Below are 72,089 nucleotides of genomic sequence, written 5' to 3'. Positions count from 1 at the left end.
TCTTGGTGGCGGTGGACTGTGGTGGATTATGGTGGTAGTGGTGGTACACGACTGCAAATAGCATCAGGAGTTATTTCACGATGGATTGAGTTTGTTGGAGGTGATGGTTGTTGTAGATGAATCATGATGGTGATTATTCGATCAAGGATGCGGTTTGAAAGTGTTTGTAGGGTGATAACTTTGGTGATGGTGGCCGCCGGTTGGGGTGATCAAGGTGATGATGGCTGTGACAATCGGTGGTGGAAGGCCGAGGTGGTTGCGGGGGATGTTGGCAAGAGAAGCATGAAACCATCGAGAGTTTGATGGTTGATAATTCTCATAATGCAGTACACTTAGCATGTTATGTATATCTATATAAATTTAAATTAAATAATTATCAAGAACAAAAGCAGTTATTTAATTAATATAATAGTAATATTTAATGTTTTAAGTGGAACTAAACGTGTATGATTGAAACAAAAGAATAATTACAAACAGTTCAGCAGCCTTAAATTTTGTTTCTATCTACCGACAGAAATCACGGGCGGTGTTATATCGTGATTCATTGCTAAACAGTTAAAATCTAAAAGTGTTCCTAAAAATCCCAAACTTTTAGATTAAATATAATTAATTATTTAACTCATTAACTGTTTGAAACCTGATAAAAAAGGTTCGATAAATGTTTATTTTCTGTTCCAATTTATATGTACGGAGTACTAATATTTAAACTTAAAAAGGTAAAAATATTTTTAACAAGTCCAAAATCTTCGTAATCAATTTACAGTCCAACTTTTATTTCAATCCTTCATGAACATGTACAATATCTATATTAAAACTAACAAAAAATCAACCGAGTGTTGCTGACGTTTACTAATTAAGTTCGAAATCATTCATTTTCCATTTACTCTCTATCTAAATATAATCAGTTTTAAATAACAAGTTTTATCACATAAATATATATTATAAATTTTTAAACAAAAAGATTTAATATCATTTTATATATTTACAAGTAGTATTTATATACATATTTATATACACATATATATATACATTTGTAATAATAGTTATCATTATAACGCATATTATTTTACATATTTATTTCCAACAATTAACTCATATATTATTTCAATTAATATTTCAAATTATTATGTGTATATATATATATATATATATATATATATATATATATACATGTATCTATTTACAATTAGTTGTTCGTGAATCTTCGAGAACAGTCGAAGGTCAATTGAATATATGAAACAGTTCAAAAATTTTGAGACTCAACCTAACAGACTTTGCTTATCGTGTCGAATCGAATAAAGATTCAAGTTTAAATTTGGTCGGAAATTCCCGGGTCGTCACAACTAGTAACTAGGTTTTGTGACAAATTGCTAAAAGTGAGTGTAATTACAAAAATGAGAGAAAAGTGAGGCTATACACCCCTCCCTTGGGATATTTCGGCTGAATCGGGGTAGGGTGTGCCCCTTAGTGGGCCAATTTTGTCCAATGATAAATTTCTTATGGCCCGAATGCCCGAACGAAGCCCGAAACGCGAAAACGCTACTACGCGATTGATTTTTCGGAGAGATAACAAATACGCGACGAATAAAATATATAAACACTATATATAATCATATGACACTAAAATATCATATTTAAAATAATTAGGACTTAAAAACCCCAAAAGCTTGACCGTTGGTTTGAAAACCGAAAAGATTCACCGGATAGAAATCCGCGACACGTAGAAACGTATGTAACGACCCGCACTTTTTCGATCATTCTATACTTATAAGATTAATATTTACATAAATTAAACCTTGCCAACATGATAAGCAATCCAAATTGTCGAGACTTATATTTCCGAAAAGAGTTTTACACAACGTTTGACCGTCTAGTTTGACCGATGATATCACGAACTATACAATATATGATAATTATACATTTGTGTATATATATGTATATATACATATTTAACATGATTAAGGAATGTTTTAATACCTCATTTTATATTAATAACAACAAGTTATATGTGTATTTTGAAACTACTAACTTAAGTTTTCAAAACGATAACTATACGTAACGTTATTTGACATAAATACTTAAGACATATAATGTTTATACATATATTGTATAAGTAATGTATTTAATCACTTTTAAGAACTTAAATACATAAAATCATATAAGTGTATTCACAAAAGATAGCTATATTTGAATCCTCATTCCATTTTTCACAAAATTTCTATACGTATACCTAGAGTATTTGTACTCGTATCATACCAAGCTTCTATACGTATTTACTATTGGTATATACACATCAAATCACCACCTAACCAGCCCTTATTCATGCCTTATGTATAAGGTAATTACTTTTGAATCATTGCAAGACTAATTACAAAAATACAAACTAAAATTTTGTCATGTTATCCTTAAAGATCACATTTTTAGGAGTATATATGTACCATCATTTTTGATTCATTTTTACTTCAATCTCTTAACTAAAAACACACACTCTTTCTTACTCTCTAAACTCCATAAAAATCCAGCAAAGTTCCATAAAGATCTAGCTTCAAAAACCATACTAAAACACCATAAGAAAACCATACAACAACACTTCAAGAAAACCTTCCAAGAACACCAACTTACTTCCAACCTTTCATCCACTTCTATCACCCTTGTGATTCTAGCTTCTTACTTCTCTCTTACAGCAATTTCATCCAAGGAACTTGAGGTAGAATCTATGTTCATAACCTTATTCGATTCATATATATATAGCTATCTTATTTTGTGGTACAAAAGTTTAACAACAAGAACATAGTTTGAATGTTTTCAAACTTGTTTGCAAACTAAATAGATCCTTCTAACTTAACTTTTAAAATACTTCAAGACCTGTAATATAACTTATGTATATACTAATTTAACAAGGTAAAACTTGGTTTTTTCAAAGTATAAGTATTTTTAGAAAAATGGTCATTAAATGATTTTGTTGTAACAAAAATGTTTAACTTCATATGTTTCACTAATGTTTCACTTATGCCGTATGATTTTGAATACAAACCAAGGTATTTACAGTTCATAGTCTTAAAGAAGAACTCGATCCAAGAAGATGGCAATTTGAATCAACGAAAACGGATTTGTAACGAAGAAACTATGACCGAAACAAAATTGGTTATCCTAGATCATTTCAACTACGGGATCAATTGGAAAAAAATGATATAAATCACATATTTCTAAGATAACATGATATTTTATATATATGTACTTATAATTCAATTTTATATGGTTCAGGATCACCCGTAAACAACACGAGAAGATTAATCATAAGATCCCATGATTGTACGCAACACGTCATTTGACAACACCGGTACTTTATGTACGCAACACGTCATTTGACAACACCGGTACCATGGGTCAAGATTAATCTCGACCAATACATATACGATGGGGTTTTATTTATTTCGTTGGGGGTTTTGTTTATTGCGGGTATATTAAACATCTAAAAATGAACCATTAAAAATTGAATTACTAACATCGGAATGCTAACTACGGACTAAGGAAATATTCAAAATATTAAAAGTATAACAAGTATATATATATATAACGTTTGTTTTAAAATGAAAACATATTGATATATTATATATGGATAGGTTCGTGATATCAACCGGAAGACCGAGTCAAAATATATATATCATCAAGACAAGAGTGAGTATATAGTCCCACTTTTAAACTCTAAATATTTCGGGATGAGAATACATGTATTTTATGTTTTACATTATGGACACAAGTAACTGAAAAATATATTCTACGTTGAGTTGTACCACTGGCATACTTCCCTGTAGCTTGGTAACTAATATTTACAGCGGTATTGTAAACGCGAATCCTGTTGATAGATCTATCGGGCCTGACAACCCCAATCGGACTGGACGACCAGTATTCAACGGTTGCACAGTACTTCGTTTTGTGACTACACTTGGTACGGTGTAGTAAGATTTCATATTAAAGGGAATATGCGACGTGAAAATGTTAAGTATGGTTACCAAGTGCTCAACCACTTAGAATATTTTTATTGAAATGTTTATATACGAAATCTTGTGGTCTATATATATATATTGCTGCGCACTAAACCTATATCTCACCAACTTTATGTTGACGTTTTTAAACATGTTTATTCTCAGGTGATAATTAAAGCTTCCGCTGCATTATGTTGAATCTAAGCAGGATCATGCGTACTCATATTTGTGTCAAAAATAAAACTGCATATCCGAGGACGTGTGTTGTAAAATATGCTAGAAATCGTGTTGTTATTATCATTTGTAAAGTTTGTAAGTCGAAGATTATCGTTAAACGATAATCATCTTTTTATTGTCTAAAGCTTGTAACAAAAATAATGGTTTGGTTTGTAATGTATAATATATGCAGTTTTCCTTTTTAAAAATGTCGCATATAGAGGTCAATACCTCGCAATGAAATCATACGTTATCTAACACGTTCTTATGGTTAAGGACGGGTTATGACATGTGGTATCAGAGCGTTGGTCTTAGCGAACCAGGTCTGCATTAGTGTGTCTAACCGAGAAGCCGTTAGGATACATTAGTAAGTCTGGACTTTGACCGGGTCTGATTTAAAAAAAAAAAAAAAAAAAAACCATTGCTTATCACTGTTGGTTAAAATTTATATGTAAATATTATATAAGTACTAATGGGTTAGTTGTTGTGTGATAGATGTCGAGCTCAAAAATTGTTATCACAATCAACGACTCCGAATCAGAATCTTCAGATGGCGTTCCAGTCATTAACCTGTCCGATGACGAAAATGATATCCTTGGGGAAGACTCACAAATTCCGGATGAACCAACTATAGAGAACCCGGAAAGTGAACCCGAGGAGGAAAGTGAACCCGAGGAGGAAAGTGAACCCGAGGAGGAAAGTGAACCCGAGGAAGAAATACAGGAAATTACAAAAGACGAGTTCGAACTAGGAAAGAAACGAAAGGCTAATGAATTAGAAAATCCAAATCCCGAGTTTAATGAGAATGATGTGGCACCAATTCCACTCAACACTACCACCCCTATCCCCGCTATTCCTATTCGTTCTGTCCCGGCATCCAGTTCTTCAGTCCCACAGCCAAAATATAGGCAGACAGTTAGGATAAGCGTTAAGCAAATCTTTGTGTCTAAACGTCCTAGAAAATAGATCAAACGATGCGCTGCTGTGTCAAACCATGGAACCGAATAATGTTTTGTATAATATTAATAGTGTGGTTTGCTTAATGTTCGATGTAAGATAAGCATATGTAAAATATTGAAGTATGAAATGCAATAATTTTCCATGGTTAAGTATTATTTAGATTGTAGTAATTGATTCTGTACTAAGCTATTAAGTATGAACATTAACGGGTAGGTACTACCCAAGATATAATTATAAAACGCTAATAAGAAGAAAAGGCTTTTATAATAATACCTGGTTCATATTATTAATAAGCTATAATGTACTATAAATACACACTACATCTATAATAATCCATGTGAATAATTATTTTCTTTCATTAGGAAATGGCGCGATTGAATCGAATGACGGAACAAGAACTCGAGGAACTCATCAACTGTAACGACCCGGATTTTTCCGATCGTTTTACACTTATAAGATTAATATTTACATAAATTAAAACTTACCAACATGATAAGCAATCTAAATTGTTGAGATTTATGATTTTGAAAAGAGTTTTACATAACGTTTAACCGTCTAGTTTGACCGATGATATCACGAACTATACAATATATGTTAATTATACGTTTGTGTATATATATGTATATATACATATTTAACATGATTTAAGGATGTTTAAATATCTCATTTTGTATTAATAACAATAAGTTATAAGTATATTTTGAAACTACTAAATTAAGCTTTCAAAACGATAACTATACGTAACGTTATTTGACATAAATACTTACGACCTATAATGTTTATACATATATCGTATATATAATGTATTTAATCACTTTTAAAGACTTAAATACATAAAACAATATAAGTATATTCACAAAAGATAGCTATATTTGAATCCTCATTCCATTTTTCACAAGATTTCTATACGTATATCTAGAGTATATGTACTCGTATCATACCTAGCTTCTATACATATTTACTATTGGTATATACACATCAAATCACTACCAACCAGCCCTTGTTCATGCCTTATGTATAAGGTAACTACTTTTGTTATTTAGTATGACAATTTCACATGATTAAAAGATCTTTTCACAAAATTACAAATTTATACACCTTTTACACCACCATAAATACATGCATCCATTTTCAATTTTTGGAACATCATTTCTCTAGCTAAACACACACACTTACTAGCCTCATGTCTCTCTAAGAACTCCAGCAAAAATCCTCTCAAGAATCACCTTAAACACCACCATAAAAAGATCAACAAAAACACTACAAAAATACAACTTTCAATTCAAGTTTATGTCTTAAGTTGCTTCCAATCTTTCATCCAATTTCATCACTCTTTTGGTTCTAGGTTTTTACTCCTATTTTACAGCAATCTTGTCCAAGTAACTTGAGGTAGTAACTTTGTTCATAACCTTATTCGATTCATATATATATAGCTATCTTATTGTATGGTATACAATTTTAACAACAAAAACATAGTTTGAATGATTTCAAACTTGTTTGCAAACTAAATAGATCCTTCTAACTTAACTTTTAAAATACTTCAAGACCTGTAATATAACTTAAATATATGCTAATTTAACAAGGTATAACTTGGTTTTTCAAAGAATACCTTAAAAAACTGTTTTTATGACGTCGGAGTGCAACCGGGGGCTGTTTTGGGTTGGATAATTAAAAACCATCTTGAACTTTGAATTGGAGGTTTATATTCTGGAAAAATGATATTTCTTATGAATATGTTAACACATAAAAATTTCATGATTTAATTCATAGTATAAGTATTTTTAGAAAAATGGTCATTAAATGATGTTTTTGTAACAAAAATGATTAACTTCATAAGTTTCACCAAAATTTGACCTATGACCTATGATTTAGAATATAAACTAAGGTATTTACAGTTCATATTCTTAAAGAGGGACTCGATCCAAGGAAGTGGAAAGTTGAATCAACGAAAACGGAGTTGTAACGAAGAAATTATGACCAAAACAAAATCGGATATCCAAGACTAGTTTAGCCACGAAAATAATTGGAGAAAATTAAATAAATCACATCTTCCTAAAGTAACATGATATTTTATACATATGTACTCATAATTTAATTTTATATGGTTCAGGATCACTCGTAAACAATACGAGAAGATTAATCATAAGATCCCATGATTGTACGCAACACGTCATTTGACAACACCGGTACCATGGGTCAAGATTAATCTCGACCAATACATATACGATGGGGGTTTTATTTATTTCATTGGGGGTTTATTAAACAACTAAATATGAACCATTAAAATTGAATTACTAACATCGGACTGCTAACTACGGACTAAGGAATTATTAAAAGTATTAAAAGTATTATAAGTATATATATGTGACGATTGTTTAAAAAGAAAAGGTATTGATATATTATATATGGATAGGTTCGTGATATCAATCGGAGACCAAGTCAAAATTACATATCTTCAAGACAAAAGTGAGTATATAGTCCCACTTTTAAACTCTAAATATTTCGGGATGAGAATACATGTATTTTATGTTTTACGCTATGGACACAAGTAACTGAAAAATATATTCTACGTTGAGTTGTACCACTGGCATACTTCCCTGTAGCTTGGTAACTAATATTTACAGCGGTATTGTAAACGCGAATCCTGTTGATAGATCTATCGGGCCTGACAACCCCAACCGGACTGGACGACCAGTATTCAACGGTTGCACAGTACTTCGTTTCGTGACTACACCTTGGTACGGTGTAGTAAGATTTCATAATAAAGGGAATATGCGACGTGATTAAATGTTAAGTATGGTTACCAAGTGCTCAACCACTTAGAATATTTTTATTAAAATGTTTATATATGAAATCTTGTGTTCCATTGTTATAACGCTGCTAGCATCAAACCTATATATCTCACCAACTTTATGTTGACGTTTTAAAGCATGTTATTCTCAGGTATGAATTAAGTCTTCCGCTGTGCATTAGCTCATGTTAAGGATACTACTTGGGACCTTTTAAGCCATGATACAAAGACGTTGCATTCGAGTCATTGGAGTTCAATAGAGAATATAAATAAGTAAATGACAGATTAGGTCATTTGGATATTATGAAATGTTAGACGAAAATGTCAAATATTGATGTAATGATAGTTTGCCTTTTAAGAATAAATGCAACGTTTGTAAAATGTATCATATAGAGGTCAAGTACCTCGCAATGTTATCATATGTTATTGTATTCGTCCCTATGGATTGGGTCGGGTCGTCTCATGTGGTATCAGAGCGTTGGTCTTAGCGAACCAGGCCTTGCATTAGTGTGTCTAACTGGTAGTTGTTAGGATGCATTAGTGAGTCTGGACTTTGACCGTGTCTACATGTCAAAAGTTTTGCTTATCATATCTAGTCGAAAATCATCTGCTTATCATCCTTAAGAATTGCCTGCTTAGTATTCTTAAGTCTAGACACGTCTTACTGCATTTGGTGCATCGATAGTATATAGACAAAATTCGTATCCTAGCGTATCTGTTGCTATAGACATTGCCTGACGAATTTCAAAGATTCTCCGTAATTCACGGGATTTTGAGTATTATAAATACATATGTAAATTATGTATTGAAGAATACCAAACCCAACTCCTATAATCTATTCCAAACCAAAAATTCATTTCCCCGACTGTACAAGATGAACTCCGCGTCCAGTTCGAATTCCTCCGACTCCGACAGCTACGCTGATATGGATTTCCATTCGGGCTCCGAAGGCAGCGTCACTGGAATGGATCAACCAATTTCTCATCATCTATTCTGGATGAATTGGGGATGGGTTCGTAGTATACTAAATTATTGGAGACAAGAAGAAGGTGATCCCTTTCACCCACCGAATTGCCCCATTGGCGACGAACCTGAAGCACTTACCGGCGAACCTGTTCGAGAAACCATTTTCTCTCTCATTTCTCGAGTATCTCGTCACGATTATATCCTATCCCATATTTCGGATCTTGTTCATTCGCTCACTTCAACCGCCAATCATCCTGGTGTACTAGCAGAAATTAACGAACTTCGCGCTCGTGTGACGGCTTTGGAGAACACGGTGCGAAGGTTACAAACACCAGCAGCAGCACCAGCAGCATAACCAGTACCGTTAACAACATCAACCTCGCAATCTTCAGTACCAGTAGCATCATCGACGTCAACGACATCATCAGCATCAACACCAACCGTATCATTACCACCACCAACAATCACATCCGCACCACGTACCTCAACATCATCATCTGAACTTCGAATATGATCTTTGTTCTACATATCATTCTACACCGGTTACCTCTTATTTACGTATCGTTCTTCGTTCGACATGACGATTATGTAATCTCTAATGTTTTGGAGATTATGTAATCTAGTAATAACGATAAATCAAATGAGTTGAATATTTTATTGACTCATTAAATTCATAGTTACCTCCGAAGAAAATATATATGCAAATATATTTTCATAAAGATTGTAATTAAAAATTTCATTCGTACAAACTGTTAATGATGAAAATATTTTAACGGGTGGGTAGTACCCAAGGAATATTTAGAATTCACATTAACAAGTTACACTGTACATTCTTCGAATCTGATTCAACGATCATTTATTATCCTACTTACAATTATCGATATACGTATCCGTTCACCCCAGATTAACCATTTCCATTTAAATTTCATATTTGGATTTTTACCTATCCGAATCCAACAAGTGGCATAATGAAGAAACATTGGCAAAATAAAAATTGTTAGAAACAGATGAATTAATTAATTGAAATTGTGATAGGATTACACGCTAACTGTTCCGGCTAACTGTTCCCAGCTAACTGATTAATATTTAATTTATCGCAATTTACATTCTTGCAATTTTAATTTCTGTACTTTACATACCGTCGGGACACATGTACAACAACACGTCGGATTAATTCTGAGACAACACATTGTATAATGGGTCATGATATATATTTATTTATTTTACGCATTTTAAATAACGGGACACGTATACAAGGTTTCGACTTATCATATTGATCCATCTATATATATATTTCGGAATAACCATAGACACTCTATATGTGAAGGTGGGAGTTGGCTATACAGGGTCGGAGTTGATTCCAAAATATATATATACTTTGAGTTGTGATCGACACCGAGACCAGTACACGGGTCACGATACGTATTAAGTAATTCGAATATTATATATTTAGTTCATATATGAATTTATTGAACCATTGGACAATCGGACTATTGGACTGCTAACTTTGGACAATTAAAAATGAGTTAAAATGATGATTATTACATATGAAACTAAACAATCCTTCAAGTTTGCCACTTGATTCTATTTTAAACCTCATTTGTATCTTGACGATTACAATTCGCATTCACAACTTTTCATGATTCTTGAAAACATCTCGATCGAGAAGTTCAACCAGCCGCACTTCGTCTACGGAATAAAGATTTATGCATACAGTTATGCACCTAAAAATTTTTGAACTCGAAGTTTTAGTTAAAACGTATCCGCATCGAATTCCTTATCATCCATTAGCAAAAACAATCACACGATTCCTTTTCAATTAACTAATTTTGTCACAGCTCCACTTCGATATCTCAGTAAGACTACTCTTATTACAATCTCGATATATATATATATATACGTTGTTCTTTCGCCATCGTTACCGGAGAACCTTTTATATTCCATCATATTACCATCAGCGTTTAATCATCTAAAAATACAATTCTCCTTAAACCATCTTGGTTTGATAACCAATGACCCAGATCCGATAACTTTGAAAATACCGACGAAGCAGCATGTTGTAGAAGGTCTTAATGACCAAATGTTGATGATAAAAGAAGGAAGTGTTAGGAACGCTCGATAGAAAATTGGTACTGAAAACCGGATTGAACAAACCATGAAGGAGACTCTGAACAAGTTACAAGGACTAAACTTGTACATAAAGAATTATGACGATTCTGTAGCAAACACCTTGCTTCTGAATCTAAACCCTTACGGGTCAATCTTCATCATCATCCTTCGACATTAGAAATTCCAAGATATTATCATATCTTTCATTATAAATATCCTCAATATTTCTGAAGATATTTTCACCACTATCCTTATCTGAAATCATTTATCTCTCTGTAATATCTGCGTTACAATATAAAGGAAACTGTGTTAGTTTCTAAATCCTTCAAGTTTAAAATAGGAATGTTCTGAAGCAGTGTTGGGAACTGATGCATGAACTAGTATAATATAATGAAACTTGATCAACTTCATTATATTACAGTAAGTCATGTTAAGTTTCTAATGGAATATGATGATTCACAGTACCGTCATCATGTGCCATGTTACACGACTTTTACATTCTATCCAATTCCGAAACATATTAAGAACAAATCATCTTGATAGTTCTATTTTCCTGGATATTCTGGTAATTTGACAAATCAAAATCGTGCCATTACCATTCCTTTCTTAGAGCATTAGCTATGTTCATTCCGAATTTTATACCTACGAATTTCGAACTATTGATCGCTTGACTCAAGGATGGGAAGAAGAAACGAAGGGACAAAGTCCCAAAATAGAAATTGGGGTATAGATTACAGCAAATAGGAGAGAGTATTAACTATGGATGACAATGATTATGGAAAACAGAAGCAGGAGCATCGAAATATAAGGAAAGATATCAAACCCAATAACCACCCAGAAACTACAAACTGTGTGTATCAATACGTATGGCGACGTAAAGACACGGGAGAATTAGAAACATTATAATTCCAAGAAAATCATAAAAGTGAATAGATTCTTCTAGCGGTAGATGAAAGAGAAGAATGAAAGATATGAAAGTTAGAAGTATAACAAAAATCAGAACGGGATGAAGCATTTTAAAGGATACCTTAAGGTATGAATTAGAGGAGGAAGAGTAAGAGATGTGAGGTATGGAAGTAAGAAAGGGAAGGAGGTGGATTTATAGTGAAATATCCGACAAAGAAATCGAAACAGATTATCGCATTAAATCAAAGGAGATCCTGTTTTCTAAATCATCGAAGAACCAAATCTTATTACATAAGATTTTCTTTAAATCCCTTAAATTCTGAAAATCAATCCTAATCTCGACATCGGTTAAAACAATTCTATATTCACTCATTTCATTCTTTTGTGATAGCTTCACTCGTGCGCTTCACATGACCGAATCGTTTTATCCATATCTTCCAATAATGATAAAACTCTATTAATACCTCATATTCGTCATGAAAACATTCCTATTGTTATTTATGACAACCTCTACCAAATTTCGGGACGAAATTTCTTTAACGGGTGGGTACTGTAACGACCCGGATTTTTCCGATCGTTTTACACTTATAAGATTAATATTTACATAAATTAAAACTTACCAACATGATAAGCAATCTAAATTGTTGAGATTTATGATTTTGAAAAGAGTTTTACATAACGTTTAACCGTCTAGTTTGACCGATGATATCACGAACTATACAATATATGTTAATTATACGTTTGTGTATATATATGTATATATACATATTTAACATGATTTAAGGATGTTTAAATATCTCATTTTGTATTAATAACAATAAGTTATAAGTATATTTTGAAACTACTAAATTAAGCTTTCAAAACGATAACTATACGTAACGTTATTTGACATAAATACTTACGACCTATAATGTTTATACATATATCGTATATATAATGTATTTAATCACTTTTAAAGACTTAAATACATAAAACAATATAAGTATATTCACAAAAGATAGCTATATTTGAATCCTCATTCCATTTTTCACAAGATTTCTATACGTATATCTAGAGTATATGTACTCGTATCATACCTAGCTTCTATACATATTTACTATTGGTATATACACATCAAATCACTACCAACCAGCCCTTGTTCATGCCTTATGTATAAGGTAACTACTTTTGTTATTTAGTATGACAATTTCACATGATTAAAAGATCTTTTCACAAAATTACAAATTTATACACCTTTTACACCACCATAAATACATGCATCCATTTTCAATTTTTGGAACATCATTTCTCTAGCTAAACACACACACTTACTAGCCTCATGTCTCTCTAAGAACTCCAGCAAAAATCCTCTCAAGAATCACCTTAAACACCACCATAAAAAGATCAACAAAAACACTACAAAAATACAACTTTCAATTCAAGTTTATGTCTTAAGTTGCTTCCAATCTTTCATCCAATTTCATCACTCTTTTGGTTCTAGGTTTTTACTCCTATTTTACAGCAATCTTGTCCAAGTAACTTGAGGTAGTAACTTTGTTCATAACCTTATTCGATTCATATATATATAGCTATCTTATTGTATGGTATACAATTTTAACAACAAAAACATAGTTTGAATGATTTCAAACTTGTTTGCAAACTAAATAGATCCTTCTAACTTAACTTTTAAAATACTTCAAGACCTGTAATATAACTTAAATATATGCTAATTTAACAAGGTATAACTTGGTTTTTCAAAGAATACCTTAAAAAACTGTTTTTATGACGTCGGAGTGCAACCGGGGGCTGTTTTGGGTTGGATAATTAAAAACCATCTTGAACTTTGAATTGGAGGTTTATATTCTGGAAAAATGATATTTCTTATGAATATGTTAACACATAAAAATTTCATGATTTAATTCATAGTATAAGTATTTTTAGAAAAATGGTCATTAAATGATGTTTTTGTAACAAAAATGATTAACTTCATAAGTTTCACCAAAATTTGACCTATGACCTATGATTTAGAATATAAACTAAGGTATTTACAGTTCATATTCTTAAAGAGGGACTCGATCCAAGGAAGTGGAAAGTTGAATCAACGAAAACGGAGTTGTAACGAAGAAATTATGACCAAAACAAAATCGGATATCCAAGACTAGTTTAGCCACGAAAATAATTGGAGAAAATTAAATAAATCACATCTTCCTAAAGTAACATGATATTTTATACATATGTACTCATAATTTAATTTTATATGGTTCAGGATCACTCGTAAACAATACGAGAAGATTAATCATAAGATCCCATGATTGTACGCAACACGTCATTTGACAACACCGGTACCATGGGTCAAGATTAATCTCGACCAATACATATACGATGGGGGTTTTATTTATTTCATTGGGGGTTTATTAAACAACTAAATATGAACCATTAAAATTGAATTACTAACATCGGACTGCTAACTACGGACTAAGGAATTATTAAAAGTATTAAAAGTATTATAAGTATATATATGTGACGATTGTTTAAAAAGAAAAGGTATTGATATATTATATATGGATAGGTTCGTGATATCAATCGGAGACCAAGTCAAAATTACATATCTTCAAGACAAAAGTGAGTATATAGTCCCACTTTTAAACTCTAAATATTTCGGGATGAGAATACATGTATTTTATGTTTTACGCTATGGACACAAGTAACTGAAAAATATATTCTACGTTGAGTTGTACCACTGGCATACTTCCCTGTAGCTTGGTAACTAATATTTACAGCGGTATTGTAAACGCGAATCCTGTTGATAGATCTATCGGGCCTGACAACCCCAACCGGACTGGACGACCAGTATTCAACGGTTGCACAGTACTTCGTTTCGTGACTACACCTTGGTACGGTGTAGTAAGATTTCATAATAAAGGGAATATGCGACGTGATTAAATGTTAAGTATGGTTACCAAGTGCTCAACCACTTAGAATATTTTTATTAAAATGTTTATATATGAAATCTTGTGTTCCATTGTTATAACGCTGCTAGCATCAAACCTATATATCTCACCAACTTTATGTTGACGTTTTAAAGCATGTTATTCTCAGGTATGAATTAAGTCTTCCGCTGTGCATTAGCTCATGTTAAGGATACTACTTGGGACCTTTTAAGCCATGATACAAAGACGTTGCATTCGAGTCATTGGAGTTCAATAGAGAATATAAATAAGTAAATGACAGATTAGGTCATTTGGATATTATGAAATGTTAGACGAAAATGTCAAATATTGATGTAATGATAGTTTGCCTTTTAAGAATAAATGCAACGTTTGTAAAATGTATCATATAGAGGTCAAGTACCTCGCAATGTTATCATATGTTATTGTATTCGTCCCTATGGATTGGGTCGGGTCGTCTCATCAACCAGCGAGTGAACGACAGAATGTTATGGGTTGAGGCTGCAAGAGCTGCTGCAGTTAATCCAAATCCTCGTGTAGGATGCTCCTACAAGACGTTCCAAGCTTGCAAGCCATCATCATTCAGTGGAACGGAAGGACCTATCGGTTTAACCCGATGGATAGAAAAGATGGAGACGGTGTTCAAAATCAGCGGTTGTGATGAAAAAGACATGACCAAGTTTGCATCATGCACTTTACAAGATAGTGCACTCACATGGTGGAAGAATTATGTGAAGGCGGTAGGAGGAGATGTAGCTTATGATACTCCATGGGAAGAATTCAAAGCAATGATAATCACCGAGTATTGTCCAAGGAATGAGGTTATTAAGTTAGAAGATGAGTTACGAAGTTTGAAGGTGGTTGGTACTGAAATCACCAACTACAACCAGCGATTCATGGAATTAGTTTTGCTATGTCCTGAATTGGTTCCAACCGAAGAACGGAAGATTGAAATGTACAAAGCTGGTTTGCCCAAAAAGGTCAAGGCAAATGTTACAGCATCGAAACCTAAGACAATTCATGAAGCTATAACCATGGCGAACGAGCTAATGGATCAGGTCATTTTGGACAAGAAAGCATTCAATACTGAGGTGAAGGTATTGGGAAACAAGAAAAAGTGGAATGGAAGTTATGATCGAGGTAACCAACAACAACCTTATAAGAAACAAGAAACCACAAAAGGTGCGAGTAGTGGTTCAGGTTTTGGTTATAAAGGACAAAGTCCTTTATGCAACCGTTGCCACAAACATCACTTTGGTTACTGTAGTGTGTTATGCACCAAGTGTAATCGACAAGGTCATCTTGCGGAAGATTGTAAGGCTCTCGTTACAAATGGCAACAAGACTCCTGCCACCAACGCAAATAGAACTGCTTTGGCTACCATTACTTGTTTTGGTTGTGGAAAACAAGGTCACTATAAGAGTCAGTGCCCGAATCAGAATGGCGGACCTGCACGTGGAAGAGCGTTTGTTATTAATGCTAGAGAGGCACGAGAAGACCCGGAGCTTGTTACGGGTACGTTTACCATTAACAACTTATCAGCATCTATTTTATTTGATACTGGCGCCGATAGAAGTTACGTGTGTATAAATTTTTACACTAAATTGAATTGTTCATCATTACCTCTAGATGCTAAGTATTTGATTGAGTTAGCTAATGGTAAACTAATTAAAGCCGATAAAATTTGTCGTGATTGTGAAATAAATTTAGCCGGAGAAACGTTTAAAATCGACTTAATACCCGTAGAATTGGGAGGTTTTGATGTAATAGTCGGCATGGACTGGATGTCCAAAGTAGGAGCGGAAGTTGTTTGTGCCAAGAAGGCAATTCGTATTCCTGGTAAGGATAAAATGCCGGTGATGATTTACGGAGAGAAGGGTGATTCAAAGCTAAAACTCATTAGCTGTTTGAAAGCCAAAAAGTGTTTAGAAAAGGGATGTTACGCTATTTTATGAAATGTCCCGTTCTTATTGATTAAAAACGTTCCATATTAATTGATTTCGTTGCGAGGTTTTGACCTCTATATGAGACGTTTTTCAAAGACTGCATTCATTTTAAAACAAACCATAACCTTTATTTCATCAATAAAGGTTTAAAAAGCTTTACGTAGATTATCAAATAATGATAATCTAAAATATCCTGTTTACACACGACCATTACATAATGGTTTACAATACAAATATGTTACAACAAAATAAGTTTCTTGAATGCAGTTTTTACACAATATCATACAAGCATGGACTCCAAATCTCGTCCTTATTTAAGTATGCGACAGCGGAAGCTCTTAATAATCACCTGAGAATAAACATGCTTAAAACGTCAACAAAAATGTTGGTGAGTTATAGGTTTAACCTATATATATCAAATCATAATAATAGACCACAAGATTTCATATTTCAATACACATCCCATACATAGAGATAAAAATCATTCATATGGTGAACACCTGGTAACCGACAATAACAAGATGCATATATAAGAATATCCCCATCATTCCGGGACACCCTTCGGATATGATATAATTTCGAAGTACTAAAGCATCCGGTACTTTGGATGGGGTTTGTTAGGCCCAATAGATCTATCTTTAGGATTCGCGTCAATTAGGGTGTCTGTTCCCTAATTCTTAGATTACCAGACTTAATAAAAAGGGGCATATTCGATTTCGATAATTCAACCATAGAATGTAGTTTCACGTACTTGTGTCTATTTTGTAAATCATTTATAAAACCTGCATGTATTCTCATCCCAAAAATATTAGATTTTTAAAAATGGGACTATAACTCACTTTCACAGATTTCTACTTCGTCGAGAAGTAAGACTTGGCCACTGTTGATTCACGAACCTATAACAATATATACATATATATTAAAGTATGTTCAAAATATATTTACAACACTTTTAATATATTTTGATGTTTTAAGTTTATTAAGTCAGCTGTCCTCGTTAGTAACCTACAACTAGTTGTCCACAGTTAGATGTACAGAAATAAATCAATAAATATTATCTTGAATCAATCCACGACCCAGTGTATACGTATCTCAGTATTGATCACAACTCAAACTATATATATTTTGGAATCAACCTCAACCCTGTATAGCTAACTCCAACATTCACATATAGAGTGTCTATGGTTGTTCCGAAATATATATAGATGTGTCGACATGATAGGTCGAAACATTGTATACGTGTCTATGGTATCTCAAGATTACATAATATACAATACAAGTTGATTAAGTTATGGTTGGAATAGATTTGTTACCAATTTTCACGTAGCTAAAATGATAAAAATTATCCAATCTTGTTTTACCCATAACTTCTTCATTTTAAATCCGTTTTGAATGAATCAAATTGCTATGGTTTCATATTGAACTGTATTTTATGAATCTACACAGAAAAAGTATAGGTTTATAGTCGGAAAAATAAGTTACAAGTCGTTTTTGTAAAGGTAGTCATTTCAGTCGAAAGAACGACGTCTAGATGACCATTTTAGAAAACATACTTCCACTTTGAGTTTAACCATAATTTTTGGATATAGTTTCATGTTCATAATAAAAATCATTTTCTCAGAATAACAAGTTTTAAATCAAAGTTTATCATAGTTTTTAATTAACTAACCCAAAACAGCCCGCGGTGTTACTACGACGGCGTAAATCCGGTTTTACGGTGTTTTTCGTGTTTCCAGGTTTTAAATCATTAAGTTAGCATATCATATAGATATAGAACATGTGTTTAGTTAATTTTAAAAGTCAAGTTAGAAGGATTAACTTTTGTTTGCGAACAAGTTTAGAATTAACTAAACTATGTTCTAGTGATTACGAGTTTAAACCTTCGAATAAGATAGTTTTATATATATGAATCGAATGATGTTATGAACATCATTACTACCTCAAGTTTAGTAGGTAAACCTACTGGAAGTGACAAGAAATGATCTAGCTTCAAAGGATCTTGGATGGCTTGAAAGTTCTTGAAGTAGGATCATGACACAAAAACAAGTTCAAGTAAGATTTTTGCTCGAATTAAGATAGTTTATAGTTATAGAAATTGAATCAAAGTTTGAATATGAATATTACCTTGAATAAGAAAGATAACCTACTGTATATAACAAAGGTTTCTTGATCTTAGATGATTACTTGGAATGGATTAGAAAGCTTGGAAGTAAATTAGTAAACTTGAAGGGATTTTTGAAGTATTCTTGAAGTGTTCTTCCTATGATGATTATAGCTTGATTCTTGAAGTGATTTTTGATGAAGATGATGATTAACTACTGTAAAAATACGTTCATAATAGTGTGGGTGTGTTGAGAGAGAATTAGAAAGAGATTTGGAAGTGAAATGGAGTGAATGATGAGTGTTAATTGGTGAGTGGTGAGTGGGGTTAAAAGGAGTTCTAGTTAGTTGACTAGCTCATGGTAGAAGTTAAAATTGATTAGTCATACATGACATAATCAAGAGTGGAATCCCATGCTAGTTCCTATTGGTATATACCCATAGTAAGTACGTTTTGAAGCTGTGTATAATACGGGTAAGAATACGACTAGAATTCTTGATGAAAGAAAAGAATGGGAAAGTAACTGTAACCATTTTCGTTAAGTATGAGTGTTTCGATATATGTCTTGAAGTCTTCTAAAAGTATTTTAATACATCTAAATACACTACATGTATATACATTTTAACGGAGTCGTTAAGTCATCGTTAGTCGTTACATGTAAGTGTTGTTTTGAAACCTTTAAGTTAACGATCTCAATTAATGTTGTTAACCCATTGTTAATTATATCTAATGAGATGTTAAATTATTATATTATCATGATATTATGATATATTAATATATCTTAATATGATATATATACATTTAAATGTCGTTACAACGATAATCGTTACATATATGTCTCGTTTAAAAATCATTAAGTTAGTAGTCTTGTTTTTACATATGTAGTTCATTGTTAATATACTTAATGATATGTTTACTTATCATAATATCATGTTAACTATATATATAACCATATATATGTCATCATATAGTTTTTACAAGTTTTAACGTTCGTGAATCACCGGTCAACTTGGGTAGTCAATTGTCTATATGAAACCTATTTCAATTAATCAAGTCTTAACAAGTTTGATTGCTTAACATGTTGGAAACGTTTAATCATGTAAATATCAATCTCAATTAATATATATAAACATGGAAAAGTTCGGGTCACTACAGTACCTACCCGTTAAATAAATTTCGTCCCGAAATTTTAAGCTGTTGAAGGTGTTGACGAATCTTCTGGAAATAGATGCGGGTATTTCTTCTTCATCTGATCTTCACGCTCCCAGGTGAACTCGGGTCCTCTACGAGCATTCCATCGAACCTTAACAATTGGTATTTTGTTTTGCTTAAGTCTTTTAACCTCACGATCCATTATTTCGACGGGTTCTTCGATGAATTGAAGTTTTTCGTTGATTTGGATTTCATCTAACGGAATAGTGAGATCTTCTTTAGCAAAACATTTCTTCAAATTCGAGACGTGGAAAGTGTTATGTACAGCCGCGAGTTGTTGAGGTAACTCTAGTCGGTAAGCTACTGGTCCGACACGATCAATAATCTTGAATGGTCCAATATACCTTGGATTTAATTTCCCTCGTTTACCAAATCGAACAACGCCTTTCCAAGGTGCAACTTTAAGCATGACCATCTCTCCAATTTCAAATTCTATATCTTTTCTTTTAATGTCAGCGTAGCTCTTTTGTCGACTTTGGGCAGTTTTCAACCGTTGTTGAATTTGGATGATCTTCTCGGTAGTTTCTTGTATAATCTCCGGACCCGTAATCTGTCTATCCCCCACTTCACTCCAACAAATCGGAGACCTGCACTTTCTACCATAAAGTGCTTCAAACGGCGCCATCTCAATGCTTGAATGGTAGCTGTTGTTGTAGGAAAATTCTGCTAACGGTAGATGTCGATCCCAACTGTTTCCGAAATCAATAACACATGCTCGTAGCATGTCTTCAAGCGTTTGTATCGTCCTTTCGCTCTGCCCATCGGTTTGTGGATGATAGGCAGTACTCATGTCTAGACGAGTTCCTAATGCTTGCTGTAATGTCTGCCAGAATCTTGAAATAAATCTGCCATCCCTATCAGAGATAATAGAGATTGGTATTCCATGTCTGGAGACGACTTCCTTCAAATACAGTCGTGCTAACTTCTCCATCTTGTCATCTTCTCTTATTGGCAGGAAGTGTGCTGATTTGGTGAGACGATCAACTATTACCCAAATAGTATCAAAACCACTTGCAGTCCTTGGCAATTTAGTGATGAAATCCATGGTAATGTTTTCCCATTTCCATTCCGGGATTTCGGGTTGTTGAAGTAGACCTGATGGTTTCTGATGCTCAGCTTTGACCTTAGAACACGTCAAACATTCTCCTACATATTTAGCAACATCGGCTTTCATACCCGGCCACCAAAAATGTTTCTTGAGATCCTTGTACATCTTCCCCGTTCCAGGATGTATTGAGTATCTGGTTTTATGAGCTTCTCTAAGTACCATTTCCCTCATATCTCCAAATTTTGGTACCCAAATCCTTTCAGCCCTATACCGGGTTCCGTCTTCCCGAATATTAAGATGCTTCTCCGATCCTTTGGGTATTTCATCCTTTAAATTTCCTTCTTTTAAAACTCCTTGTTGCGCCTCCTTTATTTGAGTAGTAAGGTTATTATGAATCATTATATTCATAGATTTTACTCGAATGGGTTCTCTGTCCTTCCTGCTCAAGGCATCGGCTACCACATTTGCCTTTCCTGGGTGGTAACGAATCTCAAAGTCGTAATCATTCAATAATTCAATCCACCTACGCTGCCTCATATTCAGTTGTTTCTGATTAAATATGTGTTGAAGACTTTTGTGGTCGGTATATATAATACTTTTGACCCCATATAAGTAGTGCCTCCAAGTCTTTAATGCAAAAACAACCGCACCTAATTCCAAATCATGCGTCGTATAATTTTGTTCGTGAATCTTCAATTGTCTAGACGCATAAGCAATCACCTTCGTTCGTTGCATTAATACACAACCGAGACCTTGCTTTGATGCGTCACAATAAATCACAAAATCATCATTCCCTTCAGGCAATGACAATATAGGTGCCGTAGTTAGCTTTTTCTTCAATAACTGAAATGCTTTCTCTTGTTCATCATTCCATTCAAATTTCTTCCCTTTATGCGTTAATGCAGTCAAGGGTTTTGCTATTCTGGAAAAGTCTTGGATGAACCTTCTGTAGTAACCAGCTAGTCCTAAAAACTGGCGTACGTGTTTCGGAGTTTTCGGTGTTTCCCACTTTTCAACAGTTTCTATCTTTGCTGGATCCACCTTAATACCTTCTTTGTTCACTATGTGACCGAGGAATTGAACTTCTTCCAACCAAAATGCACACTTTGAAAACTTAGCGTACAATTCTTCCTTCCTCAATACTTCTAACACCTTTCTCAAATGTTCACCGTGTTCTTGGTCATTCTTTGAGTAAATAAGTATGTCATCAATGAAAACGATGACAAACTTGTCAAGGTATGGTCCACACACTCGGTTCATAAGGTCCATGAACACAGCTGGTGCATTAGTTAAACCAAACGGCATGACCATAAACTCGTAATGACCGTAACGTGTTCTGAAAGCAGTCTTTGGAATATCATCTTCTTTCACCCGCATTTGATGATACCCGGAACGTAAGTCAATCTTTGAATAAACAGACGAGCCTTGTAGTTGATCAAATAAGTCATCGATTCTCGGTAGTGGGTAGCGGTTCTTGATGGTAAGTTTGTTCAACTCTCGGTAGTCGATACACAACCTGAATGTACCATCTTTCTTCTTGACAAACAAAACAGGAGCTCCCCACGGTGATGTGCTTGGTCGAATGAAACCACGCTCTAAAAGTTCTTGTAATTGGCTTTGTAGTTCTTTCATCTCGCTGGGTGCGAGTCTGTAAGGAGCACGAGCTATTGGTGCAGCTCCTGGTACAAGATCTATTTGAAATTCAACGGATCGATGTGGGGGTAATCCCGGTAATTCTTTCGGAAATACATCAGGAAATTCTTTTGCGACGGGAACATCATTGATGCTCTTTTCTTCAGTTTGTACTTTCTCGACGTGTGCTAGAACAGCATAGCAACCTTTTCTTATTAGTTTTTGTGCCTTCAAATTACTAATAAGATGTAGCTTCGTGTTGCCCTTTTCTCCGTACACCATTAAGGGTTTTCCTTTTTCTCGTATAATGCGAATTGCATTTTTGTAACAGACGATCTCTGCTTTCACTTCTTTCAACCAGTCCATACCGATTATCACATCAAAACTCCCTAACTCTACTGGTATCAAATCAATCTTAAATGTTTCACTAACCAGTTTAATTTCTCGATTCCGACATATATTATCTGCTGAAATTAATTTACCATTTGCTAATTCGAGTAAAAATTTACTATCCAAAGGCGTCAATGGACAACTTAATTTAGCACAAAAATCTCTACTCATATAGCTTCTATCCGCACCCGAATCAAATAAAACGTAAGCAGATTTATTGTCAATAAGAAACGTACCCGTAACAAGCTCCGGGTCTTCCTGTGCCTCTGCCGCATTAATATTGAAAACTCTTCCACGACCTTGTCCATTCGTGTTCTCCTGGTTCGGGCAATTTCTAATAATGTGGCCCGGTTTTCCACATTTATAACAAACTACATTGGCATAACTTGCTCCGACACTACTTGCTCCGCCATTACTCGTTCCGACACCATTTGTTCCTTTCGTTCTATTAACCCCTGGTCCGTAGACCTCACACTTCGCCGCGCTATGACCATTTCTTTTACACTTGTTGCAAAATTTGGTGCAGAACCCCGAGTGATTCTTTTCACACCTTTGGCATAGCTGCTTCTGATTGTTGTTGTTGTTGCGGTTATTATTGTTGTTAGGATGATTGTTGTAGTTGCTGTTGTTGTTGTTGTTGTTGTTGTTGGGCCGTTTGTTGTAGTTGCGATTGTTGGGATAATTGTTGCGATTATTGTTGTAATTGCTGTTGTTGCTGTATTGGCGATTCTTATCACCGTTTTCCTCCCACTTTCTTTTGACTTGCTTCACATTGGCCTCTTCAGCAGTCTGTTCTTTAATTCTTTCTTCAATCTGGTTCACTAGTTTGTGAGCCATTCTACATGCCTGTTGTATGGAGGCGGGCTCGTGTGAACTTATATCTTCTTGGATTCTTTCCGGTAATCCTTTCACAAACGCGTCGATCTTCTCTTCCTCATCTTCGAACGCTCCCGGACACAATAGGCACAATTCTGTGAATCGTCTTTCGTACGTGGTAATATCAAATCCTTGGGTTCGTAACCCTCTAAGTTCTGTCTTGAGCTTATTGACCTCGGTTCTGGGACGGTACTTCTCGTTCATCAAGTGCTTGAATGCTGACCACGGTAGTGCATACGCATCATCTTGTCCCACTTGCTCTAGATAGGTATTCCACCATGTTAACGCAGAACCTGTGAAGGTATGCGTAGCGTACTTCACTTTGTCCTCTTCAGTACACTTACTTATGGCAAACACCGATTCAACCTTCTCGGTCCACCGTTTCAATCCGATCGGTCCTTCGGTTCCATCAAATTCCAAAGGTTTGCAGGCAGTGAATTCTTTGTAGGTGCATCCTACACGATTTCCTGTACTGCCAGATCCAAGGTTATTGTTGGTATATAGCGCAGCCTGTACTGCGGCTATGTTTGAAGCTAGAAAAGTACGGAATTCCTCTTCATTCATATTCACGGTGTGTCGAGTAGTCGGTGCCATTTCCTTCAAAATAGTCAAATGGAACAAGTTAATCATACAGAATATTAAGAGTAGTTAATAGTATTTCGTAGCATAATATGAACTCATTTATAAAAGCTTTTTCTTCATATTAGCGTTTTATAAGTTTAAATTCGGGTAGTACCTACCCGTTAAGTTCATACTTAGTAGCTAATATACAATTCAACTACTACAATTCTATATGAAAAACTGATTATAATAATATTTCGCGTTCAAACTTTTATACAATATTTTACAAACTTACAATACCGCTTATTTTACATAAAGCATGAAATATAGCACACAATAACTTTGATACAAGATAGTTGTGAAGATAATTCTAGCTAGTACACAAGTCGTTCAGCAAAGGCAATAAAGACACGTAATTCATACGTCCAGAAACAAGTCATGCATTCTGGTTTTACTAGGACTACTTCCCATCCTTGGTCTTGTGGAACATAACCGTTATGGCCGTTGATAAGACAGCGTGTTGTAACGTCGTCAAAGGGACGAGGGTTACGTAATGACCAACAGTCTCGTAATAACCTAAAAACCTCATTTCTTACCCCAATTACCGACTCCGTCACTTGAGGAAACGTTTTGTTTAATAGTTGTAGCCCGATGTTCTTGTTCTCACTTTGGTGAGAAGCGAACATTACTAACCCGTAAACATAACATGCTTCTTTATGTTGCATGTTAGCCGCTTTTTCTAAATCACGAAGTCCTATATTTGGATATACTGAGTCAAAATAATTTCTTAACCCGTTGCGTAAAATAGCATTTGGGTTCCCCGCAATATATGCGTCAAAGTAAACACATCGTAACTTATGGATTTCCCAATGTGATATCCCCCATCTTCCGAACGAAAGCCTTTTATAAACCAAATCATTCTTGGAACGTTCTTCGAATGTCTTACAAACTGATCTCGCCTTAAATAGTTGTGCTGAGGAATTCTGACCGACTCTAGACAAGATTTCATCAATCATGTCTCCGGGTAGGTCTCTTAAAATATTGGGTTGTCTATCCATTTTGTGTTTTTATACTGTAAAATAGACAAAAGTTAGATTCATAAAAAAAATACTTATTAATACAAGCAATTTTTACATATATCATAAAGCATAAGCACACTATATTACATATATTACACCACACGAATACAACTATCTTATTCCGACTCGCTTGTTTCTTCTTCTTCGGTTTTGGTTCGTTTTGCCAAGTTTCTAGGGATATATGATGTTCCCCTAATACGAGCCGTAATTTTCCACATTGGTTTAGAAAAACCTGGTGGTTTAGAGGTTCCCGGGTCATTGTTACAACTTAAGGACTTCGGGGGTTGACGATACATATAAAGTTCATCGGGGTTGGAATTAGATTTCTCTATTTTTATGCCCTTTCCCTTATTATTTTCTTTTGCCTTTTTAAATTCAGTTGGGGTAATTTCTATAACATCATCGGAATTCTCGTCGGAATCCGATTCATCGGAGAATTGGTAATCCTCCCAATATTTTGCTTCCTTGGCGGAAACACCATTGACCATAATTAACCTTGGTCGGTTGGTTGAGGATTCTCTTTTACTTAACCGTTTTATTATTTCCCCCACCGGTTCCGATTCTTCTTCCGGTTCCGATTCTTCTTCCGGTTCTGATTCTTCTTCCGGTTCCGACTCTTCTTCCGGTTCCTCTTCGGGAACTTGTGAATCAGTCCACGAATCATTCCAATTTACATTTGACTCTTCATTATTATTAGGTGAGTCAATGGGACTTGTTCTAGAGGTAGACATCTATCACATAATATCAAACACGTTAAGAGATTAATATATCACATAATATTCATATGTTAAAAATATATAGTTTCCAACAAAAATGTTAAGCAATCATTTTTAAAGAAAACACGGTCGAAGTCCAGAATCACTAATGCATCCTAACAAACTCGATAAGACACACTAATGCAAATTTTCTGGTTCTCTAAGACCAACGCTCGGATACCAACTGAAATGTCCCGTTCTTATTGATTAAAAACGTTCCATATTAATTGATTTCGTTGCGAGGTTTTGACCTCTATATGAGACGTTTTTCAAAGACTGCATTCATTTTAAAACAAACCATAACCTTTATTTCATCAATAAAGGTTTAAAAAGCTTTACGTAGATTATCAAATAATGATAATCTAAAATATCCTGTTTACACACGACCATTACATAATGGTTTACAATACAAATATGTTACAACAAAATAAGTTTCTTGAATGCAGTTTTTACACAATATCATACAAGCATGGACTCCAAATCTCGTCCTTATTTAAGTATGCGACAGCGGAAGCTCTTAATAATCACCTGAGAATAAACATGCTTAAAACGTCAACAAAAATGTTGGTGAGTTATAGGTTTAACCTATATATATCAAATCATAATAATAGACCACAAGATTTCATATTTCAATACACATCCCATACATAGAGATAAAAATCATTCATATGGTGAACACCTGGTAACCGACAATAACAAGATGCATATATAAGAATATCCCCATCATTCCGGGACACCCTTCGGATATGATATAATTTCGAAGTACTAAAGCATCCGGTACTTTGGATGGGGTTTGTTAGGCCCAATAGATCTATCTTTAGGATTCGCGTCAATTAGGGTGTCTGTTCCCTAATTCTTAGATTACCAGACTTAATAAAAAGGGGCATATTCGATTTCGATAATTCAACCATAGAATGTAGTTTCACGTACTTGTGTCTATTTTGTAAATCATTTATAAAACCTGCATGTATTCTCATCCCAAAAATATTAGATTTTTAAAAATGGGACTATAACTCACTTTCACAGATTTCTACTTCGTCGAGAAGTAAGACTTGGCCACTGTTGATTCACGAACCTATAACAATATATACATATATATTAAAGTATGTTCAAAATATATTTACAACACTTTTAATATATTTTGATGTTTTAAGTTTATTAAGTCAGCTGTCCTCGTTAGTAACCTACAACTAGTTGTCCACAGTTAGATGTACAGAAATAAATCAATAAATATTATCTTGAATCAATCCACGACCCAGTGTATACGTATCTCAGTATTGATCACAACTCAAACTATATATATTTTGGAATCAACCTCAACCCTGTATAGCTAACTCCAACATTCACATATAGAGTGTCTATGGTTGTTCCGAAATATATATAGATGTGTCGACATGATAGGTCGAAACATTGTATACGTGTCTATGGTATCTCAAGATTACATAATATACAATACAAGTTGATTAAGTTATGGTTGGAATAGATTTGTTACCAATTTTCACGTAGCTAAAATGATAAAAATTATCCAATCTTGTTTTACCCATAACTTCTTCATTTTAAATCCGTTTTGAATGAATCAAATTGCTATGGTTTCATATTGAACTGTATTTTATGAATCTACACAGAAAAAGTATAGGTTTATAGTCGGAAAAATAAGTTACAAGTCGTTTTTGTAAAGGTAGTCATTTCAGTCGAAAGAACGACGTCTAGATGACCATTTTAGAAAACATACTTCCACTTTGAGTTTAACCATAATTTTTGGATATAGTTTCATGTTCATAATAAAAATCATTTTCTCAGAATAACAAGTTTTAAATCAAAGTTTATCATAGTTTTTAATTAACTAACCCAAAACAGCCCGCGGTGTTACTACGACGGCGTAAATCCGGTTTTACGGTGTTTTTCGTGTTTCCAGGTTTTAAATCATTAAGTTAGCATATCATATAGATATAGAACATGTGTTTAGTTAATTTTAAAAGTCAAGTTAGAAGGATTAACTTTTGTTTGCGAACAAGTTTAGAATTAACTAAACTATGTTCTAGTGATTACGAGTTTAAACCTTCGAATAAGATAGTTTTATATATATGAATCGAATGATGTTATGAACATCATTACTACCTCAAGTTTAGTAGGTAAACCTACTGGAAGTGACAAGAAATGATCTAGCTTCAAAGGATCTTGGATGGCTTGAAAGTTCTTGAAGTAGGATCATGACACAAAAACAAGTTCAAGTAAGATTTTTGCTCGAATTAAGATAGTTTATAGTTATAGAAATTGAATCAAAGTTTGAATATGAATATTACCTTGAATAAGAAAGATAACCTACTGTATATAACAAAGGTTTCTTGATCTTAGATGATTACTTGGAATGGATTAGAAAGCTTGGAAGTAAATTAGTAAACTTGAAGGGATTTTTGAAGTATTCTTGAAGTGTTCTTCCTATGATGATTATAGCTTGATTCTTGAAGTGATTTTTGATGAAGATGATGATTAACTACTGTAAAAATACGTTCATAATAGTGTGGGTGTGTTGAGAGAGAATTAGAAAGAGATTTGGAAGTGAAATGGAGTGAATGATGAGTGTTAATTGGTGAGTGGTGAGTGGGGTTAAAAGGAGTTCTAGTTAGTTGACTAGCTCATGGTAGAAGTTAAAATTGATTAGTCATACATGACATAATCAAGAGTGGAATCCCATGCTAGTTCCTATTGGTATATACCCATAGTAAGTACGTTTTGAAGCTGTGTATAATACGGGTAAGAATACGACTAGAATTCTTGATGAAAGAAAAGAATGGGAAAGTAACTGTAACCATTTTCGTTAAGTATGAGTGTTTCGATATATGTCTTGAAGTCTTCTAAAAGTATTTTAATACATCTAAATACACTACATGTATATACATTTTAACGGAGTCGTTAAGTCATCGTTAGTCGTTACATGTAAGTGTTGTTTTGAAACCTTTAAGTTAACGATCTCAATTAATGTTGTTAACCCATTGTTAATTATATCTAATGAGATGTTAAATTATTATATTATCATGATATTATGATATATTAATATATCTTAATATGATATATATACATTTAAATGTCGTTACAACGATAATCGTTACATATATGTCTCGTTTAAAAATCATTAAGTTAGTAGTCTTGTTTTTACATATGTAGTTCATTGTTAATATACTTAATGATATGTTTACTTATCATAATATCATGTTAACTATATATATAACCATATATATGTCATCATATAGTTTTTACAAGTTTTAACGTTCGTGAATCACCGGTCAACTTGGGTAGTCAATTGTCTATATGAAACCTATTTCAATTAATCAAGTCTTAACAAGTTTGATTGCTTAACATGTTGGAAACGTTTAATCATGTAAATATCAATCTCAATTAATATATATAAACATGGAAAAGTTCGGGTCACTACATTTTAGCACATGTTAATAAAGTCGAAAAGGAAGAGAAGTGCATCAATGACGTGCCTGTGGCAAGAGATTTTCCCGAAGTTTTTCCGGAAGAATTGCCGGGATTACCTCCATTTAGATCGGTAGAATTTCAAATAGATTTAGTACCAGGAGCTGCACCAGTGGCTCGTGCGCCATATAGACTTGCACCGTCCGAATTAAAAGAACTTCAAAGTCAGTTAAAAGAATTACTAGACCGTGGATTCATACGACCAAGTACTTCACCGTGGGGAGCTCCAATTTTGTTTGTTAAAAAGAAAGATGGATCTTTTAGGATGTGCATAGATTATCGTGAATTAAATAAGTTAACTATCAAAAATCGGTATCCACTACCGAGAATTGACGACTTATTTGATCAATTGCAAGGATCATGTGTTTATTCGAAAATCGACTTAAGATCGGGCTATCATCAACTACGCGTCAAAGAAGAGGACATTCCGAAAACTGCTTTTCGGACACGTTATGGTCATTACGAATTTTTGGTTATGCCGTTTGGATTGACGAATGCGCCAGCTGTATTCATGGACCTCATGAATCGAGTTTGTAGTCCGTATTTAGATAAGTTTGTTATCGTTTTCATTGATGATATTCTTATCTATTCCAAGAGTGAGCAAGAGCATGAAGAGCATTTAAGGTTGATACTGGAGTTGTTGAGAAAAGAACAACTTTATGCTAAATTTTCTAAGTGTGCTTTCTGGTTGATAGAAGTACAATTTCTTGGCCACGTTGTTAGTAGCAAAGGAATTCAGGTTGATCCAGCAAAAATTGAAGCCATTGAAAAATGGGAGACTCCTAAGACACCAATGCAGATACGCCAATTTTTGGGTTTAGCCGGTTATTATAGAAGGTTTATTCAAGATTTTTCTCGAATAGCTAAGCCGTTGACAGCATTAACGCAAAAAGGGAAGAAATACGAATGGACCTCGGAGCAGGAGAACGCATTTCAATTATTGAAGAAGAAGTTAACTACGGCGCCTATTTTATCGTTACCTGAAGGGAACGATGATTTTGAAATATATTGTGACGCTTCGCGACAAGGTTTTGGTTGTGTTCTTATGCAACGAAAGAAAGTTATTGCATTTGCATCCCGACAATTGAAGATTCACGAGCGAAATTATACGACGCATGATCTAGAACTGGGAGCAGTCGTGTTTGCATTGAAGATGTGGAGACATTACTTGTATGGGGTTAAATTCACTGTGTTTACTGATCATAAAAGCCTTCAACATATTTTCGATCAAAAACAGCTGAACATGAGGCAACGTAGGTGGGTTGAGTTAATAAATGACTATGATTGTGAAATTCGTTATCATCCCGGGAAAGCGAACGTGGTGGCCGACGCTCTAAGCAGAAAGGAACGAGAACCAATTCGAGTACGAGCGATGAACATAAAAATTCGCATGAATCTCAACTCACAAATCAAAGAAGTTCAACGAGAAGCACTTACTAAAGAAAATATAGGAAATGAAATAATGAAGAAGTATGAGAAGCAACTCGTTATACGGGAAGATGGAATTCGATATTTTTCAAACCGTATTTGGGTACCGAAGTTGGGTGGAATAAGGAAGTTGATATTGAACGAGGCACATAAGACAAGATATTCGATACATCCCGGAGTTGGAAAGATGTACCAAGATCTTAAGACACATTATTGGTGGCCTAATTTGAAGACCGACGTTGCAACATATGTTGGGGAATGTTTGACTTGTTCCAAAGTCAAAGCAGAACATCAAAAGCCGTCAGGATTACTTCAACAACCAGAAATCCCAGAATGGAAATGGGATGGTATTACCATGGATTTCATCACGAAGTTACCAAAGACTGCCTGGGGATACGACACCATTTGGGTGATTGTTGATCGTCTCACCAAGTCTGCACATTTCTTGCCTATAAAGGAAACAGATAGAATGGAGAAACTATTACGATTGTATATAAAGGAAGTTGTTTCAAGGCATGGAATACCTATTTCCATTATATCCGATCGTGATAGTAGATTTACCTCAAAATTCTGGCAATCACTACAGGAGGCACTAGGAACTCGGTTGGATATGAGTACCGCATATCATCCACAAACCGATGGACAGAGTGAGAGAACGATTCAGACTCTCGAAGACATGCTCAGGGCATGTGTGATCGATTTTGGAAACGGATGGGATAAATATCTACCGTTAGCAGAATTCTCGTATAATAATAGTTATCATGCGAGCATTGGAGCTGCGCCATTCGAAGCATTGTACGGAAGGAAGTGTAGATCTCCTATCTGTTGGAATGAAGTAGGAGATCGACATTTAACTGGTCCCGAGATCATACATGAAACGACTGAGAAGATAGTGCAAATCAAGGAGAGATTGAAAACAGCCCGTAGTCGCCAAAAGAGCTACGCCGATGTTCGAAGGAAACCATTAGAGTTTCAGGTCGGGGACATGGTTATGCTAAAGGTGTCACCTTGGAAAGGTGTAATACGTTTCGGCAAAAGGGGTAAACTGAACCCAAGGTACGTAGGCCCGTTTAAGATCATCGAACGCATTGGACCGGTAGCTTATCGACTCGAGTTACCGCAACAACTCGCTGGAGTACATAATACCTTTCACGTCTCGAACCTTAAGAAGTGTCTTGCAAAGGAAGACCTTACCATTCCTCTTGAAGAAATCCATGTCGACGAGAAACTACAATTCGTCGAAGAACCAATTGAAATCATGGACCGTGAAGTTAAACAGCTCAAACAGAGTAATATACCGATTGTTAAGGTTCGTTGGAATGCTAGAAGAGGTCCCGAGTTTACTTGGGAACGAGAGGATCAGATGAAACGAAAGTATCCGCATTTGTTTCTCGATGACGCAAAATAGGTACAATTTTAAAATTTCGGGACGAAATTTATTTAACGGGGAGGTAATGTAACGACCCGCACTTTTTCGATCATTCTATACTTATAAGATTAATATTTACATAAATTAAACCTTGCCAACATGATAAGCAATCCAAATTGTCGAGACTTATATTTCCGAAAAGAGTTTTACACAACGTTTGACCGTCTAGTTTGACCGATGATATCACGAACTATACAATATATGATAATTATACATTTGTGTATATATATGTATATATACATATTTAACATGATTAAGGAATGTTTTAATACCTCATTTTATATTAATAACAACAAGTTATATGTGTATTTTGAAACTACTAACTTAAGTTTTCAAAACGATAACTATACGTAACGTTATTTGACATAAATACTTAAGACATATAATGTTTATACATATATTGTATAAGTAATGTATTTAATCACTTTTAAGAACTTAAATACATAAAATCATATAAGTGTATTCACAAAAGATAGCTATATTTGAATCCTCATTCCATTTTTCACAAAATTTCTATACGTATACCTAGAGTATTTGTACTCGTATCATACCAAGCTTCTATACGTATTTACTATTGGTATATACACATCAAATCACCACCTAACCAGCCCTTATTCATGCCTTATGTATAAGGTAATTACTTTTGAATCATTGCAAGACTAATTACAAAAATACAAACTAAAATTTTGTCATGTTATCCTTAAAGATCACATTTTTAGGAGTATATATGTACCATCATTTTTGATTCATTTTTACTTCAATCTCTTAACTAAAAACACACACTCTTTCTTACTCTCTAAACTCCATAACAATCCAGCAAAGTTCCATAAAGATCTAGCTTCAAAAACCATACTAAAACACCATAAGAAAACCATACAACAACACTTCAAGAAAACCTTCCAAGAACACCAACTTACTTCCAACCTTTCATCCACTTCTATCACCCTTGTGATTCTAGCTTCTTACTTCTCTCTTACAGCAATTTCATCCAAGGAACTTGAGGTAGAATCTATGTTCATAACCTTATTCGATTCATATATATATAGCTATCTTATTTTGTGGTACAAAAGTTTAACAACAAGAACATAGTTTGAATGTTTTCAAACTTGTTTGCAAACTAAATAGATCCTTCTAACTTAACTTTTAAAATACTTCAAGACCTGTAATATAACTTATGTATATACTAATTTAACAAGGTAAAACTTGGTTTTTTCAAAGTATAAGTATTTTTAGAAAAATGGTCATTAAATGATTTTGTTGTAACAAAAATGTTTAACTTCATATGTTTCACTAATGTTTCACTTATGCCGTATGATTTTGAATACAAACCAAGGTATTTACAGTTCATAGTCTTAAAGAAGAACTCGATCCAAGAAGATGGCAATTTGAATCAACGAAAACGGATTTGTAACGAAGAAACTATGACCGAAACAAAATTGGTTATCCTAGATCATTTCAACTACGGGATCAATTGGAAAAAAATGATATAAATCACATATTTCTAAGATAACATGATATTTTATATATATGTACTTATAATTCAATTTTATATGGTTCAGGATCACCCGTAAACAACACGAGAAGATTAATCATAAGATCCCATGATTGTACGCAACACGTCATTTGACAACACCGGTACTTTATGTACGCAACACGTCATTTGACAACACCGGTACCATGGGTCAAGATTAATCTCGACCAATACATATACGATGGGGTTTTATTTATTTCGTTGGGGGTTTTGTTTATTGCGGGTATATTAAACATCTAAAAATGAACCATTAAAAATTGAATTACTAACATCGGAATGCTAACTACGGACTAAGGAAATATTCAAAATATTAAAAGTATAACAAGTATATATATATATAACGTTTGTTTTAAAATGAAAACATATTGATATATTATATATGGATAGGTTCGTGATATCAACCGGAAGACCGAGTCAAAATATATATATCATCAAGACAAGAGTGAGTATATAGTCCCACTTTTAAACTCTAAATATTTCGGGATGAGAATACATGTATTTTATGTTTTACATTATGGACACAAGTAACTGAAAAATATATTCTACGTTGAGTTGTACCACTGGCATACTTCCCTGTAGCTTGGTAACTAATATTTACAGCGGTATTGTAAACGCGAATCCTGTTGATAGATCTATCGGGCCTGACAACCCCAATCGGACTGGACGACCAGTATTCAACGGTTGCACAGTACTTCGTTTTGTGACTACACTTGGTACGGTGTAGTAAGATTTCATATTAAAGGGAATATGCGACGTGAAAATGTTAAGTATGGTTACCAAGTGCTCAACCACTTAGAATATTTTTATTGAAATGTTTATATACGAAATCTTGTGGTCTATATATATATATTGCTGCGCACTAAACCTATATCTCACCAACTTTATGTTGACGTTTTTAAACATGTTTATTCTCAGGTGATAATTAAAGCTTCCGCTGCATTATGTTGAATCTAAGCAGGATCATGCGTACTCATATTTGTGTCAAAAATAAAACTGCATATCCGAGGACGTGTGTTGTAAAATATGCTAGAAATCGTGTTGTTATTATCATTTGTAAAGTTTGTAAGTCGAAGATTATCGTTAAACGATAATCATCTTTTTATTGTCTAAAGCTTGTAACAAAAATAATTGTTTGGTTTGTAATGTATAATATATGCAGTTTTCCTTTTTAAAAATGTCGCATATAGAGGTCAATACCTCGCAATGAAATCATACGTTATCTAACACGTTCTTATGGTTAAGGACGGGTTATGACAACGTACAATTTAAAATATGAATACAAATATTCATTTAACACATAATAATTAATATATTATTACTAAAATAATAATATAGATCATAGAAATGACGTGGCATGAATAATAATTAACGGACGTTAAATAATTAACGGTAAAAGATAACGGAAAAAGTAGGGTCGTTACAGTACCTTCCCGTTACGGAAATTTCGTCCCGAAATTTAAGCAGGTGAGGGGTTGACTCAGCATCTGGGAACAAATGCGGGTACTTCTGCTTCATCTAATCTTCACGCTCCCAAGTGAACTCGGGACCGCGTCTGGCGTTCCATCTAACTCGAACAATAGGAATTCTACTCTGCTTGAGAGTCTTAACCTCTCGATCTATAATTTTGACAGGTTCCTCAATAAAATGTAGTTGCTTATCAACATGAAGTTCCTCCAGAGGAATAGTCTTATCGGCCTTGGCCAAACACTTCTTTAAATTCGATACATGAAAAACGTCATGAACATCACTGAGTTCTTGTGGCAACTTCAAACGATACGCTACGGTCCAACTCTCTCAATAATTTCAAAAGGTCCAACAAATCGAGGATTCAACTTTCCCCTCTTACCGAAACATATCACACCTTTTCAAGGTGATACTTTCAACATAACACGATCACCGATCTGAAATTCAATATCGTTCCTTCTCTTATTGGCATAACTCTTTTGCCGACTTCTAGCGGTTCTCAATCTTTCTTTAATCTGTACGATTTTCTCGGTAGTCTCATGAATAATTTCTGGGCCTGTGAGTTGAGTATCCCCAACCTCATTCCAACAGATAGAAGACCTACACTTTCTACCATACAAAGCTCCAAATGGTGCGGCTTTAATACTTGCATGATAACTGTTATTATAAGAAAATTCAGCCAACGGCAAGTATCTATCCCACCCATTACCAAAATCAATCACGCATGCTCGTAACATGTCTTCCAATGTTTGAATGGTCCTTTCACTCCGACCATCCGTCTGCAGGTGATAAGCGGTGCTCATATCCAATTTAGTTCCTAAAGCTTCCTGTAAGGGTTGCCAAAACCTCGATATAAATCGACTGTCTCGGTCTGAAATAATAGATACAGGAACACCATGCCTTGAAATAATCCCCTTCAAATACAAACGAGTAAGCTTCTCTATCGAATCCGTTTCCTTAATCGGTAAGAAATGACCTGATTTTGTGAGTCGGTCAACAATCACCCAAATGGTATCATAACCACCCACAACTCTCGGTAACTTCGTAATAAAATCCGTTGTAATACCTTCCCACTTCCACTCGGGAATCTCAGGTTGCACCAAAAGTCCAGACGGTTTCTGATGTTCAGCTTTAACCTTAGCACAGGTCAAACACTTAGCCACATACGTAACCACATCAGCTTTAAAATTAGGCCACCAATACAGCTCTTTAAGATCATGATACGTCTTTCCTGAACCAGGATGAATAGAGTACCTAGATTTATGAGCCTCATCTAAAACAAGTTGTCCAGATAACCAAACTTCAGAACCCAAAGGCTGTGATGACCCGGGAATTTCCGACCAAATTTAAACTTAATCTTTATATGTTTCTGATACGATAAGTAAAGTCTGTTTAGGTTGGGTTTCAAAACTTTGAACTGTGTTCATATATTCGTTTACCCTTTGACTGTGCTCGACGATTCACAAACAATTAATTGTAAATAGATATGTGTATATATATACATATATAAATAATAATTTGAAGTATAATTTGAAATATTATGTGTTGTTGTTATTAAAAATTAATTATGCAAAATAAATTAAAAATATGATATTATGATAATTATTATTTAAAACACATCTATATAAACAAAGTATATTAAATATATATTTATGTGTGATTTCAAATTTATGTTGTAAACAACAGTAACACTCATTGTCATTCGATTGATATTAAAATAAGTTTAATTCGAACTTGTGAGATGTTATAAATAAACGTTGGTATGTAACTAAGTTATATAAATTTCAGAGATTCTAAAAATATAGTTAATTATCTTAAGTTGAGTTTTAACACTACGCACATTTTACTTGGGACTAAGCGCTAATAAATCGATCAACTTTTTATAATTAATTTTACACGTTAAAAGACTGATATAAATAAATTTTATCCGCCACTATATAATTAATAATGGAGCACGATATGGTACTCCGTGCTAAAACCGTCGGTAGAATATAAAATGAGATTTTTTTTTCTTTATATACAAGTTTATTTAATCATAACAATCTTAACCAAAGCAACATAAGCATTGTTGCATATCCATGAATCATCAAAACAAAACAAATACTTCACTATTACTAATTGAAACTTTTACAATCATATATTGATTGACACTATACAAATGAGTGCATTCTGTTTCCTGTCTACCTCAAAACTTTCCAACCTCTTTATTATCTAAGATATATACATATGCATTAGTTAAACATTTATAAAATTATAAGTACTCTATCACAATATCACCAAATCATCACTCTTCTTTATCTTCTCCTCTCTTTCTGTTTTAAACTGAGAAACACCTCCTTCACACACCATCCACCCAATGAACATGTTCTTTTCTTTTCTAACCGAGACCACCATCAACCTTCTAACACCACTTATGGCTACCACCTCAATCCTTTCCCCCTGCTTCGGTTTTCTATAATCACCACCATCATATCCTTGTTGCTATGAACTTCCAACACCACTATTAGAAGCAACCACATTATGATCTTCTGTTGATTTCATTTACTGCTGCTGCACTATATTGAAACTATAACTCACCACTTTTCTTAACAAAATCCATCAATACAACTAGTATTCTAAACTTCTATCTAGTTCTATATAATATACATATACATTACAGAGAAACAAATATAGAAATATCACCTCATCAACTTTTGCTTATTTGATCGACACCGAACCATCGAACCATCTTTGGAGACCACCAAAGAACACCCTCTCCCACTTCCATCTGTTACCCGCACCATAGCTTGATCGACCCAAATCAAAACATCACAACCATTGTAAGCTGCTATATTGTTTACCCTATTTTCCTTGTCAAAAACAACCCAAATTCATATTCGTTATACAATCACAGAGTCACAAACTTATCTATTATTGAGCATAACTACGTTTATTGATTCCTAAGTTATTCAATCAACCAGAAATCACCTGGATAACTGCTATAGCTACGCTGTATAATTTTCTGTCTTCTCATGACAGGATCACCACTTCAATTACCATACTCGTTCCTGCCTTTCTGTTTATATCATAGTAAGACACCACCAACTCGATTATTTTATAATTGTTACTGCTACCAAGTTGTTTCTGTCTGACGAGTAAGACATCAACCAAAATCTGCAAAATCATCTCACCATAATCATCAAGCTATGAACTATTAAAATCAGCTATTTTAATTTTTTTTCTCGTTAATCCTTCAAACCTGGAAAGCCAAGACTACTGCTGCATTCTTATGCTTTTTCATTCAGACCCAAATAGATTCAATTATGTCAAACCAATTCATTATGTTTATTCGATTACCCTGAAATACCCAAATCAAAACCTACCAAGAATACCAATTAATAATATTCATGTACAGAGTAAATAAATGGAGATGAAGAAACTAAGAGAATTTATACCCAATTCATCAATTAAGGAACCAACTACCTGATCGATTGAAGATGGATAATAATCAATGACAATGATGAAGACTGGTGAAGCTGTGGAACGAGGATAAGGACAAATCGACTGACCTGCTATTTCGTGATGACTACCTTTCGATTAATATGTGATGATGATGAACGATGATGAACCGAAGACCCCAATCGATCATCCACTATGCTTCCATTCTGCTGTTGCTATTTGATGATGATGCTGAATCAATACCATACATCAACGATTGTTGATAGATTTATTGATCTGTGATGAATCGAAAATCTCCCTAAATCGTTACCTTCTCTGCTGATTGCCCTACTATTTCGATCTGGTTTGGGAGAGAATACAAATAGCGGTATTGGTTTTTATTTATTAGGTACTTCGTAAAATATATTATTATTATTATTATTATTATTATTATTATTATTATTATTATTATTATTATTATTATTATTATTATTATTATTATTATTATTATTATTATTATTAATATTATTATTATTATTATCATTATTATTATTATAATTAAAGTTATATGAATTATACTTTTTTATTAAAAGTAATGTTTTTATTAAAATTATTATTAGTAATAAAAATATCATTAAAATTATCATTTATTATTAAATTTAGTATTATTATTAAAATTATTATTTTTATTAAATTTATCATTATTATTAGATTTAACATTATTTTTATTACTATTAACATTATTTTAGTACTATTATAATTATTATATTAGCAAACAAATAATGTTTTTTTTTTATAAAACTATATTTATTATATATATATAACATATTATATACTAATACTTTTAAAACTAAAATATTATTATTATTTAAGAATATCTTAATATAATTATATATATAAACATTAATACATTATATATATTTTAGTTAAAACACTTTAATATGAATTTAATAAACAAATATTACGTGTCAATTTAAAATACCTAATTAGATGTAACTAGGTTATTTATTTACAAATATTAATATACGAACTTGTTCAAATGTTATTATATAAGTTAATATATATATATATACATAATTGAATATAGGTTCGTGAATCCGAGGTCAACCCTGCATTGTTCCGTTGTTCGATATAGTCATATGTATTTTTACTACAAAATACATTAGGTGAGTTTCATTTGCCTTTTTACCCTTTATATTTTTGGGCTGAGAATACATGCGCAATTTTTATAAATGATTTACAAAGTAGACACAAGTACGTGAAACTACATTCAATGGTTGAATTATCGAAATCGAATATGCCCCTTTTTATTAAGTCTGGTAATCTAAGAATTAGGGAACAGACACCCTAATTGACGCGAACTCTAAAGATAGATCTATCGGGCCCAACAAGCCCCATCCAAAGTACCAGATGCTTTAGTACTTCGAAATTTATATCATGTCCGAAGGAGGATCCCGGAATGATGGGGATATTCTTATATGCATATTGTGAATGTCAGTTACCAGGTGTTCAATCCATATGAATGATATTTTGTCTCTATGTATGGGACGTATGTTTATGAGAAATGAAAATCTTGTGGTCTATTAAAATGATAGAAATGATTATTTATGTTAAACTAATGAACTCACCAACCTTTTGGTTGACACTTTAAAGCATGTTTATTCTCAGGTATGAAAGAAATCTTCCGCTGTGCATTTGTTCAATTTAAAGATATTACTTGAAGTCATTCATGACATATGTTAAAAGACGCTGCATTCGAGTTGTCGAGTTCATCAAGATTATTATTAAGATAATTATAATTAGATATATTATGAAATGGTATGCATATCGTCAATTTTCGATGTAAGGAAGTTTGTGTTTTCAAAACGAATGCAATGTTTGTAAAATGTATCATATAGAGGTCAAGTACCTCGTGATGTAATCAACTATTGTGAATCGTTTGTAATCGATGTGGACTTTGTCCGGATGGATTAGGACGGGTCCTTTCAGTTGGTATCAGAGCGGTGGTCTTAGCGAACCATGTCTGCATTAGTGTGTCTAACTGATAAGCCGTTAGGATGCATTATTGAGTCTGGACTTCGACCGTGTATGCATGTCAAAAGATTTTATTATCATTTCTAGTCGAAAATCATCTGCTTATCATCCTTAAGAATTTACCTGCTTATCATTCTTAGTCTAGACACGTCTTGCTGCATTAATTGCATGAATAGTGTATAGACAAGATTCATATCTTAGCGTATCTGTTACTGTAACCTTGCCTGACAACTTCCGTAGATTCCTCCGTAACTTATGGGATTTTAGTATTATATATGCATATGTGAATTATGTATTGTAGGGTACTAAACTACATCCTATAATCTATTTCTTATCAAAAATCCTTCATCTGATCGTACGAGATGAATCCTGCAACCAGTTCGAGTCCCTCAGATTCCGATAGCTATTCCAATAGTTATTCTGACAGCTATTCCGACATAGATGTTCACCTAAGCTCCGAAAACAGCATCATCGGCATGAATCAACCAATCATCCATTATCAATTCATCTGATGGGTTCGTAGTTGACTTAATTAATGGAAACACGCAGAAGGCAATCCCTTCCACCAATTGAATTCACCTCTTGACAATGAACCTGAAGCGTTTACCGGCGAACCTGTTCGAGACACCATTTTCAGTTCCATTTCCAGGGTAAATCGACAAGATCATATTCTATCCACAATTCTGAACCTTATTCATCCGCTCATTCCGACTGACAATCATCTTGGAATAATAGGAGAAGTCAACGAACTTCGCGCTCGAGTAATCAATCTGGAGAATATGGAACAAAATGTACCAGCTTCAGCAACATCATCGGCACCAACAGTACCATCAGTAACAGCACCAGTACCATCAACAATCCATGCCTCAACATCTCATTATGTACCTCAAGTATAATCATCGTTCTACGTATCGTTCTACATCGATTATCTTCTTTCTTCATGACGATTAAGTAATCTCTAAATGTTTTAGAGATTATGTATTCTAGTTCTAATGGTAAACCAAATGAGTTTAATATCACATTGACTCATTAAATCCATAATTACGTCTGAAGAAAATATATATGTATATATGTTTTCATAAAGATTGTAATTAAAATTTTTATTGTACAAACTGTTAATGGTGAAAATATTTTAACGGGTAGGTAATACCCGAGGAATATTTAGATTTCGTATTAATAAGTTACACTGTACATTCTTCGAATCTGATTCAACAGTCATTTACTATCCTATTTACATCTACCGATATACGAATCCGTTCATCACAGAATAACCATTTTCATTCAATTTCATAATTGGATTTTGACCTATCAGAATCTAACAAGTGGCATAATGAAGAAAGCATTTGACGGAATAAAATTTGTTAGAAACAAACAAATTAACGATGAGAAATTTTGGTAAGAATCCACGCTAACCAAATTCTAGCTAACTGTTCCTAGCTAACTGTGGACTAATCAACTGAGGACAACCAACAGTGAACAATTAAAATGAATTAAAATATTGATTATAACATATGAAACTAAACAATACTTCAAGTTTGCCACTTGATTTCATCTTAAACTTCATTTGTATCTTGACGATTCCAATCTGCGTTCAAACCTTTCATACTTCTTGAAAACACCTCAATTGAGAGGATGAACCAACCGCACTTCATCTACGGAAGAAAAGATTGATACATATAGTTATGCACCTGAAAAACACTCGGAACCTGAGTAAACGTTTAACACGTAGCTGTGCTAATTCCTTTAGCGTTATTATTACCGAAAATAACTTTGCATCTGCTGTTCGAGATAGCCAGTTTTGTCACAGCTCCAGCAAGGCAACTTCGACTTTTCGTACGAAACAACCTTATTATAACGTTGATATATATGCATGCTCTTTTATTGTTACCAGGAAACCTTTCATATTCCACCATATTACCATCAGCCTTTAATCATCTAAAAACACAATTTTCCTGAAACCACCTCGGATTAATAACCGATGATTCAGATATCATAGCATTAAATGCAGAGGAAACAGAAAAATGGTAGATGGTCTAAACAACCAAAAGTTTGATGATAAAGAAAGGAGTGTTAGGAACGCTCGATAGAAAAATTGGGTATTGAAAAACAGATTGAGCTACCCATGAAGGAGACCAAGGACAAATATAAGGACCAAACCCTATATTCAAAGGATTCAGGTAATTCTGGATTCGTTGAAATCTTTAGAGAATATATTGCTCCGAAGTCATGTTAAAATCTTGCGGAAAATCTTTCTCCATCAACCATTGAACTTAGAAATTCCAAAATATCATCATCAATATCTTCGATATTTCTGAGGATATTTTCATAAATATTCTCGTCTGAAATTATATACCTCTTCGTGCTTTCTGTGAATCATTATATTGGAAACATTCAATAGAAAATTTAGTACCGAAAAGCAGATTATGCGAAACTATGAAGAAAGCCATGGACAAATCACAAAGAATAAGTTTGACTTCAAAGAATCCAAATGATTCTGTTTCTGATGAAATCTTTAGCGAATACCTTGCTTCCGAATCTAAACCCTTACGGATAAATCTTCTTCATCATCCATCGATATTAGAAATTCCAAGATATCATCGAATCTTTCATTATAAATATCATCCATATTTCTGAAGATATTTTCATAACTAATCATATCTGAAATCATTAATCTCTTCGTGCTATCAGTGTTACATCATATAGAAACTGTTAGTTTCTATATTCTGTAAACTTTTGAACTTAAAAATATGAATGTTATTGAAGTAATGTTGGGAACTGATGCATGAGTTAGCATAATATAATGACACTTGATCAACATGATTATATTACAGTAAGTCATGCTGAGTTTCTAAATGGAACATGATGATTCACAGACCATACCGTCATCATGTGCCATGTTACATAACCCTTTCATTCTGCTTAACTTCTGAACATATCAAGAAATTATATTCCTGATAGTTCTATTCTCAGTGATTCTGGTAATTTGACAAATCAAATGGTGCCATTACATTCTTTCTTGGTTGGAACATTAAGTTCATTCGAAGCCCCATACTTACGAATTCTGGACCGTTACTCGTTTTACTAGATATCGAGAAGATAATAAGAAGGCAAAGTGTTCCAAAATATAAGAGAAAATATAAAGCCCAACAACAACACCGAAATTACAAACCGTGGATATCAGTGCGTATAACAATATAAAGACACGAGAGGATTATAAATACAATAATCCCTAAAGCATAGTAGAAATAAACGGATTCCTCTGGTGGAAGTTGGAAAAGGAGAATGATTGTTGCGATAATCAGGATAAGGACAAGGATCAGAACTGGATTAAGCATTTTCACGATCTTTTGAATTTGGGAATTGAGTATTGAAGTGGTGAAAATTAATGGAACGGAAAAGGTAAAATTTATAATGAAAATATCAGACAGAGGAATCGAGGCAGATCACCGCATTTAATTATAGAAATCTAAATTTCCTTATTCGCAGGAGAATCAAATCTTTTAGATTTCGAAGATTTTCTTCAAATCCCTTAAATTCCGGAATTCAACCAAAACAATGTCAAAAGATAAGACGCATCCTGTTTTCTAAATTCAATCGTGACTACATCAAAAGTTAAGATGTATCTTACTTTCAAAATTCAACCTTGACCATGTCAAAAGCTAAGGCGAATCTTATTTTCCTCATTTCAATCTTTTGTGATAGTTTCATTCGTGCTCTTCGAATAATCGAATTATTTTATCTGTATTATTCAATAATGATAAAACTCTAGTTATCAGCTCATACTCGTCTGGGAAACATGTTTATTGTTAGCCATGACGACCTCACTCAAATTTCGGGACGAAATTTCTTTAACGGGTAGGTACTGTGATGACCCGGGAATTTCCAACCAAATTTAAACTTAATCTTTATATGTTTCTGATACGATAAGTAAAGTCTGTTTAGGTTGGGTTTCAAAACTTTGAACTGTGTTCATATATTCATTTACCCTTTGACTGTGCTCGACGATTCACAAACAATTAATTGTAAATAGATATGTGTATATATATACATATATAAATAATAATTTGAAGTATAATTTGAAATATTATGTGTTGTTGTTATTAAAAATTAATTATGCAAAATAAATTAAAAATATGATATTATGATAATTATTATTTAAAACACATCTATATAAACAAAGTATATTAAATATATATTTATATGTGATTTCAAATTTATGTTGTAAACAACAGTAACACTCATTGTCATTCGATTGATATTAAAATAAGTTTAATTCGAACTTGTGAGATGTTATAAATAAACGTTGGTATGTAACTAAGTTATATAAATTTCAGAGATTCTAAAAATATAGTTAATTATCTTAAGTTGAGTTTTAACACTACGCACATTTTACTTGGGACTAAGCGCTAATAAATCGATCAACTTTTTATAATTAATTTTACACGTTAAAAGACCGATATAAATAAATTTTATCCGCCACTATATAATTAATAATGGAGCACGATATGGCACTCCGTGCTAAAACCGTCGGTAGAATATAAAATGAGATTTTTTTTTCTTTATATACAAGTTTATTTAATCACAACAATCTTAACCAAAGCAACATAAGCATTGTTGCATATCCGTGAATCATAAAAACAAAACAAATACTTCACTATTACTAATTGAAACTTTTACAATCATATATTGATTGACACTATACAAATGAGTGCATTCTGTTTCCTGTCTACCTCAAAACTTTCCAACCTCTTTATTATCTAAGATATATACATATGCATTAGTTAAACATTTATAAAATTATAAGTACTCTATCACAATATCACTAAATCATCACTCTTCTTTATCTTCTCCTCTCTTTCTGTTTTAAACTGAGAAACACCTCTTTCACACACCATCCACCCAATGAACATGTTCTTTTCTTTTCTAACCGAGACCACCATCAACCTTCTAACACCACTTATTGTAGTGACCCGAACTTTTCCATGTTTATATATATTAATTGAGATTGATATTTACATGATTAAATGTTTCCAACATGTTAAGCAATCAAACTTGTTAAGACTTGATTAATTGAAATATGTTTCATATAGACAATTGACCACCCAAGTTGACCGGTGATTCACGAACGTTAAAACTTGTAAAAACTATATGATGACATATAAATGGATATATATATAGTTAACATGATACTATGATAAGTAAACATATCATTAAGTATATTAACAATGAACTACATATGTAAAAACAAGACTACTAACTTAATGATTTTTAAACGAGACATATATGTAACGATTATCATTGTAAAGACATTTAATGTATATATATCATATTAAGAGATATTCATACATGATAATATCATGATAATATAATAATTTAAAATCTCATTTGATATTATAAACATTGGGTTAACAACATTTAACAAGATCGTTAACCTAAAGGTTTCAAAACAACACTTACATGTAACGACTAACGATGACTTAACGACTCAGTTAAAATGTATATACATGTAGTGTTTTAATATGTATTTATACACTTTTGAAAGACTTCAATACACTTATCAAAATACTTCTACTTAACAAAAATGCTTACAATTACATCCTCGTTCAGTTTCATCAACAATTCTACTCGTATGCACCCGTATTCGTACTCGTACAATACACAGCTTTTAGATGTATGTACTATTGGTATATACACTCCAATGATCAGCTCTTAGCAGCCCATGTGAGTCACCTAACACATGTGGGAACCATCATTTGGCAACTAGCATGAAATATCTCATAAAATTACAAAAATATGAGTAATCATTCATGACTTATTTACATGAAAACAAAATTACATATCCTTTATATCTAATCCATACACCAACGACCAAAAACACCTACAAACACTTTCATTCTTCAATTTTCTTCATCTAATTGATCTCTCTCAAGTTCTATCTTCAAGTTCTAAGTGTTCTTCATAAATTCCAAAAGTTCTAGTTTCATAAAATCAAGAATACTTTCAAGTTTGCTAGCTCACTTCTAATCTTGTAAGGTGATCATCCAACCTCAAGAAATCTTTGTTTCTTACAGTAGGTTATCATTCTAATACAAGGTAATAATCATATTCAAACTTTGGTTCAATTTCTATAACTATAACAATCTTATTTCAAGTGATGATCTTACTTGAACTTGTTTTCGTGTCATGATTCTGCTTCAAGAACTTCGAGCCATCCAAGGATCCGTTGAAGCTAAATCCATTTTTATCTTTTCCAGTAGGTTCATCCAAGGAACTTAAGGTAGTAATGATTTTCATAACATCATTCGATTCATACATATAAAGCTATCTTATTCGAAGGTTTAAACTTGTAATCACTAGAACATAGTTTAGTTAATTCTAAACTTGTTCGCAAACAAAAGTTAATCCTTCTAACTTGACTTTTAAAATCAACTAAACACATGTTCTATATCTATATGATATGCTAACTTAATGATTTAAAACCTGGAAACACGAAAAACACCGTAAAACCGGATTTACGCCGTAGTAGTAACACCGCGGGCTGTTTTGGGTTAGTTAATTAAAAACTATGATAAACTTTGATTTAAAAGTTGTTATTCTGAGAAAATGATTTTTATTATGAACATGAAACTATATCCAAAAATTATGGTTAAACTCAAAGTGGAAGTATGTTTTCTAAAATGGTCATCTAGACGTCGTTCTTTCGACTGAAATGACTACCTTTACAAAAACGACTTATAACTTATTTTTCTGACTATAAACCTATACTTTTTCTGTTTAGATTCATAAAATAGAATTCAATATGAAACCATAGCAATTTGATTCACTCAAAATGGATTTAAAATGAAGAAGTTATGGGTAAAACAAGATTGGATAATTTTTCTCATTTTAGCTACGTGAAAATTGGTAACAAATCTATTCCAACCATAACTTAATCAACTTGTATTGTATATTATGTAATCTTGAGATACCATAGACACGTATACAATGTTTCGACCTATCATGTCGACACATCTATATATATTTCGGAACAACCATAGACACTCTATATGTGAATGTTGGAGTTAGCTATACAGGGTTGAGGTTGATTCCAAAATATTTATAGTTTGAGTTGTGATCAATACTGAGATACGTATACACTGGGTCGTGGATTGATTCAAGATAATATTTATCGATTTATTTCTGTGCATCTAACTGTGGACAACTAGTTGTAGGTTACTAACGAGGACAGCTGACTTAATAAACTTAAAACATCAAAATATATTAAAAGTGTTGTAAATATATTTTGAACATACTTTGATATATATGTATATATTGTTATAGGTTCATGAATCAACCAGTGGCCAAGTCTTACTTCCCGACGAAGTAAAAATCTGTGAAAGTGAGTTATAGTCCCACTTTTAAAATCTAATATTTTTGGGATGAGAATACATGCAGGTTTTATAAATGATTTACAAAATAGACACAAGTACATGAAACTACGTTCTATGGTTGAATTATCGAAATCGAATATGCCCCTTTTTATTAAGTCTGGTAATCTAAGAATTAGGGAACAGACACCCTAATTGACGCGAATCCTAAAGATAGATCTATTGGGCCTAACAAACCCCATCCAAAGTACCGGATGCTTTAGTACTTCGAAATTTATATCATATCCGAAGGGTGTCCCGGAATGATGGGGATATTCTTATATATGCATATTGTTAATGTCGGTTACCAGGTGTTCACCATATGAATGATTTTTATCTCTATGTATGGGATGTGTATTGAAATATGAAATCTTGTGGTCTATTATTATGATTTGATATATATAGGTTAAACCTATAACTCACCAACATTTTTGTTGACGTTTTAAGCATGTTTATTCTCAAGTGATTATTAAGAGCTTCCGCTATCGCATACTTAAATAAGGACGAGATTTGGAGTCCATGCTTGTATGATATTGTGTAAAAACTGCATTCAAGAAACTTATTTTGTTGTAACATATTTGTATTGTAAACCATTATGTAATGGTCGTGTGTAAACAGGATATTTTAGATTATCATTATTTGATAATCTACGTAAAGCTTTTTTAAAACCTTTATCTATGAAATAAAGGTTATGGTTTGTTTTAAAAATGAATGCAGTCTTTGAAAAACGTCTCATATAGAGGTCAAAACCTCGCAACGAAATCAATTAATATGGAACGTTTTTAATCAATAAGAACGGGACATTTCAGTTGGTATCCGAGCGTTGGTCTTAGAGAACCAGAATTTTGCATTAGTGTGTCTTATCGAGTTTGTTAGGATGCATTAGTGAGTCTGGACTTCGACCGTGTTTACTTGAAAAATGATTGCTTAACAAATTTTGTTGGAAACTATATATTTTTAACATGTGAATATTATGTGATATATTAATCTCTTAACGCGTTTGATATTATGTGATAGATGTCTACCTCTAGAACAAGTCCCATTGACTCACCTAATAATAATGAAGAGTCAAATGTAAATTGGAATGATTCGTGGACTGATTCACAAGTTCCCGAAGAGGAACCGGAAGAAGATTCGGAACCGGAAGAAGAATCGGAACCGGAAGAAGAATCGGAACCGGATGAAGAAATAGAACCGGTGGGGGAAATAATAAAACGGTTAAGTAAAAGAAAATCCTCAACCAACCGACCAAGGTTAATTATGGTCAATGGTGTTTCCGCCAAGGAAGCAAAATATTGGGAGGATTACCAATTCTCCGATGAATCGGATTCCGACGAGAATTCCGATGATGTTATAGAAATTACCCCAACTGAATTTAAAAAGGCAAAAGAAAATAATAAGGGAAAGGGCATAAAAATAGAGAAATCTAATTCCAACCCCGATGAACTTTATATGTATCGTCAACCCCGAAGTCCTTAAGTTGTAACAATGACCCGGGAACCTCTAAACCACCAGGTTTTTCTAAACCAATGTGGAAAATTACGGCTCGTATTAGGGGAACATCATATATCCCTAGAAACCTGGAAAAACGAACCAAAACCGAAGAAGAAGAAACGAGCGAGTCGGAATAAGATAGTTGTATTCGTGTGGTGTAATATATGTAATATAGTGTGCTTATGCTTTATGATATATGTAAAAATTGCTTGTATTAATAAGTATTTTTTTATGAATCTAACTCTTGTCTATTTTACAGTTTAAAAACACAAAATAGATAGACAACCCAATATTTTAAGAGACCTACCCGGAGACATGATTGATGAAATCTTGTCTAGAGTCGGTCAGAATTCCTCGGCACAACTATTTAAGGCGAGATCAGTTTGTAAGACATTCGAAGAACGTTCCAAGAATGTATTGGTTTATAAGAGACTTTCGTTTGAAAGATGGGGGATATCACATTGGGAAACCCATAAGTTACGATGTGTTTACTTTGACGCATATATTGCAGGGAACCCAAACGCTATTTTACGCAACGGGTTAAGAAATTATTTTGACTCAATATATCCGAATATTGGACTTCGTGATTTAGAAAAAGCGGCTAACATGCAACATAAAGAAGCATGTTATGCTTACGGATTAGTAATGTTCGCTTCTCACCAAAGTGAGAACAAGAACATCGGGCTACAACTATTAAACAAAACGTTTCCACAAGTGACGGAGTCGGTAATTGGGGTAAGAAATGAGGTTTTTAGATTGTTACGGGACTGTTGGACATTACGTAACCCTCGTCCCTTTGACGACGTTACAACACGCTGTCTTATCAACGGCCATAACGGTTATGTTCCACAAGACCAAGGATGGGAAGTAGTCCTAGTAAAACCAGAATGCATGACTTGTTTCTGGACGTATGAATTACGTGTCTTTATTGCCTTTGCTGAACGACTTGTGTACTAGCTAGAATTATCTTCACAACTATCTTGTATCAAAGTTATTGTGTGCTATATTTCATGCTTTATGTAAAATAAGCGGTATTGTAAGTTTGTAAAATATTGTATAAAAGTTTGAACGCGAAATATTATTATAATCAGTTTTTCATATAGAATTGTAGTAGTTGAATTGTATATTAGCTACTAAGTATGAACTTAACGGGTAGGTACTACCCGAATTTAAACTTATAAAACGCTAATATGAAGAAAAAGCTTTTATAAATGAGTTCATATTATGCTACGAAATACTATTAACTACTCTTAATATTCTGTATGATTAACTTGTTCCATTTGACTATTTTGAAGGAAATGGCACCGACTACTCGACACACCGTGAATATGAATGAAGAGGAATTCCGTACTTTTCTAGCTTCAAACATAGCCGCAGTACAGGCTGCGCTACATACCAACAATAACTTTGGATCTAGCAGTACAGGAAATCGTGTAGGATGCACCTACAAAGAATTCACTGCCTACAAACCTTTGGAATTTGATGGAACCGAAGGACCGATCGGATTGAAACGGTGGACCGAGAAGGTCGAATCGGTGTTTGCCATAAGTAAGTGTACTGAAGAGGATAAAGTAAAGTACGCTACACATACCTTCACAGGTTCTGCATTAACATGGTGGAATACCTATCTAGAGCAAGTGGGACAAGACGATGCGTACGCACTACCGTGGTCAGCATTCAAGCACTTGATGAACGAGAAGTACCGTCCCAGAACCGAGGTCAATAAGCTCAAGACAGAACTTAGAGGGTTACGAACCCAAGGATTTGATATTACCACTTATGAAAGACGATTCACAGAATTGTGCCTATTGTGTCCGGGAGCATTCGAAGATGAGGAAGAGAAGATCGACGCGTTTGTGAAAGGATTACCGGAAAGAATCCAAGAAGATATAAGTTCACACGAGCCCGCCTCCATACAACAGGCATGTAGAATGGCTCACAAACTCGTGAACCAGATTGAAGAAAGAATTAAAGAACAGACTGCTGAAGAGGCCAATGTGAAGCAAGTCAAAAGAAAGTGGGAGGAAAACGGTGATAAGAATCACCAATACAACAACAACAGCAATTACAACAATAATCGCAACAATTATCCCAACAATCGCAACATCAATCGTAACTACAACAAATGGCCCAACAACAACAACAACAACAACAGCAACTACAACAATCATCCCAACAACAATAATAACCGCAACAACAACAACAATCAGAAGCAGCTATGCCAAAGGTGTGAAAAGAATCACTCGGGGTTCTGCACCAAATTTTGCAACAAGTGTAAAAGAAATGGTCATGGCGCGGCGAAGTGTGAGGTCTATGGACCAGGGGTTAATAGAACGAAAGGAACAAATGGTGTCGGAACGAGTAATGGCGGAGCAAGTAGTGTCGGAGCAAGTTATGCCAATGTAGTTTGTTATAAATGTGGAAAACCGGGCCACATTATTAGAAATTGCCCGAACCAGGAGAACACGAATGGACAAGGCCGCGGAAGAGTTTTCAATATTAATGCGGCAGAGTCACAAGAAGACTCGGAGCTTGTTACGGGTACGTTTCTTATTGACAATAAATCTGCTTACGTTTTATTTGATTCGGGTGCGGATAGAAGCTATATGAGTAGAGATTTTTGTACTAAATTAAGTTGTCCATTGACGCCTTTGGATAGTAAATTTTTACTCGAATTAGCAAATGGTAAATTAATTTCAGCAGATAATATATGTCGGAATCGAGAAATTAAACTGGTTAGCGAAACATTTAAGATTGATTTGATACCAGTAGAGTTAGGGAGTTTTGATGTGATAATCGGTATGGACTGGTTGAAAGAAGTGAAAGCAGAGATCGTCTGTTACAAAAATGCAATTCGCATTATACGAGAAAAACAAAAACCCTTAATGGTGTACGGAGAAAAGGGCAACACGAAGCTACATCTTATTAGTAATTTGAAGGCACAAAAACTAATAAGAAAAGGTTGCTATGCTGTTCTAGCACACGTCGAGAAAGTACAAACTGAAGAAAAGAGCATCAATGATGTTCCCATTGCAAAAGAATTTCCCGATGTATTTCCGAAAGAATTACCGGGATTACCCCCACATCGATCCGTTGAATTTCAAATAGATCTTGTACCAGGAGCTGCACCAATAGCTCGTGCTCCTTACAGACTCGCACTCAGCGAGATGAAAGAACTGCAAAGCCAATTACAAGAACTTTTAGAGCGTGGTTTCATTCGACCAAGCACATCACCGTGGGGAGCTCCTGTTTTGTTTGTCAAGAAGAAAGATGGTACATTCAGGTTGTGTATCGACTACCGAGAGTTGAACAAACTTACCATCAAGAACCGCTACCCACTACCGAGAATTGACGACTTATTTGATCAACTACAAGGCTCGTCTGTTTATTCAAAGATTGACTTACGTTCCGGGTATCATCAAATGCGGGTGAAAGAAGATGATATTCCAAAGACTGCTTTCAGAACACGTTACGGTCATTACGAGTTTATGGTCATGCCATTTGGTTTAACTAATGCACCAGCTGTGTTCATGGACCTTATGAACCGAGTGTGTGGACCATACCTTGACAAGTTTGTCATTGTTTTCATTGATGACATACTTATTTACTCAAAGAATGACCAAGAACACGGTGAACATTTGAGAAAGGTGTTAGAAGTATTGAGGAAGGAAGAATTGTACGCTAAATTTTCAAAGTGTGCATTTTGGTTGGAAGAAGTTCAATTCCTCGGTCACATAGTGAACAAAGAAGGTATTAAGGTGGATCCGGCAAAGATAGAAACTGTTGAAAAGTGGGAAACCTCGAAAACTCCGAAACACATACGCCAGTTTTTAGGACTAGCTGGTTACTACAGAAGATTCATCCAAGACTTTTCCAGAATAGCAAAACCCTTGACTGCATTAACGCATAAAGGAAAGAAATTTGAATGGAATGATGAACAAGAGAAAGCGTTTCAGTTATTGAAGAAAAAGCTAACTACGGCACCTATATTGTCATTGCCTGAAGGGAATGATGATTTTGTGATTTATTGTGACGCATCAAAGCAAGGTCTCGGTTGTGTATTAATGCAACGAACGAAGGTGATTGCTTATGCGTCTAGACAATTGAAGATTCACGAACAAAATTATACGACGCATGATTTGGAATTAGGCGCGGTTGTTTTTGCATTAAAGACTTGGAGGCACTACTTATATGGGGTCAAAAGTATTATATATACCGACCACAAAAGTCTTCAACACATATTTAATCAGAAACAACTGAATATGAGGCAGCGTAGGTGGATTGAATTATTGAATGATTACGACTTTGAGATTCGTTACCACCCAGGGAAGGCAAATGTGGTAGCCGATGCCTTGAGCAGGAAGGACAGAGAACCCATTCGAGTAAAATCTATGAATATAATGATTCATAATAACCTTACTACTCAAATAAAGGAGGCGCAACAAGGAGTTTTAAAAGAGGGAAATTTAAAGGATGAAATACCCAAAGGATCGGAGAAGCATCTTAATATTCGGGAAGACGGAACCCGGTATAGGGCTGAAAGGATTTGGGTACCAAAATTTGGAGATATGAGAGAAATGGTACTTAGAGAAGCTCATAAAACCAGATACTCAATACATCCTGGAACGGGGAAGATGTACAAGGATCTCAAGAAACATTTTTGGTGGCCGGGTATGAAAGCCGATGTTGCTAAATACGTAGGAGAATGTTTGACGTGTTCTAAGGTCAAAGCTGAGCATCAAAAACCATCAGGTCTACTTCAACAACCCGAAATCCCAGAATGGAAATGGGAAAACATTACCATGGATTTTATCACTAAATTGCCAAGGACTGCAAGTGGTTTTGATACTATTTGGGTAATAGTTGATCGTCTCACCAAATCAGCACACTTCCTGCCAATAAGAGAAGATGACAAGATGGAGAAGTTAGCACGACTGTATTTGAAGGAAGTCGTCTCCAGACATGGAATACCAATCTCTATTATCTCTGATAGGGATGGCAGATTTATTTCAAGATTCTGGCAGACATTACAGCAAGCATTAGGAACTCGTCTAGACATGAGTACTGCCTATCATCCACAAACTGATGGGCAGAGCGAAAGGACGATACAAACGCTTGAAGACATGCTACGAGCATGTGTTATTGATTTCGGAAACAGTTGGGATCGACATCTACCGTTAGCAGAATTTTCCTACAACAACAGCTACCATTCAAGCATTGAGATGGCGCCGTTTGAAGCAATTTATGGTAGAAAGTGCAGGTCTCCAATTTGTTGGAGTGAAGTGGGGGATAGATAGATTACGGGTCCGGAGATTATACAAGAAACTACCGAGAAGATCATCCAAATTCAACAACGGTTGAAAACTGCCCAAAGTCGACAAAAGAGCTACGCTGACATTAAAAGAAAAGATATAGGATTTGAAATTGGAGAGATGGTCATGCTTAAAGTTGCACCTTGGAAAGGCGTTGTTCGATTTGGTAAACGAGGGAAATTAAATCCAAGGTATATTGGACCATTCAAGATTATTGATCGTGTCGGACCAGTAGCTTACCGACTTGAGTTACCTCAACAACTCGCGACTGTACATAACACTTTCCATGTCTCGAATTTGAAGAAATGTTTTGCTAAAGAAGATCTCACTATTCCGTTAGATGAAATCCAAATCAACGAAAAACTTCAATTCATCGAAGAACCCGTCGAAATAATGGATCGTGAGGTTAAAAGACTTAAGCAAAACAAGATACCAATTGTTAAGGTTCGATGGAATGCTCGTAGAGGACCCAAGTTCACCTGGGAGCGTGAAGATCAGATGAAGAAGAAATACCCGCATCTATTTCCAGAAGATTCGTCAACACCTTCAACAGCTTAAAATTTCGGGACGAAATTTATTTAACGGGTAGGTACTGTAGTGACCCGAACTTTTCCATGTTTATATATATTAATTGAGATTGATATTTACATGATTAAATGTTTCCAACATGTTAAGCAATCAAACTTGTTAAGACTTGATTAATTGAAATATGTTTCATATAGACAATTGACCACCCAAGTTGACCGGTGATTCACGAACGTTAAAACTTGTAAAAACTATATGATGACATATAAATGGATATATATATAGTTAACATGATACTATGATAAGTAAACATATCATTAAGTATATTAACAATGAACTACATATGTAAAAACAAGACTACTAACTTAATGATTTTTAAACGAGACATATATGTAACGATTATCGTTGTAAAGACATTTAATGTATATATATCATATTAAGAGATATTCATACATGATAATATCATGATAATATAATAATTTAAAATCTCATTTGATATTATAAACATTGGGTTAACAACATTTAACAAGATCGTTAACCTAAAGGTTTCAAAACAACACTTACATGTAACGACTAACGATGACTTAATGACTCAGTTAAAATGTATATACATGTAGTGTTTTAATATGTATTTATACACTTTTGAAAGACTTCAATACACTTATCAAAATACTTCTACTTAACAAAAATGCTTACAATTACATCCTCGTTCAGTTTCATCAACAATTCTACTCGTATGCACCCGTATTCGTACTCGTACAATACACAGCTTTTAGATGTATGTACTATTGGTATATACACTCCAATGATCAGCTCTTAGCAGCCCATGTGAGTCACCTAACACATGTGGGAACCATCATTTGGCAACTAGCATGAAATATCTCATAAAATTACAAAAATATGAGTAATCATTCATGACTTATTTACATGAAAATAAAATTACATATCCTTTATATCTAATCCATACACCAACGACCAAAAACACCTACAAACACTTTCATTCTTCAATTTTCTTCATCTAATTGATCTCTCTCAAGTTCTATCTTCAAGTTCTAAGTGTTCTTCATAAATTCCAAAAGTTCTAGTTTCATAAAATCAAGAATACTTTCAAGTTTGCTAGCTCACTTCCAATCTTGTAAGGTGATCATCCAACCTCAAGAAATCTTTGTTTCTTACAGTAGGTTATCATTCTAATACAAGGTAATAATCATATTCAAACTTTGGTTCAATTTCTATAACTATAACAATCTTATTTCAAGTGATGATCTTACTTGAACTTGTTTTCGTGTCATGATTCTGCTTCAAGAACTTCGAGCCATCCAAGGATCCGTTGAAGCTAAATCCATTTTTCTCTTTTCCAGTAGGTTTATTCAAGGAACTTAAGGTAGTAATGATGTTCATAACATTATTCGATTCATACATATAAAGCTATCTTATTCGAAGGTTTAAACTTGTAATCACTAGAACATAGTTTAGTTAATTCTAAACTTGTTCGCAAACAAAAGTTAATCCTTCTAACTTGACTTTTAAAATCAACTAAACACATTTTCTATATCTATATGATATGCTAACTTAATGATTTAAAACCTGGAAACACGAAAAACACCGTAAAACCGGATTTACGCCGTAGTAGTAACACCGCGGGCTGTTTTGGGTTAGTTAATTAAAAACTATGATAAACTTTGATTTAAAAGTTGTTATTCTGAGAAAATGATTTTTATTATGAACATGAAACTATATCCAAAAATTATGGTTAAACTCAAAGTGGAAGTATGTTTTCTAAAATGGTCATCTAGACGTCGTTCTTTCGACTGAAATGACTACCTTTACAAAAACGACTTGTAACTTATTTTTCCGACTATAAACCTATACTTTTTCTGTTTAGATTCATAAAATAGAGTTCAATATGAAACCATAGCAATTTGATTCACTCAAAACGGATTTAAAATGAAGAAGTTATGGGTAAAACAAGATTGGATAATTTTTCTCATTTTAGCTACGTGAAAATTGGTAACAAATCTATTCCAACCATAACTTAATCAACTTGTATTGTATATTATGTAATCTTGAGATACCATAGACACGTATACAATGTTTCGACCTATCATGTCGACACATCTATATATATTTCGGAACAACCATAGACACTCTATATGTGAATGTTGGAGTTAGCTATACAGGGTTGAGGTTGATTCCAAAATATATATAGTTTGAGTTGTGATCAATACTGAGATACGTATACACTGGGTCGTGGATTGATTCAAGATAATATTTATCGATTTATTTCTGTACATCTAACTGTGGACAACTAGTTGTAGGTTACTAACGAGGACAGCTGACTTAATAAACTTAAAACATCAAAATATATTAAAAGTGTTGTAAATATATTTTGAACATACTTTGATATATATGTATATATTGTTATAGGTTCGTGAATCAACCAGTGGCCAAGTCTTACTTCCCGACGAAGTAAAAATCTGTGAAAGTGAGTTATAGTCCCACTTTTAAAATCTAATATTTTTGGGATGAGAATACATGCAGGTTTTATAAATGATTTACAAAATAGACACAAGTACATGAAACTACGTTCTATGGTTGAATTATCGAAATCGAATATGCCCCTTTTTATTAAGTCTGGTAATCTAAGAATTAGGGAACAGACACCCTAATTGACGCGAATCCTAAAGATAGATCTATTGGGCCTAACAAACCCCATCCAAAGTACCAGATGCTTTAGTACTTCGAAATTTATATCATATCCGAAGGGTGTCCCGGAATGATGGGGATATTCTTATATATGCATCTTGTTAATGTCGGTTACCAGGTGTTCACCATATGAATGATTTTTATCTCTATGTATGGGATGTGTATTGAAATATGAAATCTTGTGGTCTATTATTATGATTTGATATATATAGGTTAAACCTATAACTCACCAACATTTTTGTTGACGTTTTAAGCATGTTTATTCTCAGGTGATTATTAAGAGCTTCCGTTGTCACATACTTAAATAAGGACGAGATTTGGAGTCCATGCTTGTATGATATTGTGTAAAAACTGCATTCAAGAAACTTATTTTGTTGTAACATATTTGTATTGTAAACCATTATGTAATGGTCGTGTGTAAACAGGATATTTTAGATTATCATTATTTGATAATCTACGTAAAGCTTTTTTAAAACCTTTATCTATGAAATAAAGGTTATGGTTTGTTTTAAAAATGAATGCAGTCTTTGAAAAACATCTCATATAGAGGTCAAAACCTCGCAACGAAATCAATTAATATGGAACGTTTTTAATCAATAAGAACGGGACATTTCACTTATGGCTACCACCTCAATCCTTTCCCCCTGCTTCGGTTTTCTATAATCACCACCATCATATCCTTGTTGCTATGAACTTCCAACACCACTATTAGAAGCAACCACATTATGATCTTCTGTTGATTTCATTTACTGCTGCTGCACTATATTGAAACTATAACTCACCACTTTTCTTAACAAAATCCATCAATACAACTAGTATTCTAAACTTCTATCTAGTTCTATATAATATACATATACATTACAGAGAAACAAATATAGAAATATCACCTCATCAACTTTTGCTTATTTGATCAACACCGAACCATCGAACCATCTTTGGAGACCACCAAAGAACACCCTCTCCCACTTCCATCCGTTACCTGCACCACAGCTTGATTGACCCAAATCAAAACATCACAACCATTGTAAGCTGCTATATTGTTTATCCTATTTTCCTTGTCAAAAACAACCCAAATTCATATTCGTTATACAATCACAGAGTCACAAACTTATCTATTATTGAGCATAACTACGTTTATTGATTCCTAAGTTATTCAATCAACCAGAAATCACCTGGATAACTGGTATTGCTACGCTGTATAATTTTCTGTCTTCTCATGACAGGATCACCACTTCAATTACCATACTCGTTCCTGCCTTTCTGTTTATATCATAGTAAGACACCACCAACTCGATTATTTTATAATTGTTACTGCTACCAAGTTGTTTCTGTCTGACGAGTAAGACATCAACCAAAATCTGCAAAATCATCTCACCATAATCATCAAGTTATGAACTATTAAAATCAGCTATTTTAATTTTTTTTCTCGTTAATCCTTCAAACCTGGAAAGCCAAGACTACTGCTGCATTCTTATGCTTTTTCATTCAGACCCAAACAGATTCAATTATGTCAAACCAATTCATTATGTTTATTCGATTACCCTGAAATACCCAAATCAAAACCTACCAAGAATACCAATTAATAATATTCATGTATAGAGTAAATAAATGGAGATGAAGAAACTAAGAGAATTTATACCCAATTCATCAATTAAGGAACCAACTACCTGATCGATTGAAGATGGATAATAATCAATGACAATGATGAAAAATGGTGAAGCTGTGGAACGAGGATAAGGACGAATCGACTGACCTGCTATTTCGTGATGACTACCTTTCGATTAATCTGTGATGATGATGAACGATGATGAACCGAAGACCCCAATCGATCATCCACTATGCTTCGATTCTGCTGTTGCTATTTGATGATGATGCTGAATCAATACCGTACATCAACGATTGTTGATAGATTTATTGATCTGTGATGAATCGAAAATCTCCCTAAATCGTTACCTTCTCTGCTGATTGCCCTACTATTTCGATCTGGTTTGGGAGAGAATACAAACAGCGGTATTGGTTTTTATTTATTAAGTACTCCGTAAAATATATTATTATTATTATTATTATTATTATTATTATTATTATTATTATTATTATTATTATTATTATTATTATTATCATTATTATTATAATTAAAGTTATATGAATTATACTTTTTTATTAAAAGTAATGTTTTTATTAAAATTATTATTAGTAATAAAAATATCATTAAAATTATCATTTATTATTAAATTTAGTATTATTATTAAAATTATTATTTTTATTAAATTTATCATTATTATTAGATTTAACATTATTTTTATTACTATTAACATTATTTTAGTACTATTATAATTATTATATTAGCAAACAAATAATGTTTTTTTTTATAAAACTATATTTATTATATATATATATATATAACATATTATATACTAATACTTTTAAAACTAAAATATTATTATTATTTAAGAATATCTTAATATAATTATATATATAAACATTAATACATTATATATATTTTAGTTAAAACACTTTAATATGAATTTAATAAACAAATATTACGTGTCAATTTAAAATACCTAATTAGATGTAACTAGGTTATTTATTTACAAATATTAATATACGAACTTGTTCAAATGTTATTATATAAGTTAATATATATATACATAATTGAATATAGGTTCGTGAATTCGAGGTCAACCCTGCATTGTTCCGTTGTTCGATATAGTCATATGTATTTTTACTACAAAATACATTAGGTGAGTTTCATTTGCCTTTTTACCCTTTATATTTTTGGGCTGAGAATACATGCGCAATTTTTATAAATGATTTACAAAGTAGACACAAGTACGTGAAACTACATTCTATGGTTGAATTATCGAAATCGAATATGCCCCTTTTTATTAAGTCTGGTAATCTAAGAATTAGGGAACAGACACCCTAATTGACACGAACTCTAAAGATAGATCTATCGGGCCCAACAAGCCCCATCCAAAGTACCAGATGCTTTAGTACTTCGAAATTTATATCATGTCCGAAGGAGGATCCCGGAATGATGGGGATATTCTTATATGCATATTGTGAATGTCGGTTACCAGGTGTTCAATCCATATGAATTATATTTTGTCTCTATGTATGGGACGTATGTTTATGAGAAATGAAAATCTTGTGGTCTATTAAAATGATAGAAATGATTATTTATGTTAAACTAATGAACTCACCAACCTTTTGGTTGACACTTTAAAGCATGTTTATTCTCAGGTATGAAAGAAATCTTCCGCTGTGCATTTGTTCAATTTAAAGATATTACTTGAAGTCATTCATGACATATGTTAAAAGACGTTGCATTCGAGTTGTCGAGTTCATCAAGATTATTATTAAGATAATTATAATTAGATATATTATGAAATGGTATGCATATCGTCAATTTTCGATGTAAGGAAGTTTGTGTTTTCAAAACGAATGCAATGTTTGTAAAATGTATCATATAGAGGTCAAGTACCTCGCGATGTAATCAACTATTGTGAATCGTTTGTAATCGATGTGGACTTTGTCCGGATGGATTAGGACGGGTCCTTTCAAAGGCGTCCCGTAAAATACCGAGTACCATCGGTTCGTACCTCTAACTGTTTACTCAAGCCTCGGACCTTCCCGTTACAAAATTCTCCTCCTTCAAGGCTTCTTATTGTGCCTCAAGAATCTGCCTTGCGAGGTTTGTTCGAATTGTCATATTCAAGGCCCTAAACCTGCGAGGTTCAGCCCCTTTCTTTACGACTTAACGCATCAGCCACAACATTGGCCTTTCCCGGATGATATAAAAGCTCACAATCATAATCATTCAACGTCTCAATCTATCTTCATTGCCTCATATTCAACTGTTTCTGATCAAGGATATGTTGAAGACTTTTGTGATCGGTGTACACTGTACTTTTGACCCCATAAAGATACTGTCTCCAAATCTTAAGCGCAAACATAACAGCTCCCAATTCTAAATCATGGGTTGTATAATTCTGTTCATAGATCTTTAACTGACGCAACGCGTACGCAATAACTTTATTTCACTGCATCAAAACACAGCCAAAGCCCTGACGCGATGCATCACAATAAACTACAAAATCATCATTACCCTCAGGTAGTGACAATATCGGAGCGGTAGTCAACTTCTTCTTCAAAATCTAAAAAGCATTCTCTTGTTCATCCTTCCACTCATGCTTCTTCCCCTTGTGCGTTAAAGCAGTCAGAGGTTTCGCTATACGAGAGAAATCTTGAATGAACCTTCTATAGTAACCTGCCAACCCTAGAAACTAACGAATCTGAGTAGGAGTTTTCAGAATTTCCCACCTTTCAATCGCCTTAATTTTAGCAGGATCAACTTGTATTCCCTGTTCACTAACAATATGTCCAAGGAATTGAACTTCTCTTAACTAGAAAGCACACTTAGAGAACTTAGCATACAACTCTTCTTTTCTCAATAAATCAAGCACCAACTTCAAATGTTCTTCGTGCTCTTCATCACTCTTGGAATAAATAAGGATATCATTGATGAAAACGTTACCGAATTTATCCACATATGGGCTACGCACACGGTTCATGAGGTCCATGAACACAGCAGGTGCGTTAGCCACTCCGGACGTCATAACAAAAAAATTCGCAGTGACCATAACGGGTACAAAAAGTGGTTTTCGGAATATCAGTTTCTTTAACACGCAATTGGTGATAACCAGAACGAAGATCAATCTTAGAATAAATGGACGAACCTTGAAGCTAATCGAACAGATCATAAATTCTCAGAAGAGGGTAACGATTTTTAACTGTAAGCTTGTTTAACTCGCGATAAACAATACACAATCGGAACGAACCATCTTTCTTCTTAACAAACAAAACAGGAGCTCCCCAAGGGGATGAACTGGGATGAACTAAATATAGTTGCAACCAACAAAGAAAACATTATATAGAGTAGCCACCTCAGTGGTATAGATGTTTAAGACAATTCCTTCAAGGAGATAACGAGGATCATGACCTTCAAAGTAAATTTTCATTACATTTCCGAAAGGAAGACGTACGGAAGGTGTGATCTTTAAACGAGGGTGAACTTCCTAGCACAAGGAGCGAGGCAATCTAGGATTCATCCTTATTCTTCAATTTATGAGCGGATGAAAAGAAACGTGAATCGTGGATTATAAAGAATAGTCAACTCCAGGTGAGATGAATCTCCAAAAATGACTTTGTGCATCTCAAAGTATTGAATCATAGGATTGATGTTTACGAGGGTGTTGCGGTTTACAGCGAATATTGAGAGTAGAAACTCCTCAAATGGTCTAGCGTAATATATATCCATGATACCCACTATAATAACAGTTTGGGTAGAAACCCACCTAGCGCCTTTTCTACAATAGGGTGACCACCGAGCGTATCCCAAAAAAATTGATTTATCGGTCCGTGTTTCGGCCATGTCCAACCATAAGAGGGAAAATTTTATGAGCGCAAAGACTTTCCAACAAATTTTATAAAACTGGCATCCAAAGTGGCGTAAGAGTTTCTATCAATGAACTTAATGGTAAGTTTCATCCTTAAACTGAGGATGAGAAGAACTGTGATCCAGACGCTCTGTAGGGTAATGCGAAAAGTTGATAAAATTAATCAAAGAAGTTTTGAAAAAGCTTTAAAGGTTTGATGTGACAACATAAACGGAACGAAGTTCTTAGTAATTTAGAAGTATGTATAATGTGTACCATTTTATATAAAATAATCTGACTTAATTAAACAACTCAATAAAGGTGTGGTTTTAAAATAATTTTTAAGGTATAATTTAGTATGTACTAATCAAAATAGGTTAAGGTAAATTTATTCATTTGAATCTATATGTACATATACGATTTTATAAATTGTATACATGACAAAATATTTCATTACTTCTATTCACCCATAAATCCGCGAGAACCACCCAATTAAACAAATGTGTAAAACTCCCGATGATAAACAGAGTATCTGTATTTCAGAGGTTACAAGTTGAAGTAAGATTGTGAAAGATCGAGTAGATGACCTGAATCGTCGTGCGACATTTGACCAACAAATGTTACGAGGTCATGAAAACCAATGAGTTAAATGTTGTTTTGACTATTATCAATGTAGTGACCCGAACTTTTCCATGTTTATATATATTAATTGAGATTTATATTTACATGATTAAATGTTTCCAACATGTTAAGCAATTAAACTTGTTAAGACTTGATTAATTGAAATATGTTTCATATAGACAATTGACCACCCAAGTTGACCGGCGATTCACGAACGTTAAAACTTGTAAAAATGACATGAATATATATATATATGGATATACATATGGTTAACATGAGATTATGATAAGTAAGTATCTCCATAAGTATATTAACAATGAGTTACATACATATAAACAAGACTACTAACTTAAGGATTTCGAAACGAGACATATATGTAACGATTATCGTTGTAACGACATTTAAATGAATATATATCATATTAAGATATATTAATATATCATAATATCATGATAATATAATAATTTAAAATCTCATTTGATATTATAAACATTGGGTTAACAACATTTAACAAGATCGTTAACCTAAAGGTTTCAAAACAACACTTACATGTAACGACTAACGATGACTTAACGACTCAGTTAAAATGTATATACATGTAGTGTTTTAATATGTATTTATACACTTTTGAAAGACTTCAATACACTTATCAAAATACTTCTACTTAACAAAAATGCTTACAATTACATCCTCGTTCAGTTTCATCAACAATTCTACTCGTATGCACCCGTATTCGTACTCGTACAATACACAGCTTTTAGATGTATGTACTATTGGTATATACACTCCAATGATCAGCTATTAGCAGCCCATGTGAGTCACCTAACACATGTGGGAACCATCATTTGGAAACTAGCATGAAATATCTCATAAAATTACAAAAATATGAGTAATCATTCATGACTTATTTACATGAAAACAAAATTACATATCCTTTATATCTAATCCATACACCAACGACCAAAAACACCTACAAACACTTTCATTCTTCAATTTTATTCATCTAATTGATCTCTCTCAAGTTCTATCTTCAAGTTCTAAGTGTTCTTCATATATTTTACAAGTTCTAGTTACATAAAATCAAGAATACTTTCAAGTTTGCTAGCTCACTTCCAATCTTGTAAGGTGATCATCCAACCTCAAGAAATCTTTGTTTCTTACAGTAGGTTATCATTCTAATACAAGGTAATAATCATATTCAAACTTTGGTTCAATTTCTATAACTATAACAATCTTATTTCAAGTGATGATCTTACTTGAACTTGTTTTCGTGTCATGATTTTGCTTCAAGAACTTCGAGCCATCCAAGGATCCGTTGAAGCTAGATCCATTTTTCTCTTTTCCAGTAGGTTTATCCAAGGAACTTAAGGTAGTAATGATGTTCATAACATCATTCGATTCATATATATAAAGCTATCTTATTCGAAGGTTTAAACTTGTAATCACTAGAACATAGTTTAGTTAATTCTAAACTTGTTCGCAAACAAAAGTTAATCCTTCTAACTTGACTTTTAAAATCAACTAAACACATGTTATATATCTATATGATATGCTAACTTAATGATTTAAAACCTGGAAACACGAAAAACACCGTAAAACCGGATTTACGCCGTCGTAGTAACACCGCGGGCTGTTTTGGGTTAGTTAATTAAAAACTATGATAAACTTTGATTTAAAAATTGTTATTCTGAGAAAATGATTTTTATTATGAACATGAAACTATATCCAAAAATTATGGTTAAACTCAAAGTGGAAGTATGTTTTCTAAAATGGTCATCTAGACGTCGTTCTTTCGACTGAAATGACTACCTTTACAAAAAACGACTTGTAACTTATTTTTCCGACTATAAACCTATACTTTTTATGTTTAGATTCATAAAATAGAGTTCAATATGAAACCATAGCAATTTGATTCACTCAAAACGGATTTAAAATGAAGAAGTTATGGGTAAAACAAGATTGGATAATTTTTCTCATTTTAGCTACGTGAAAATTGGTAACAAATCTATTCCAACCATAACTTAATCAACTTGTATTGTATATTATGTAATCTTGAGATACCATAGACACGTATACAATGTTTCGACCTATCATGTCGACACATCTATATATATTTCGGAACAACCATAGACACTTTATATGTGAATGTTGGAGTTAGCTATACAGGGTTGAGGTTGATTCCAAAATATATATAGTTTGAGTTGTGATCAATACTGAGATACGTATACACTGGGTCGTGGATTGATTCAAGATAATATTTATCGATTTATTTCTGTACATCTAACTGTGGACAACTAGTTGTAGGTTACTAACGAGGACAGCTGACTTAATAAACTTAAAACATCAAAATATATTAAAAGTGTTGTAAATATATTTTGAACATACTTTGATATACATGTATATATTGTTATAGGTTCGTGAATCAACCAGTGGCCAAGTCTTACTTCCCGACGAAGTAAAAATCTGTGAAAGTGAGTTATAGTCCCACTTTTAAAATCTAATATTTTTGAGATGAGAATACATGCAGGTTTTATAAATGATTTACAAAATAGACACAAGTACGTGAAACTACATTCTATGGCTGAATTATCAAAATCGAATATGCCCCTTTTTATTAAGTCTGGTAATCTAAGAATTAGGGAACAGACACCCTAATTGACGCGAATCCTAAAGATAGATCTATTGGGCCTAACAAACCCCATCCAAAGTACCGGATGCTTTAGTACTTCGAAATTTATATCATATCCGAAGGGTGTCCCGGAATGATGGGGATATTCTTATATATGCATCTTGTTAATGTCGGTTACCAGGTGTTCACCATATGAATGATTTTTATCTCTATGTATGGGATGTGTATTGAAATATGAAATCTTGTGGTCTATTATTATGATTTGATATATATAGGTTAAACCTATAACTCACCAACATTTTTGTTGACGTTTTAAGCATGTTTATTCTCAGGTGATTATTAAGAGCTTCCGCTGTAGCATACTTAAATAAGGACGAGATTTGGAGTCCATGCTTGTATGATATTGTGTAAAAACTGCATTCAAGAAACTTATTTTGTTGTAACATATTTGTATTGTAAACCATTATGTAATGGTCGTGTGTAAACAGGATATTTTAGATTATCATTATTTGATAATCTACGTAAAGTTTTTTTAAAACCTTTATCTATGAAATAAAGGTTATGGTTTGTTTTAAAAATGAATGCAGTCTTTGAAAAACGTCTCATATAGAGGTCAAAACCTCGCAACGAAATCAATTAATATGGAACGTTTTTAATCAATAAGAACGGGACATTTAAATCAAGACATAAGTCCTTGGGCCAAAACTGTTCCCGAGCGAAGCTGTTACTAACAAGCGAGTTATGAAAGGATAGAGCATGAGATAGATAATCTGGTTAAAACGAGCTTCTCGTATATCAACAAATAAGATAATGAATATTTTCCCTACCCATGTAATACATCGGAACTTCTAAACGAGTAGTGTAAAAATTTTCTTTGACTCGCTTTCTATTCCTCATGTCACAATATTGGGACTTCTTTATGAATTAATGTAATATAATCACGTTGGTCTGACGCCATTATATTTCACTAATTCATAGTTCCATTCCAATAGCAGTACATGAGGTCAGGACACGCGATCAACCTCGAATTTCCACTCAATTTCTCTAAAACAATTTCTTAAATAATGTGCTAAGGATAGCACAAGAGACAAAACATCATAAATAACAAATAGGAGTAACGATGACATAGAAATGTCTTCGAAGTACCAAAAATCTCTGAAAGTCAAGAATGACGTTTTCTGGTTAAAAACCAAAGCACACAGGCACAACGGCACAAAGGCACGTAATATAACAAGAATGTTATATACCTAAACATAATAGCTGACATTGAAATGCCGAGCATTTAAAAGTCAAGAATGACATTTCACGTAATATAACTCAAACGTTATATACATAACCATAATAGATGACATAGAAATGTCTAGAATTTCAGAAGTCAAGAATGACATCCCTCGGTTTCACTTTCCGAGGTGTTCTTATAATGATAAACTCGCATGAGTCAGAGAATACGTTTAAATCAGAATGGGAGTTCCTCCCGGATTCAGAACATAACCAGATGTATGTATGATAACAATATACATACTATTACGATACAAATAATCATATATAATAATACATTATAGGCCGGGCTGTAGACTAGACTCACTAATGCACCCTATTGACTCGGGGTGACGACATCAATGCAGCCTAATTCCCTACAACCAAGGCTCTGATACCAACTGAAACGACCCGTTAAAGTACACTTGACGACCATCGTTATCTTGGTCCCACAGCTTGATCATAACTCTATATGAATTTAATAAATAACCTTGCATTCTTTATTTAAAAATGATTTCCTATAAAGGAAACCTATCAAAATATGTAAGTTTAGAAAAACCATACATTATTACTTAACCAAAAGTTGACCAAAACAAAGTCAACAGCATCCACTATTAAATGTATCAAAAGAGAATGCAAGTTATTGTTTAACAAAAGCTGCCATCATAAATATGAAGACTCTCTAAGTACAGCGGAAGCAATCAATCATGAACCTGAGAATAAAACATGCGAGTAACTGTCAACAAAAATGTTGAGTGAATTATAGGTTTAATATTGCAAATAATATTTAATTTAAACCGTAAAAATTTATGTTTGAAAACATAAAAACTCCTTTTTGGACCACAAAATTATATGCTAGAAAACATATAAAAATATTATTCCATTTACCGTGAGCCACCTGGTAACCACTTAACCATTTATTTACCCTTGCCAAACACAATAAATAATATACACCGAACAAGTGTATCTACAACAAATTACGAAGTACTAAACATTTCGATTATAAATTGCTAGTGCGATTAGCTCGAAATGGGGTTGCCAAACCCGATAGATCTATCCGTAGGATTCGCGTTCACCAGTAGAAACCAGTGATTACAGTTACCAGACTAGGGAATATTTTTGTTCAACTCACAATGAGTAATTTAAACCAACTTCCACTTGTGTCCAAAATATAAAATAAATTGCATGTATTCTCATCCCAAAAGATTTAAAATAGAAAATGGGACTATAACTCACCTTAATAGCAGATGAAGTAACCACACAAATATGCGAACAACAAATGAAGTAAAGTGATCAGGAATGATCACAACGTCGACCTATAAATAAAGCAGGTCGATATAAATAACTAACTTAGGTCAAGTCTTAGTATGATAGTTATTGTACATGTTGCAAGTAGTCATAGAACAATACTCAACATGCATCGGTTTGATCAGAACAGCGTACGGACACACACTTTCTATTTTTAGAAAGTTTCTATTTTTGGAAAGTTTCTATTTTTGGAAAGTTTCTATTTTATGAAAGTTTCTATTTTTGGAAAGTTTCTATTTTAGGAAAGTTTCTATTTTTGGAACGTTTCTATTTTTGAAAAGTTTCTATTTTAGGAAAGTTTCTATTTTTGGAAAGTTTCTATTTTTGGAAAGTTTCCAAATTTAGAAAGTTTCTATTTTTAGAAAGTTTTAAGTTAGGAAAGTTTCCTTATTTAGAAAGTCAACAAAAGTCAACTGAAAGTCAAAGTCAACCGAAAGTCAACTCAAAAGTCAACCTTGGTCAAACATAGTCAACGTTAATTTTAAAAGTGTAAGTTGTAATAATAATGTAAGTTATAATGTTGATTAAAGTTAAATATGTCTAATTATGTCATAACATAAGTTTAATTAAATTAAAATTAATTATTAAAGTTAATATAAGTTTAAATGATATAATTAAAATAACATAAGTATTTAATTAATTAATTAAGTATTAGTCATAATATAAGTATTATTAATTAATAATAAATTTTAAATCATATCATAAGTATTATTAATTAATAATGAATTATTAATCATATCATAAGTTTCTAATTATAATTATTAAATCATAAGTATTTAATAATTAAATTATAATTAAATAATAACTAAGCCTTATAATAATTAAACAATTAATTAATCTTTATTATAAGTCTTATAATAATAATCTTATAATATAAGTTTAATACTTATCATAAGTATTTTCCATTAATAATAAAAGTATTATTAATCATAAGTTTAATTAAAATGTTAATTAAATCATAAGTAATAATTAAATGATATAATAAATATATATCATAAGTCTTAAATTATAATAATTACTTTTTATATCATAAGTAATTAAATGATAATGAAATTCATTATTTATATCATAAGTTTAATAATTAATCACAAGTTTTAAATCAAAAGTTCATCGGGTCGTATCTTGAGCCCCAGGTGTCGGTTTTCGACGAGCCTTACATATATCTCCGTCTAATCAAACCACCCGACACTTTGGTTCACTCAAGAACACACCAAGAACAGCCCACAAGTCGTGGTGATCAGCCTAGACATCACTTGAAACTTTAATTCAATCAAAATCGTGTTTTAGACGCAACGGGTGATTCGTGGCTCGAATTTAGATGACCCGAACATGAAAGTTCGTCCCATCATTGATCCTAACATACTAACACACCCTAAAGTCACCAAATATGATCACAAAGTCGGACCAAACCTGGTTCATACCAATATCACATTTCAATCTTAACAAAATACCACTTTAATCATATCTAGGGCTCCGGGAATCGAAACGACATGAATCCGGAGTCTAAAATTAATGTCTTGATGAGAGGAACTCATCTAGATACTTTATTTTAACTTTTATAACAGTCACAATATCAGAAATACACAAAATAGCTGCTGTCCCAATTTTATCAAACCGAAAACATGTGTTTATGAGTAATTCTATGCATACAATCAACAATACAATAACATATAAGTATCATACTATCAAAATAACATACAAAAATAGAAAAATTAAAGAAAAATCAAAAAGTTAGGGTTAGGGTTTATACCCTAATCAATAATCAAATGATATGAACGTGTAGAGGAGAACGAGAGAAATCCGTTGATGTTAAAAGCCCTAAATTCCAAGCTTGATTATAATGGAAGATGATGATGTATATGATGATGATGATGGTGTCGGCCATGAATGGGAGAAAAGAGGAGGAAGAAAAACTTTGAGAGAAAACTAGTAACTAGGTTTTGTGACAAATTGCTAAAAGTGAGTGTAATTACAAAAATGAGAGAAAAGTGAGGCTATACACCCCTCCCTTGGGATATTTCGGCTGAATCGGGGTAGGGTGGGCCCCTTAGTGGGCCAATTTTGTCCAATGATAAATTCCTTATGGCCCGAATGCCCGAACGAAGCCCGAAACGCGAAAACGCTACTACGCGATTGATTTTTCGGAGAG

The sequence above is a fragment of the Rutidosis leptorrhynchoides genome, chromosome 1 (genome assembly GCF_046630445.1).
Source record: "Rutidosis leptorrhynchoides isolate AG116_Rl617_1_P2 chromosome 1, CSIRO_AGI_Rlap_v1, whole genome shotgun sequence".
Lineage (NCBI taxonomy): Eukaryota > Viridiplantae > Streptophyta > Magnoliopsida > Asterales > Asteraceae > Rutidosis > Rutidosis leptorrhynchoides.
The sequence above is the reverse complement of the archived record's forward strand: the minus strand, read 5'-3'. Positions refer to the sequence as shown.